The sequence below is a fragment of the Aristolochia californica genome, unplaced genomic scaffold (genome assembly GCF_029961685.1).
Source record: "Aristolochia californica isolate CCGP_79_NKW_82.1479 unplaced genomic scaffold, dmAriCali1.0.hap1 SCAF_10, whole genome shotgun sequence".
Lineage (NCBI taxonomy): Eukaryota > Viridiplantae > Streptophyta > Magnoliopsida > Piperales > Aristolochiaceae > Aristolochia > Aristolochia californica.
In genome coordinates, this window is record NW_027181771.1 from 6,616,729 (window position 1) to 6,677,733 (window position 61,005).

Genomic DNA, 61,005 nt, shown 5'->3' on the forward strand with positions numbered 1-61,005 from the left:
TTGAGTTTCTCGCTATAGAAGGCAATAGGATGTCCTTCTTGGCTAAGTACTCCTCCCACACCTACATGCGATGCATCACATGCAATTTCAAATATTTTGGAAAAATCTGGAAGCTTCAAAACAGGGGCCTCTCCCATTTTCGTTTTGATCTCATTGAAGGCATTATTGGCAGATGCAGTCCACAAAAATTGTTTTGACTTCAAACACTCGGTGATGGGGGCCATGATGGTACTGAAGTTCCGTATAAAAAGCCGATAGAATGTTGCCAGCCCATGAAAACTGCGCACTTCCGGCCAACTTTTTATTGCTTGAACCTTGGCAGGATCGACTTCTACCCCTTGGTCTGAAATAATAAACCCCAAGAAATACACCCGCTTCTTCATAAAAGAACACTTGCCACGGTTTATAAAGAGTTGTTCTCTTTTTAGTGTTTCCAGGACTTGCTGCACATGGTCTAAATGATCCTGCAAACAATGGCTAAAAATCAAAATGTCATCGAAATAGACCACTATGAATTTGCCCAAGAAGGGTTTGAGTGCTTGCGTCATGACACGCATAAATGTGCTTGGCGCATTGGTTAGTCCGAAGGGCATGACCAACCACTCAAATAAGCCCTCTTTTGTTTTGAAAGCCGTCTTCCACTCGTCTCCGGGACAGATTCGAATTTGATGATACCCACTACGAAGATCAATTTTTGTAAAGATAGATGCTCCACTCAATAAATCTAACATGTCATCAAGTCAGGGAATAGGAAACCGGTACTTCACCGTTATTTTGTTAATCGCGCGGCTATCAACGCACATCCTCCAAGTATTGTCTTTCTTGGGTGTAAGTAAAACTGGTACGGCGCAAGGGCTAAGACTTTCTCAAATGAACCCATTGTCAAGCAATTGCTGAATTTGTCGATTGAGTTCTTCATTTTTTTTGGGACTCATACGGTAATGTGGAAGATTGGGCAAGGAAGAACCTGGGAGTAGATCAATGGCATGTTGCACCGCTCGCAATGGTGGTAGCTGTCTTGGCATTTCATCGGGCATGATGTCTTGGAACTTCTCTAGCATCTTTGTAAATTCGTTGGGGATAATACCACCATCTTGTTTAACCTCTAGGTTCACCACCAACAGCACGAGTTGTTCTCCTTTTAGAGCTTGAGTGAATTGCCGAATGGTTAGCATAGGAACAGCCTTTTCAGTTTTTTTTGTTTCGGTTGGGTCTCAAACTCAGAAATCTGCAAAGGGTTTAAAACGAATTTCTTGCCATTAAATTTAAAGGAGTAAGAATTGGCATACCCATTATACAACACCTTTCTGTCATAGAGCCAAGGTCGACCCAACAATAAGTGACAAATGGTCATAGGGATCACATCACACCAAGCCTCATCTGTATAGTTTCTTCCCAATGCAAACTTCACCAAACAACGATGTTTTACCAAAATGTGGTTATCTTCATTAACCCAACTTACTCGATACGGGGTGGGGTGTTTTTCAACTATCAAACCCAAGCGCTCCACCACATCATTAGAGATAACATTCATTCCACTCCCGTTGTCAATGATGACATTTAACGCTCGACCACCATGCTCCATGCGGGTATGAAAAATGTTGGTGTGCCTCCAATCAGAACCACCACCTTTGTACTTCTGTTTTGTGCCAGTCAAAACTCGGTGGATCACACAACTGGGTAGATCGGTTGCTTCCAAGTGTTCCTCATCTTCACTATCATTTTCTTCGTATTCTTCTTCTTCAACTCCTTCAACTGTATCAACCATTCTAAGCTCTTTTCCACACAAAAGCCAATTTTTTTTCTTTCGTAGGACAGATTATAGCAAAATGTCCAAATCCCTTGTACTTGTAGCATTGTGGTCCATCACCCGTAAGTTTGGCCTTTCCTCTTTGGTCGCCCACCACAACGTGTCTACCTTGGTCTGTGAGCATAGGTGGTTTCTGGAATTGTTGTGTTGATGCACGTTCCTGTCTGAGATCTGTAGATGATGTGCATCTCCCGCTGAAGAATCCCAGTTGTTTTTCAACTCGTAAGGCCAATTGATAAGCTTCATCAACATTTAGAAGTCGTGCTATCAGCATCTCTTTACGCAGCTCATTACGTAAGCCCATGCGGTAACGAGCCAGTGTTTGTTGCTCGTTTTCCACTACTTTGCTACGAACAGTCAATTCATGGAAACGGTCTGTATACTGATCAACAGTCAATATTCCTTGCTTCAGTTGCAACATCTCTTCAAACATGAGTTGCTCGTAATCAATAGGCAAATACTTCTCTTTTAGCCGTTCCTTCATTTCACCCCAATTAGATACTGGCGCACATTGAGTACGACGTAGTTGTTCTTCCACACTACTCCACCAGGCTCGTGCATGTCCTTTTAATTTTATACGAACATAATGAACTTTTCTATCCTTGGACACGGAGAACCAATCAAAATAATCCTCCATGGCCGTCAACCAATCTTCAAACGCATTGGGATCCAACTTCCCAAAAAAATCTGGGACTTCCACCTTCATCCCCTTAGCTGGTTCATCGCGAGGGTAACGGTCGAAGCCACATCCTCCTCGTCCCCTGGGAAATCCACGGCCATGTCGCCCAAAATGAGCTTCATGATCGCCAAATCCCCTGTTCCTCTCCCTGTATTCTTCATCCTCTTCGTTCCCTTCACTGCCGTTTACTTCATCTTCCGAAGGAGGTTTACGCACTCTCCTATTTTGAGGTCCAAACTCATCTCGAGTTCGACGTTCCTCCATTGTATCCAGCCTTTGATTAATCTGTTCCAAAACAGAAGCGAGATGGTTGATCTGGGCTTGAAGCTAGGGAAGATCAGTGTTTGGATTTTGGTTATTCGACATAGTGTACGAATTACCACTGCGAGTAACTGGCATGAAACACTGCATTCCTTGAAGAAAGAAACCTTGCACCAGGAGGCCTTTGAACGTGACACCTCGGCGTCTGTGTGTTTTGCAGATAAAGGAAATAAATCCTTCGTCGACGGCGTTCTCTGTTTTGGCAATAAATACTTCAGCTCAGCTCAAATTAAATCTCGGCTCGTCTCAGTTCAAATTAAATCTTGGCTCGGTTCGGCTCAGCTCAAATTAAATCTTGGCTCGGCTCGGCTCAAATTAAATCGCTGATTTAATTCAGTGTTCGTCTTCTCCGTTTTGTTCTTCGGACGAAACGAAATTTTTTTTGCCGCTAACGAAACAAGAAATTTTATGCTAAGAAATTCAGCGAGAGAAATACCAGATACCGATGGTACCGACGGCGGCAACGGCAACGGCGAGGAAGATTTTCGGCAGCGACTTTGATGTTGGGATTTCTTCCCGGCGGCAACGGCGACTCTGAAGCTCTGATTTTCGGAACCAGGTGAGGACGAGGTGGGCGAAGCTCTTTAGCGACGGAAATCTCTCCGATGTTGATATCGGAAACGAGGAACCAGAGACGGAGAAGCCTCTTGACACGCTAACGGAGACAAACGGTTGCGACGAGAAGCTCGCCGTCGGAGATTTTTTTTTTTTTTTTTCTGGAATGGCTATTTCAGGATCGAAAGCTCTGATACGAAAATGGTGAAAACCTCCGGAGCCAACCTCCCGTTGACGTCTAAGAGAGAAAAAAAAAAAACGAACAGAATCTCTCTGTTAATGAAATTTCTTTGTTTTTTCTTTCTGAAATTCGACAACTAATGTTCTTCTCTCAACTCTCCGTCTATAAAGGATTACATCTGAAAATCAGGAAACAAATTATGACGGGATTGCCGATATAGCAACCGAGTCTTACCGGAAATTAATTAAACAACTTAACAACGCCTAAAGATTTTAGCAACTGAATAAATCCTATCTCCATGATTTAAGGAGTATCTTCTGCCTGTGCTCTCTATTTGCATCAGGGAGGGAAGATGGAGGGTCCGGAATGGAGGAAGTGGAGCACGTCGATGCTCTCTTCACTGTGCTCTCCCATCTCTATGCGTTCTGGGTCTCCGATTATATGCCTTAGCTTGAGGTGGTTGGATTTGAATGGGCATGAGAAGACCATTAAGAAGGCCATCAAGATAGTGGACAAGTACCACGATAAGGTGATTGGGCAAAGAATAAAAGAATGGAGGATTGGACTGAAAAAGGAGCCTGAGGATCTTCTTGATGTTCTCATCTCCGTAAAAGACTGCAGTGGGAAACCTTTGCTTACGACGGAAGAAATCAAAGCACAAACAGCGGTAAGTTAGCCAGAACTGAAGAACCGCATTTGTTTCTGTTATAAACCAATTTTGTTCTCATGATTGTGAATGACACGCCACTCATCCTTCTTCAAATAAGTAGCATAACTCTGGAAATTCAAAACCTGGTTAAACAGAAGAGTTTCTACTGTGTGCTTAATTTGTTGAACTTTCAGGACTTGATCTACGCAGCAGTAGACAACCCATCAAACGCAGTCGAATGGGCCTTGGCAGAGATGATGAACGAGCCGGACATGCTTCGCAAAGCGGTGGAGGAAGTAGACCGGGTGGTGGGGAAAGACAGGCTGGTTCAAGAGTCAGACTTCCCATAGCTGAACTACGTGAAGGCCTGTGCTCGGGAAGCATTCCTATTGCCCCCTTCAACCTTCCGCACTTCTCCACATGCGACGCCACCGTCGCCGGCTACTTCATACCCAAGGGTACCCACGTTCTGCTGAGCCGAATAGGCCTAGGAAGGAACCCCAAGGTTTGGGATGACCTGCTCAAGTTCAGGCCGGAGCGTCACATGGGTTCCGCCGTGGTGGATCTGCTAGAGACGGAGCTCCGGTTCATCTCCTTCAGCACCGGCCGCAGAGGTTGCATGGGTGCGCCCCTCGGCACCGCCATGACCGTCATGCTTCTGGCCAGACTTCTCCAAGGCTTCAACTGGAGCGTGCCGGCCGACATGTCAAGCATTGATCTCTCGGAGTCCCCGAATGATCTCTTCCTGGCCAAGGCTCTGCTGGCTCAAACTAAACCTCGGCTGGCTGCACACCTCTATACACCCCACTAGAGTGGGTGGGAGCATTTCATTTTGACGATTTTTAACCCGTATATATATATATATACATAGATTAATTGTCTCTTTCTTTTCTTGCATTGGTGGAGAGTAAGAGAGGATGAACTTCTCTAGGGGGAAATGGGAAGTGATTTTTTTATATTTGGCAATTATACTCATTTAATTCTGTTTATTTCACTGAAAATTTTAATAAATGTAGAACTTATAAGGATGGATCGTCATTTGTGTTGGTGGAATTAAAATAAGTCATAACATCCCACATAAGCGGTCAAAGCTTACATGTCACTTTTGACTGTACATATGTGCAGTTGATCGGTCAAAGTTGGGTATTTGTAATATTAAGTTGAAAAGTTGGCTATTTGTGTTATTATTTTAAAATAATTGGGTAGTGCAGTAAAATTCCCTAATTGGAATTAAATTACAAGTCTCATAAACCAATATGAGTTATTTATTTCAAAGAACTCACAAAAAGATTTATTGAACAATCCTCATTCCCCTCCCCTTCCCCGCATTGACTTGCTTGAGATTTGTTAGTATGTGTACTAACAATGGGACTAATCTCCTCCATTCCATGTGAAGTATAAATGTGACCCATTTATATGGAAATATAATTTCCATCAATGCTCTTCGTGCAACTAAAGTACCAAGTCAATGCTTGTCGTATGAAAAGTTCACTTAAAAGGAAGAGGTAGCACTATTTGAAATGGGTAAAATGAGGTGTCATGCTTTCTTGGGAATAAGAAAAGGCTTTACTACATGAATGGCTGAAGAGTTTGAGTACCAAATACCTAAATTGGTTGTCCCACGTAGATAACGGAAAATTCTTTTACTACCACTAAGTGAGATTCTCTATGATTGGACTGATATCTAGCACATTGGTATACTAAGACCACTATATCTGATCTATGAAAGGTCAAGTAGGGATTCTATCATGCATCTATACAATTTTTTATCTATGGCCCTACCGGTGTTTTCCGAGTCAAGTTTCAAGGACGAACGCATGGGTTTGTAAATTTACTTAAGATTTTCAATGTTGAATCTCTTAAGCAATCCCTTTGTGTTTTGGGCTGAATTATAAATGTGCCATTTTCAGTTTGTGTTATTTGAAGTCCAAGGAAGAATGTGAGTTCACCCATTAAACTCATTCTTCCTTACATTAGAAAATTCTTCATAATGAGAGGGATTTGAAGAAATAAATATGAAATCATTCACATAAATTTGAATGATACTCAAGTCTTGCTCATGGTTCTTACTGATTAGAGTCTTATCTATGCCTCCTCTACTATAGTCATTCTTTTCTAAGAATTTGCTTAGTCTTTCATACCACGCTCTTGGAGCTTTCTTTAACCTAGATAATGCTTTATTCAATTTGTATACATGGTCAGACTTACTCACATCTTCAAATCCTTTGGGATAACCCTTAGAGACCCATTTAAGGGCCATTTTTAATCTTAACTTTGCAAATGTGGGCATAGTGATCCAATTCATTGCAATAGTATCATCTAATATGAGAAATGTGAAAGAACTTATTTTTCTTTATTCTGTTCTTCCCAACTTTCCTCTTGGTTGTGGATTTGAGAGACAATGTTTTGACTTGCTTCTCTAAGTCTAAGCTTTTATTCTCAAAAGCAAGCCTATTACATGATAGCTTATCTATCAATCAACTTTGTCTTGAGGTAGTAGTTATGTGGCTTTCATTTGTCCCCTTCAAGACAATTTGCTCTTCCTTGAGCTTTGCAATCTCATGTAATTAATCATTATATTTATTTTTATTTATTTAGACTATGAATAGATTTTTCCAAAAGTAATTCAAGTTCATGTTCATAGTCTAAGTCGCTTGCCTCTTCAAAAATTGTAGACTCGTTATCAATTTCTTCAAAAGCCATGAGTCCTACATCACTTTCGTCTTCTTCCGATTGGTTAGACTCTTCCTCCAATGCATCCCAAGATGAGATCCAAATTTTTTTCTTTTTTTTTTTTTAGATCTTTGCTTCAGGATGGGGTTCTTTTTTTATAATTTAGGACACTTGTTCCTTCTATGTCTTGGTTTACAACACTCAAAGCAAACATCAGTTTTATCTTGAAATTTGGGATTTTGATCTCCGAATTGGCCCTTTTTAAGGTTTTTATTTTTACAACAGACTCCTTGAAGATATATAATGATAAAACTTATTTCATCTGAGCTCTCTTCACAACAAATACTTCATGCACATGTTTTGCCCTAAGTCCAATTTCTTCTTCTTAGGTTGCTCTTCCTCTTCATCTTCAAGTTCCATCTCCTATGTGATAAGAATTCCATGTAGCTTTATGGTTCTAAAGTTAGCATTCTCACGAATGGTTATCTTCCTCATGTCCCATGACTTTGGAAATGCCTTAAGAAGCTTGTCATTTTGCCTATACAAGGAAATTTCTTCTCCTAATATATTCAACTCATTTATAATATGAGTGAACTTTGAGTTCATCTCAGCTATTGACTCACCCAGTTTCATTTTGAATTCATCATATTGGGCTATCAAAATGTTGATCCTAGAGTTTTTTTAGTCTAGTGGTTCCTATGTGTGACCTCAAGTTTTTCCCAAATTTTATTAGTGGTCTTACATGTGGAGACCTTATTGAACTCATTTGGTCCAAAGGCACATAAAAAGAGATTTATGGCCTTGGAGTTTGTTTGGATTTGCTCCTTGTGTTCCCTAGTTAATTCATTAAATACCTTTGCAACCGAGACAACATTTTCAAGCTTTTTTGGCTCAAATAGTCCATTCTTGGTTACAAGTCAAATGTCTCAATCCATGGATTGAAGAAAGAACTTTATTCTTACCATAGAATATCCACAATTTTTTCCCATTAAATAGGGGTGGATGGTTGGAAGATTGTCCTTGGGGAAGGAGCATTTAGTTTTGAGATGCTATTTATTGTTTTTCAAAATCAAGGACATTTTGAGTTCAATTAAGTTGTTAGCCCACTCTGATACCAAATGTTGGCCTAGGTGGCATCTCAAGAGGAGGGTGGATTGAGTGCTTTTGTTATGATCCTAGGTTAAGTGTTTGGCTTTCCACTACCTACCAGGTCTGTTTTTTGGGTAGTATTGGCTAGGTGCTTAACATTAATTTCAGCTTGGGATGCTATAAGATGAAGAGTCTAGCCACTTGAAAGAAGAAGAAAATAATGTTGGACTCATGGCAATTGAAGACAATGATGATGAGTCTACCACTTTTGAAGAAGTTTGTCTCCAAGCCAAGGCATAGAAAAATGTTTGGATTTTGGATAGCAGTTGCTCAAGGCACATGACCAGTGATATGAAGAAGTTAGTTGAAATCAATCCCAAAGACGGAGGTTATGTAACTTTTGAAGACAATAACAAAGGTACCATAAAAGGAATTGGTAAAATCGGTACTTCAACCTCTTTCTTATCCTATGTGTATTATGTAGAAGGGTTGATCCATGACTTACTTAGCATTAGTCAATTCTATTAAATGGGAAACAACCTCATTTTAATAGGACAAATGCTTAGTAAAGAACTAAAATTATGAACTAGTTCCAGGGGGGAAAAGAAATAGGAATTTCTATGTAGTTAACATACTTAATTTTTCCTCAAATAATGTCATTTTTTTGGGTGCAAAGTAATGGCATGAAAGACTTGGACATATAGGAATATATTAGTTGAACAAATTAGTTAAAAATAACCTAGTGAGAGGACTACCGGATCAAAAAATTGTAAGAGAGAAACTTTGTGATGTTTGCCAACTTGGAAAGCAACGCAAAACTTCTTTCATATCTAAAAACAAAGTTTAAAGCTCTCATCATCTTTAACTAATCCACATGGACTTAGTTGGACCTACTCAAACCTTATGCCTAAACAAGAAGTATCTCACCTCACTGTAGATGACTATTTAAGGTTCACATGGGAAGATTTTCTAGCTCATAAGTATGATGTTTTTCCAACCTTCACTAAACTAAGTTAAAAAGTTCAAAAATAGCAAAACTATAACATTGTCAAAATTAGGAGTGACCATGGAGAAGAATTTCAAAATGCACATTTCATGGAATATTGCACAAAGCATGGTATAGACCAAAGATTCTCAACTCCTTGAACTCAACAAAATGGTGTGGTTAAGAGAAGAAATTGAAACTTAATTGAAATGGCTAGAGCTATGCTTTACGTATACAACATGTCACATAGGTTTTGGGCTGAAGCTGTAAACACCACATGCTATAATTGGCATATTCTCAAGCCACAAAGCTTTACGTTTCAAATTCCCACGAAAAGTGCTTTAGAGTGAAAGAGAGAGAGAGTCATACCTTTGAAAATAATCTCTCTTTTAATCATCCTTGCGTCCATCATACTATAAGCTCCTTGATCATTCCACAACATGCTACAAGGAGGAGGTAGCGTGAAACTCTCAAGGAGAAGCATCTCTTCAAGTAAGGGTGTAAACTTTTCCTTTTCTTTTAGGAATTTGTGAAAGGTTTATCTAGAACTTGTGAATATAGATAAAAATGCATAGCTAGAGATAGAATCTAGTAGCAATCTCTTGGGGAGATTGGTTGGTATAAAAATCGTGTATTGAGCTACATGTGGCCAATGAGAGCCGTTATCTACTTGTATTTTGCAAGCTATTAGAGTGTCTTAGAGGAAATTTTACCAAGCAAGGGTTCTTGGGAGATGGCTACCTCTAGGGGAACATAAAGAACAAAAAATCTTTTTGTCCCTATGGTGCATGCATGTTTATGCTTATATGGAATTATTTTTATGCATCATATTTTGATTACACGTACAAATCATTTTTAATTTGAAGATGTTAAGCACCTAGCTATTACTACCCAAAAGACCGACCTGGTAGGTAGCGGAAAACCAAACACTTAACCTAGGATCATAACATCACATACCCCTTGGAGAAAGAGCTTGCCCTCAAACTCTTACAAGCCGATGCTCAATAAGCTCCTCCGTTATGAGCCGACGTCCACGATGGCCTACTCTAGCGACAACCCACTCTAGCAACACTGCTAGGTTGCCCCCTTCAAGAATTCGAACTCACAACGTAAGTAGTGGCTCTGATACCAAATATTAAGCACCTAACTAATACTAACCAAAAGACCGGCCTGGTAGATAGCAGAAAGCCAAACACTTAACCCAGGATCATAACAATCAAGCTGAGTAAAAGCATGATTAAAAGTATGATTAAAGCATCATTAAAAGCATGATTAAAAACATGATTAAAGACAAAAATGAAATGAGACCAAACTGGAATGGACTAGGCACAAAGTAAAAAATAAGTAAAAAAGATAAGTAAAAGACAAAAAAAGTAAAAGATAAAAAAAGTTGATTTTTTTTAAAGAATGAAATAATAAAGATAAAAATAAGAAGCTAATTGAGAAATATCTCAGAAATGGCACAGAAGGATCAACTAGAAGAAATAGATGATGAAGATGATCCCTTAATAAAACAAGAATTATTTGAGAAATATCTCTGTAGAATTCATAACAAAATCAAACAAGAGAAAAAATTAACAATTAAACCTTATTCTCGTAAAGAAGTTATGAATCGCATGGAAAAAGATAACCATACCATAACCATACCATAACCATAAAGAAGTTATGAATCGTATTAAAAAACATGATAAATTTTTATAAAAATTTTAAAATGACAACGAAGAAGAATTTTTTCTCCACTCCATTACCCGTGTCCTCAATAAAAAATGACACATAAAAATTCATGTAGTAATAAATGAAGATTATGTACTTCATAATTTACTAGCCTTAGTGGATAGTGGTGCAAATCTTAACTGCATACAGGAAGGATTAATTCCCTCAAAATATTTTGAGAAACCATCTCAAGGGTCTTCATAATGCAAGTGGACAAAGAATGAATGTAAATTTAAATTAAATAATGTTGTAATTTGCAGCGATGAAAATTGCATAGTCGTGGACTTCTTACTTGTTAAGAATTTATCTCAGCAGGTCATTCTAGGGACTCATTTCCTTAGAAAAATCATGCCAATTACAAGCAACACCAGTAGAGGAATAGAAGGACGTATTAAAGATGTTTTGATATTCTTCCCTTTTGAATCTGGTCCTCAAACTAGTTTCTTCAATGAACTCAAAATTATATCTTTAAAAATATCAAATCAATTACTTACAAGAAAAAATTTATTATCTGTCAATTGAACAAAGGTTAGCAACTTCTGAGATTAAAGATTAGATAGAATTAATACAAAAAAAAAATTTACTTCTGAAATTTGAAGTGATATTCCTATTGCTTTATGGAATAGAAAGAAACATATTGTTTCTTTACCATATGTTGACAATTTTGATGAAAGAAATATTCCTACTAAAACTCGACTAAGTCAAATGAAGGAGTATCTAGTATCAAGGAAGAATATGAGTTCACCCATTAAACTCGTTTCAAACTCATTCTTCATCACTAACAAATTGTTGACATTGAGAGGGGATTGTATGACCAAATATGATATCATCCCCATAGATTTGAATGATAATCAAGTTTTAATTGAATTTCTTTGTGAATAGTGTCTTATCTATGCTTCCCCTGTTATAGCCATTCTTTTCTAAGAATTCTCTTAATCTTTATCACCTTGCACTTGGAGCTTGCTTTAACCATATAAATGTTTTACGCAATTTTTATACATGGTCAAGCTTACTCACATCTTTAAATCCTTCAGGTTGTTCATTATATACCTATTCTTGTATGTACCCATTTAAAAATGCTCTTTACATCTATTTGGTACAATTTCAATTTCATGTGACAAGAATAGACAAGGAGGATTCGAATTGATTCTAGTATTGCCACAGGTGCATAGATTTTTTTAAAAAAATTGCCTTCTTCTTGGTTATTCTGGTTAATTGGGTTCTCTTCAATATTTTGGTCTTGAGTTTTAGATCTCAAGGATGATTTGAAGGGGTTTCATTCTTCATCATCAGAATTTGGAGTTGGAGTAAGATTTAGCGAATCAAATTCATCAAACTCAAGATGAACCAACTCCTCTACTCTCATAGATGTCTTATTATAAACTCTGTAAGCCTTGCTATGACAAGGATAACCCAAGAAAATTCCTATATCAGATCTAGAATCAAATTTCCCTAATTTTTGCTTTGGTTCTTTCAATTTGAATACTTTACATCAAAAGATTCTGAAATATGAAATGTTGGGAAGAGTGCCCGTATACAACTCTTATGGAGTTTTTTTTGAGAAGTGGCCTTAAGCTAAGTTGATTAATGATATAGCATGTTGTGTTTACAGCTTCGGCCCAAAACCTATGTGAAATGTTGTATGCATAAATCATAGCTCTAGCCATTCGAATTAAGATACGATTTCTTCTCTCAACAACACCATTTTGCTGAGTTCGAGGAGCGGAAAATGTTTGGTCTATACCATGCTTTGTGAAATATTTCATGAAATATGAATTTTTAAATTCTCCTCTTTGGTCACTCCTAATTTTGACAATTTTATAGTTTTGATCTTTTTGAACTTTTTCACTTAGTTTAGTGAAGGTTGGAAAAACATCATCCTTATGAGCTAGAAAATCTACCCATGTGAACCTTGAATAGTCATCTACAGTGAGGTGAGATCCTATTTAGGCATAAGGTTTGAGTAGGTCCAACTAAGTCCATGTGGATTAGTTGAAGATGATGAGAGGTTGAAATTTTGTTTTTAAATTTGAAAGAAGTTTTGTGTTGCTTTTGAAGTCCGCAAGCATCACAAGGTCTCTTTCTTACAATTTTTTTTTCTAGTAGTCCTCTCACTTGGTTCTTTTTAACTAATTTGTTCAAGTAATCTATTCCTATATGTCCAAGTCTCTCGTGCCATTACCAAGATTCAACAAATTTTGCACCCAAATAAATGGCATTAGTTGAGGAAAAATTAACTATGTTAGCTACATAGAAATTCCTATTTCTTTTTCCCTATAGAACTAGTTCATCATTTTAGTTCTTTACTAAGAATTTGTCCTATTAAAATGAAATTTTGTTTCCCATCTCACACAATTGATTAATGCTAAGTAAGTCATGCATCAACCCTTCTACATAATACACATAGGATATGAAAGAATTTGAGGTACCGATTTTACCAATTCCTTTTATGGTATCTTTTTTATTGTCTCTGAAAGTTACAAAACTTTTGTCTTTGGGATTGAGTTCAACAAACTCAACTGCTATCCAAAATCCAAACATTTTTCGGTGATTGGCTCGAAGACAAACCTCTTCGGAAGTGGTAGACTCATCATCATTGTCTTCAATTGCCATAAGTCCAACATCATTTTCTTCTTCTTTCAAGTGGCTTGACTCTTCATCTATAGCATCCCAAGCTGAGATGAAGCTGAATAAAATCATGATTAAACAACATGATTAAAACTAAAATTAAAGCATCATTAAAAGCATGACTACAAACACTATTAAAGACGAAATCAAACAAGACCAAAGTAGAATGGGCCAGGCCCAAAGGTGCACACCCCCTCCCCCACACGCTTGATGTATGTCCTCCCTTTCCCAATGGAAACAACAAAACAAAAATCAGGGTGATGATTGCACTGGAGGTGGTGGAGACGACGACAGCAGAGGCAATGTGGTGGTGACTATAGTAAAGAGGAAGAGAAGGAAATGATGGAGAAAGCGGGAAAAGGGGGAAGAGGCGAGCACGTGGCCCAAGGTGCCGATAGCTGGAAACCCATGGAGGGACAGAGGGAAATCGAGGAGAAAAGGGAGGGAGAGTAAAAAGGAAGAAATGGGAAGGAAAAGAAAAGAAAAGAAAAGAAAAAAGCAAGAAGAGGATGGGAAAAAAGAAAAAACAAGATAAGAGAGAAAAAGGAGAAAAATAGAAAAATGAGAAAAATAAGGGAAAAGGTAAAAATAAAAGGAGAAAAGGAATAAGGGGGAAAGAAAAAATAAAGAGAAAAAGATTAAGGGAAAAGGAAAAAAAGGAAAAAGAAAAAAGAAAAAAGTCAAAAATATGTAAAAGATAAAAATAAAAATAAAAATAGAAATTTTACAGATAAAAATAAGAAGTTAGTTGAAAAATATCTCAAAAATGGCACAGAAGGATCAACTAGAAGAAATTGATGATGAAGAAGATCCCTTAATAAAACAAAAATTAACAGAGAATGGCACATAAAAATTCATGTAGTAATAAATGAAGATTATGTACTTCATAATTTACTAGCCTTAGTGGATGGTGATGTGGATCTTAACTGCATTCAGAATGGATTAATTCACACAAAATATTTTGATAAAATATCTCAAGGTCTCCATAATGCCAATGGACAGAGAATGAGTGTAAATTATAAATTAAATAATGTTGTAATTTGGAGTGATGAAAATTGCTTAGTTGTGGACTTCTTACTTGTTAAGAATTTATCTAAACAAGTCTTTCTAGGGACTCCTTTCCTTAGAAAAAGCAAGCCAATTACAGGCATCACCAATAGAGGAATAAAAGGACATATGAAAGATGTTCTGATATTCTTCTCTTTTGAATCTGGTCCTCAGACTAGTTTCTTCAATGAACTCAAAAGTATATCTTTTCAAAAAGAAAAGCAAATCAATTATTTAGAAGAAGAATTTTGTTATCTGTCAATTGAACAAAGGTTAGCATCTTCTGAGATTAAAGATTAGAGAGAATTAATACAAAAATAGTTTACTTCTGAAATTTGTAGTGATAATTCCTACTGTATTTTGGAAGGGAAAGAAACATATTATTTCTTTACCATATGTTGATAATTTTGATGAAAAAAATATTCCGACTAAAGCTCGACGAAGTCAAATGAAGGAGTATCTAGATCTCTACAAACAAGAAATTACAATCTTGTTAGAAAAAGGAATAATTAGAAAATCCTACTCTCCTTGGAGTTGTACAACATTTTATGTTAATAAAAATGTTGAACAAGAAAGAGCTCCTTGTTTAAAGGTAAATTATAAGCCACTTAATGACTTCTTTAAATGGATTAGATATCCTATCCCCAATAAAAAAAATCTTTTAGATCGATTGCATTCTGTAAAAATGACAAAGAACTTTCAATATTACAACAACTTCATTGCAACATCTATTATAAAAGGAAAGAAAAGAAAGAAAGACTTACAATTAGAGAAACCTTGGAGACAACTTCCGACCTTTTCAAGTGATGCCTAAACACACAAACTGGTTCCCTATTTATAGCTTTTGGAACCTAGATTTTTAAGAAGAAATTACATTAATTTCAACTTCTTTTGAAATCCAGCGAGGAAATTTTGACGCGCGTCTTCCATTATTGTAGACACTGTGGTGGCGATTGCAGATGTGTCTTCTATTATTGTAGACATTGTGGTGGCGGTTGATGTCGATGTTGTGGTATTGTAGTTGATGTGACCTGCCATGTGATACTGTAGTTGATGTGACCTACCGGTAAATAAGATTTTTTCTTTTGATGTGATGTAGTCAATTTTTAATTTCTCTAAGTCATCAATTTTATGGTGTAGCTTTTTTATTGTGGTGATCTGACTATATGGCATTTAGATTTCTTTGCCATTATAATAAAAAAATGCTTCTTTTATGACCCTAATTGGTCAATTGTCGACTATTTTTTTGTAGCGTTCTTCCATTATGAGTTTGGTGATTTGACACCTTTGTTGTTTTCCCCGAAGATTAGGGAGTCCTACTGTATGTATCCTATATTTTGATTCTTTTCCTTCTCTTAAATATATCACAGGATTTAGAAATAGATGTCTTGTTCTTGTATCCAAACTAAGATAAGCATTGTTCATTGGATTGGAGATCTGATAATCGTTTTACTTGGTCATCTGTAATTTTTTTTTTCTTAGTTCATGATTGAACTTTGTGAATCATGTCCTCTCAGTAATCACCAAGAGATGCATCATGGTCTTCGGGTTGTGATTATGGATTAAAACCCACTTCTTCGTCCTGATTACCATCTTGATTGCTTTCCTTGAAGGACTCATGGGCAGAGATTAACATATTGTCATCTTTAGAAATTTTATTTAATTCTGATAAAAAAAAGTCTCTTCAATAGAGTCAAGAGCTTTGATGAGTAGCTCTTCTTCAGATATGTTAGGAAATTTTTCTTTTAATTGTGCTTTGATAATATCAAAGGGTGACATCTTTGTCGGAGGCTCCACATATTGAGGAGTTAAATTTTTATATTTGAGAATTACAGCCTTAATTTCTGTAATCTTTTCTTCCATGGTTGTAGTGGGAAATTTACCCCACATACATACATGGAAATTATGCTGCAAGATTGGCAGCTATAGTTCATTGAAAGTAATTTTCAAAACCTATTTTCATATCCATGAAAGAGAAAATTCTAGAAAGAAAAGAAATGTATCCGATCCTTTCACCAAATTCTGGACATCCTTAATATTAGGATGAATGGCTCACCTTTGACCATATCAATCCTGAATGGGTTCAGGAAGAATAGAGATTGGAGGCCCCAATTTAACCCACCATTTTTATACCCATAAAGGAATTGGTGTTTTATTTTGTAGGTGCTTCTTAATTTCAGCATCGAGTGCAATAAACTAGGAATGTTTATGCATAGGATTTTGGTAATAAAACATGTTGGGCCACGCATTAACATAATCCTAGTAATTGTACCCCTTATTATTAGGAGTAATTTCTTCATCAGAAAGATTAGGCTTGACCTAATCATTTGAGAGATAAACTTGGTTATTGTGCAGCTACTATAGGAAATTGGACTGTCCATTTTGTCAATATTGGACTGAGTGTGATGATTGGTCATAGATTGGGTATGAGCTCATATTGCCTCATAATCAAACCATGATTTGTGGTTGGTTACTGGGAGGAAGGATTCTCTTAACCACTTGGAACATATTTTCCAAGGATCGGTATTCACGACTATATCCTAGCGATTGATGACCGGAATTTCTTCTGGGGATAACAAAATGTCACATTTTCCTTACATGGGACATCCTCTCTTTGCTAGAGGAGGAACATGCCCTGACAAGGTATCTGTCTAACTCGAGCTTTAATTTTTTGGACGGCCATAATATGGTTTATGGTCCAAGGAGAAGGGTTCTTTTGCAGTCTTTCATTGGGAAAATATTTTTTCCCATCTTTTTAAGTTGATTATCTTCTTTCAAAATGAATAAATAGAGAATATGGGGAAAAGGTGAAGAATGAAGAAAAGGAAAAATGAAAATGAGAGAAAACTTCTCCTAGTGAATTTCATAATTCTCTGGGAGAAATATTATTTTCCAAGTTATTTAGTTGAGTTTTATTCCTACAACAGGACACATGAAAAGATGAAAAAAGAGTATAAAATTAAAAAAAATAAAAAATACAAAAAATAAACACAAAATCTTTTCCAAAAAATTGAAATTCCCTAGAAAAGGTTTTAAGATTTCTCTCTTTGAATTTTGGAAGAAGCATTTGTCGAGAAGGAGAAAAATTCGCGAGAAGAGATCACCCAACGAATTTTTAATTTCACTTGGAGAAACTTTACTTTTCCCAACAAATTTCAGATTCACTAGCAAAAGTTCAGTTCTACTAGCAAATTTGATTTCGATGTTGGGTTTTTTATTGGCTAAACATGTTTTTCTTGTAGTGTGTGCGACGTATTGAGGAGCAAGATCGTAAGATGAAGATCTTTGAAATCGCTATGCAATGGTTCTTTCAGCAAATGTAGACTCAAAACGAGTCATTCCTATTGAAGGTGAATAAATTTTTTATTATTTTTTATAATTTATAATTTTTTTATATTTTAAAAAAGTTTTTGTATAATCTATAGATTATATTGGGATTTTAATTTGCATATTTTTTATATTTTTTAAATCTTATATTCAATTAATTTTTTTTAATGAACTTATTTGTTAAACATGCAAAATATTTTAAGAGGTTGCATCTCTACCATATGAATTTATGAAATCCGTTAGTAAAGGATGTAATACATAATGGGACCTTCGCGTATATAAACATGAAATTCGTTGGGGAAGGGTTGGACTCTCTGTCAGCGAATTTGAAGAATTCCTAGGCACATATTAAAAATCTCAGCCAATGAAATTAAAAAAAAAATCAGTAGCAAGAATTCGACTTTTGCCAGTGAATTTAACAAAAGTCTAATTTCTGGCAAAAGTCGAATTTCTTGTAGTGATAGCATCATTAAATTATTGTTCAATATTTTTTATAAATTATTTTTTTTATTTTTTCCGTCTTGTTTTGCATGGGCTTTTGCCATACCTTTCAATTTTAATTAGCAAGGTCGATGCAATGACTAGGTATGAAACTTCTTTGAAATTCAATGGCTAGTAAAGAAACAATTTGAGGAAGTATAAACTTGAACCACACCTTTGCCTTAAAAAACAAAAAATGTTAGTTAGACGCAGAAATTGGTGAGGTACTTACAACTTTCCCAAGCCAAACTAACTATTTTATGCCCGTTTTAAAAATTCACACAGTTGATTGATTGATCATTGTGAGGTGATTGATCGATCAATCGATCCTAAGACTCTTTTTGTGTCAGGATGTGATATATTGATCGATGGACTAATCGATCAATATGTTACCACTGGTCCTGAAAAGTTAAGTTGATGATTGATCATTGTCAAAGGATGATCGATCACTCAAAATTCGTTTTGGTTGTGCAATGCTAGCATGATCGATCATGTTTTAGGTCCCTAACTGACATGGTTCTATCCGATCGATCAATCATGTGGGATGACTGATCAATCCTTGTGAAATTCACTTGCCTAGATAGAGGTTGATCGATCATTCCAGTGCTAGTTCAACTAAGTTGACTCTAAAAGCATGAGAATGATTTTGTCTTAGTGCTCTAACATGTTCTAAGGGATGTTTATGATGTTCCTAAACATGTTTATATGTAATGGATGACCTAAAGCTCCATATTCACTATTGTACTTAAAGAATGGAGTTAGAAATTCTCTCTAACATTTGTTATTGACTTTTGACATATGACTTTTATACTTGAACTCTAGTATTCTCGTTGTCTTTTTCTTTGTGGGTGTTTCTTCAAGAGACGTCTATCAATGTTGATTAAGATCTTGAGTAGGCTTGATTGTTTTGAAGCTTTTGAAATTGAGATGCATTGACTCTTGAAAGTAAAGTATCTAAAATACTTAGTTCTGCAAGTTGTCAGATCTATTAAATTTTGTTATCGTCAAAAGCAATAAGGGAGTCAACACTCAATTCACGCCCCCACCCCCTGAGAAGCCCACTTGGGCCGACACAAATTTATCTAAATGTTCTTCCCTCCCTCGACCTCCCAACCTAGTAAACGATTATAATAAAATCCATACAACGGTCCCATCGTATTCCCGATCCTTCATGATGAGTTTTTTTCTCCTTGCTACATGAAAAACATTTTATAGCACTTCAATGTCTCAAGCAACATAATTAAAAATCATAACAAAACATAAGTATAATTAAACATTAGTAAAAGTATGATTAAAAAACATGATTAAAGCATGATTAAAAATATGATTAACTATAAAATTAAACTAGATCAAACTGGAAAGGACAAGACCCAAAGGATGTCAGAGTCGTTCCGTCCACTCTTGTTAGAGTTTGTGGTCTGAGTTAGGTACTTGACTTTCCGCACCTTAAACGACTAGTATTTTCGGGTTGTATTGGCTAGGTATCTGACTCAGAACTTCGAAGTTAAGCGAGTTTGGGCAGTAATTCTAGGATGGGTGACCTCTTGGGAAGTACTCTTGGTTAGGACTTTAACATGGTATCAGAGCTAGGCACTCTAACGATTAGTCTTTTCGGGTTGTATTGGCTAGGTATCTGACTCAGAACTCCGAAGTTAAGCGAGCCTGGGCCAGAGTAATTTTAGGATGGGTGACCTCGGAAGTACTCTTGCCTAGGACTTTAACAAAGGAAACTCCCCTCCCCTCCCTTCTCTCTCCTGATGTATCTCCCCCCATTCCTAGAGGGAAAAAAATTAGGTGATGATTGCAGAGGAGGCGGTGGAGACAATGATAGTGGAGACAATGGCGATGACTGGAGTAAAGAGGAAGAGAAGGAAGGAAATGAGGGAGAAAATGGGGAGAGGAGGAAAGGGCGAGCACGTGGCCTAAGGTGCCTACAACTAGAACCTAGGTTGGGGCAAGGCGAAATCGAGTAGAAAAGGGAGAAAATAAGGGAAAAAGAAAAAAAAGGATAAAAGGAAAAAGGGATGAAATAAAAAATAAAGAGAAAAAGAATAAGGAACAAGGAATAACAAGAAAATTAAAATTTAAAAATAAATATAAAAGGGAAATTAAATAAAAATAAAAATAAAATAGATAAATATTTAAGACTAAAATAAGAAAAAACATTAAAAATATGAAAAGAGTAAAGAAAATGAAAATTAAAGAAAAATTTTAAGAAAAAAAAGGAAAAAGATAAAAAATAAGAAAAAACATTAAAAATATGAAAAGAGTAAAGAAAATGAAAATTAAAGAAAATTTTTAAGAAAAAACAGGAAAAAGATAAAAAATTAAAATATAAAAATAAGGGGAAAAAAGTAATTAATTATTAAAAATCAGGAAAATAAAAGGAAAATGAACAATATAATTAATCGTACTAAAAAAATTAATGTTTCAATTAATTCATTCATTATATAATTATAATGTGTTCAATTAATTAGTTAATTAAGTAATTACTACATGTTTCATAAAATAACCGATTCGTTATTACATTAAATAGGTCAATTGGTGATTTAATTATCACAAATCATCACGTGATTAATTATTTTTTACCTAGTTAATTATTATTAAATTAGTAGACACATTAATTACTAATTAATTAACTAGTATTAGTTGTGATCAAATAGTATATGATTCTATTAACCAAATTAATTGAATTCAATAACTAGTTAATAGTATAACTAGAATTTGTTTAATTAACTATCAAATTAATTAATTAATTACTACTTTTCCTTAAAATTATTGATTAGTTATTACATTAAATAAGTCAATTACCTGATTAATTCGCACAAATTATCAGGTATTTAATTATTTTTTACCTAATATGTAATTATTCAATTAGTAAATGTATTGATTACTAATTAATTAACAAGAATTAGTTACAATGAAATAGTATATCATTCTGGTTGTTTGAACCGACACCATTAATTCTACTGACGAAATTTATTGAATCAAATAATTAGTAATAATATAATTAGAATATGTTCAATTAATTAGTTAAGTACTTACTATCTATTTCATTAAAATAATTAATTAGTTATTACATTCAATAGGTCGATTGGTTATTTAATTAGCACAAATCATCATGTATTCAATTATTTTCTTACCTAATTTGTAATTATTCAATTATTATAGCACTTATCAAATAGTAATGTATTACAACAAGGTTATTTGGTTTGTTAATACAGGAATTAGTTATATAATTAGGACAAATGAAAAGAGAAAAAAATAAAAATAAAAATAAAAAATTAAATAAAAATATTTTGTGACAAATTGAAAATTCACTTGTGAAGGTTTTAAGATTTTTTGCAATGAATTTTGTAAAATTCATTTGGAGAAGTATTCATTTGACTCCATATATGCATTAACATTACATGTTGTTGAAGTTGCCAAACCGAGCGAGGAAGTTCTTTGATTGCCAAGTCCGCCATCCCTTCAGGGTTTAATTAGGAATGACAAGGTCGGGAATCCATAAACTAAGTATAAACATGACATTCCGCACATCCCCCACACGCTCCCGCACTCCACCACTTTTCCCCAGGCGGCGCCACATGCATAAATTATAAACGTGACCATCCACCCCTTAATTTTGACTGTGAAGAATCCAGTGTAACCTTTTAGCTTGGTCACGTCCAGCACAAACACCAAACGTGCCTCGTCCCCTTCATTTCCTAGCTGCTTCCCCCAGTCTCTCGAGAAAACCATCACAATGGTTTCAAATATATATAAGGAAACTAACCTTCCTCTCTCAGCGCTACTCACCCTCTCTTGCGCTTCTGTACCGATACTAGTCCCCCATGGCCCAAGTGTTGGCCATGAAGAACAACACCACTGAAGCTCTCTCCACCTCCTTCCTCACCCTCACATGGGGCACTTCCTCCGACGTCCTCACCAGCGGCATCACCGCTGGTTTACTGCCTACGCTTCCCACCACCGGCCTCATCTTAGTTGCTTCTTTTCTCTTCGTCCTCTTGCTGTTCAGATCTGATAACTTGAAGAAGAGCAAGTCAGTAATTGGGCTTCCGCCAGGACCGGCTCCTTGGCCATTTCTTGGTAACCTTCCGGAGATCTTCTTCAACAGGCCGGCGTTCCGGTGGATCTTGAGACTCACGAAGGATATGAACACAAACATTGCATGCGTCAGGCTTGGGAATGTGCATGTGGTACCCGTCACTTGTCCTGAGATTGCCCGGGAGTTTCTGAAAAAGCAGGATGCAATCTTTGCATCCAGGCCGCTCACAATGGGAACGGAGTATTCCAGCCGAGGCTATCTCTCCATTGCAGTGGCACCATGGGGAGACCAGTGGAAGAAGATGAGGAGGGTCGTGGCATCAGAGATCATGAGCCCCGCCAAACTCCGGTGGCTCCATGATAAAAGAACCGAAGAGGCTGATAACCTCGTCAGATACGTGTACAGCCAGTGCAAATCCTCAGAGGAGGGTGCAGTTGTGGATGTTAGGGAAGTAGTGAGGCAATATAGTGGCAATGTGATCAGGAAAATGATGTTCAACAAGAGATACTTTGGGAAGGGGAGGGAAGATGGAGGGCCCGGAATGGAGGAAGTGGAGCACGTCGATGCATTCTTCACTGTGCTCTCCCATCTCTATGCGTTCTGCGTCTCCGATTATATGCCTTGCTTGAGGTGGTTGGATTTGAATGGGCATGAGGAGACCATTAAGAAGGCCATCAAAATAGTGAACAAGTACCACGATAAGGTGACTGGGCAAAGAATAAAAGAATGGAGGATTGGACTGAAAAAGGAGCCTGAGGATCTTCTTGATGTTCTCATCTCCGTAAAAGACTGCAGTGGGAAACCTTTGCTTACGACGGAAGAAATCAAAGCACAAACAGCAGTAAGTTAGCCAGAACTGAAGAACCGCATTTGTTTCTGTTAGGGAATTTCACTTAAATACCCATTTAAAATAAATTATTTTCAAAAATACTGACGTCATCAAAATATTTCTAAAACTACCCAACTTTGACCGGTCAAATGCCTATGTGGGCAGTCAAAAGCGACACGTAAGCTTTGACTGCTTATGTGTTGCCACATCATCATTGCAATCAACTTACATTGACACGTCGTCTGACACGTCACTATTTTACCACGTCATCTGCCATATAAGCTACCACGTCACTTAAATAAAATATTAAATAATATTTTATTTAAAATAAAAAAATCTTATTAATTTCTTGCCACATAAACCCTCACTTAAGTTTTTTCTCAAAAATCTCTCTCCTCGATATTTCTTTCCCCTCGCGTCTCCTCTCGACCCCTCTCCTCTAGCCGCTGTTGCCACTACTCGCCCCTCGACATCCCCCCCTCGATATTTCTTTCCCCTCGCGTCTCCTCTCGACCCCTCTCCTCTAGCCGCTGCCGCCGCTACTCGCCCCTCGACATCCCCCGCGCCCCCCCCCCCCCCCCCCCCCTCAACCGCTCTCTCTTCGTCTCAACCTCATCTCTCATTATTCTTTTTCGCTCCCCTCTGTTCATCCTCTCGTCGCCCCTTTCTCAAAACCGAAAACTATCATTTCATCTCTTCGGCGCCCTCTCTCTCAAAACCGAACCCTATAATTTCCTCTCAGGGTCCCCCTCTCTTATTACCCTATTATTTCACTCTCTCGCCACCCCTTCTCTCAAAACCGAAGCCCTATTCACCCTCCAAACCCGAATTTGAATTTCAGAAACCGATTTAGCAGGGTGATTTTTTAGGGTTTTTGTTAATTGAATCTAATTACTGTGTTTAATTACTGTATTGATTTTTTTTTTGTGATTTACTGTTTAATTACTGTATTGATTTTTTTTTGTGATTTACTGTTTAATTGTTGTATTGATTTTTTTTTTTTGTGATTTACTATTTAATTATTGTATTGATTTTTTGTGATTCACTGTTTACTGTCAATTGCAGATAAATTAAAATTATTGTAAAGTTTAACTTTAGTTTAGGGATTCCTATGCCATTGAATATTGTATTTTCTGAAGTTGTTAGTTTAATTTTAGTTAATTTGGTTTAATTTTCTGATTTATGAAGTTGCTAGTTGTTGAATAAATTTGAAGTGTCATGGAATGATCATGCCATGTGGTGAGGAGTTTTGGGTGTTATAAATATCCACCACAAGGTTTTTTTTGTTTTGTTTTTGTTTTCTTATGTTTGCCCTAGTTACTAGGATGGGTACAAATTCTGATTAAGAGTAGGTTGGGTCCAATTCAAACTAGGCTGAGTCACCTGCACGGGCGTCCATTAGCCAACGAAACCCGACCCCCATCACTGACGAGGTACGGTTCGTAGTGACTGCGAAGTCATATGGGGCTCTACCAGGGGTGTTTGTTGAATTTGGACTTAGGTGTGTTTTTGCATTGTTAGGACTAGTTATCTGTTATAGAATTAGTTGGATTATTTTTTAAATGTTGAATAATTTTGAAGTTCTATGGAATTATTTTTTTGTTTATGTTATATTGAGTTTCCATGTGTCCTTAGGGATGGGTAGAGAGTCTGATTAAGAGTAGATTGGGTCCAGTTCAAAGTAGGCTGAGTCGCCTGCACGGGCGTCCATTAGCCAACGAAACCCAACCCCCATCACTGACGAGGTACGGTTTGTAGTGACTGCAAAGTCATATGGGGCTCTACCAGGGGTGTTCGGTGAATTTGGACTTAGGTGTGTTTTTGCATTGTTAGGACTAGTTATCTATTATAGAATTAGTTGGATTATTTTTTAAATGTTGAATAATTTTGAAGTTCTATGGAATTATTTTTTTGTTTATGTTATATTGAGTTTCCATGTGTCCCTAGGGATGGGTAGAGAGTCTGATTAAGAGTAGATTGGGTCCAGTTCAAACTAGGCTGAGTCGCCTGCACGGGTGTCATATGGGGCTCGTTGATCTAAATTTCCTTTCAAAAGATCCTAAATTCTACATGGTATCAGAGCAAGGAGTTTAGGATCCTTCTTGATGAAGTTATTATGGAATCTGTTCAAGAAGTTGTAAAAGAAGGAGTTCAGTCATGAAGAGATAAGTTCATTCTCTTCTTATTTACATTTTGTTTCCTTTCCTTATTTACATACTCCTTTTTACTCTTTTTCTTCTTCTTGAACTTTGAATCACATCAAGTCAAGATAAATCTTTATATATTGTGAAGATTTATTTTTATGACTAAATTGATGTTATAATCTTGATCTTCTTGTAAATCAATTACAAGCGTGATCAAGATCATTTGCTGTTTGCGACTTATTAAGATTGATGAGTGAGATTCAATTACCTTTATGTAACTTGGATCAATCTCATTTGAGGTAGAATTCCAGAACACGTTGTTGTAACTTCTCCTTTTTGATGTTGCTCATGGGTTTGCATTATGTTGTTGGATGCCCATTATATGTTTGCTAAAATCCCAGCAGTTATTTGCCCTTTGTAGTTTCTTTTGAACTTCAACAATTGAATTTTTTTTTACGTTGAAGTATCCCATGAGCTGAAGATAAATTTCTTCCAAGTATCTTGATTTGCCTTTAAATTTTCTCTAAATATTTTTTTCTATCTCTCGGTTTGTGTTGGAGTTTGGATTAAGGCCTAACTGGTTGCATCTTCCTTCTTCTCTTTGTTTTTAAGAATACAAGAGGAGTTGAGTGATGGCTGGATTTTATTCTCACTTGCTAAAGGCACAAATTTGTTGATAATTTGATGCTTGCTATCGTGAAAGAAATTGGTTCTTGTTCTCTTTTTTGGTGACTGATTTGGTCCACAAGCTCTTCAAATTACATTGAGCAATTGTTATTTGAAAAAGGCCCCTTCCCTTGACCTCCACATATGACTTGCCTCATCATGGAGAGTGGACACAACAGTAATAAGAGTGATATACTCCGTATTACTATGATTCCACTAAGAGGTCTCTCCAATTACATGAGCTGCTCACAATTGGTCCGGAGGGTTCTTATTACTCGTGACCTCTTAAGCCACGTTATTAAATTTCCTCCTTCGATTGATGAAGAACATGAGACCTACCACAAGTGGGTTAAAAATGATAACATGGTGATAAGTTGGCTCATCCATAGCATGGAAGAGCATGTGGCCAACAATGTGGTCCACTTGGAAACTACCAAGGATATATGGGACACTTGTGCTAAGCTTTACTCAAGTACTGCCTCATTACAAAAAGTATATGATGTCTTAAAAAATATGCTGCATACGAAACATGGAGATAATATTCACTAATTTTTGGCCCAGTTTCGAGGCCTTCTCCAAGAATGGAAAATAGCTTAGCCATACTCCACTGATATTTCCATTCAAGAACGACAACGAGAATATTTGGCAATAGCCATTTGCTTATCGAATATTAAACCTTACCTTGAGGTTGCAAAAACTCAGCTTCTAAGTTCTTACGCTCTTCCATACTTCGATGACATTAGTGCTACATTACTTCAGATACTTGATCCATCCCCTCCTATTGATGCCGCGTCAGCGATGTTCTTTGGCAATCGGGGTACATCTTCATCATACCGAGGATGGGGCAGAAATATGAGAGGGGGTCGAACTATGAGAGGGGTTGAAAATAGAGGTGGTCGAACGGGTCCGAATAATTCCGGTACTGAGCCTCGACTTTGCACTTACTATGGTGGTCAGAACCACCTTGTGGCAACATGCTGGAAACTTCATGGCAAGCCTGATTGGGCCACGGCTAACCCAGTCTCTGTTAGTGTTGAGAAACATGAAGATAAGGTTGAATCATCCTTCAAAAATGTGACTCTTTCTATTGAAGACTATGTTGCATTTCATAAAATGAAGTCCTTCATAGAATCCTCTATTCCCTCATCATCTACTGCTGCTACTACTATTGCCTCAGGTATGTTTTCTTCCTCTTCTTCCTCTTCCTCTTGGATCATCAACTTGGGGGCCTCTGAACATCTATCAGGTAACAAACACTTATTGCAGTCCTTATCTCCTTGTTATCCTAGAAATTCGTTACTATTGCTAATGGTACCCAAACCAAGGTCCTTGGCAAAGGTTCCTCCTCTCTTACCTCATCTATTCCCCTTCAAGATGTTTTGTTTGTCCCTCAATTTCCTTTAAATTTGCTCTCGGTTAGTCAATTAACCAAACAATTAACTTGCTCTATCACCTTCTCACCGTCTTCTTGTGTATTTCAGGATCTCATTACGAAGCAGGTGATTGGTGGTGGCCATGTAAAGGGGGGTTTGTACTACTTCACTCTTCCACCATTAGCTGCATTATCATCCACTACATCTGAGGCCCAACTTTGGCACAACCGACTTGGTCATCCGTATACCCCTTCACTTCGTTCTTTGCTTCCGTCCTTAAAAGAACTTTCTAATTTCAGTTGTGAGGCTTGTCAATTAAGTAAACATATTAGGAGTACATATTCTCCTCGTCTTACAACTACAAGTACTACTCCTTTTGAGCTAATACATTCTGATGTATGGGGACCTTTATGTGTCTCAAATATTTGCCAAGTTAAATATTTTGTCATTTTTGTTGATGATTTTACCCGAGTGACTTGGTTATATTTATTTAAAGAGTGTTCAGAAATTCTTCCTTTGTTTAAAAATTTTTATACTATGGTCTTGACACAATTTGGGAAGAAAATTCAAATCCTTAGATCTGATAATGCTAAGGAATACATGTCTAATGAATTCAAATCATTTTGTGAGAGTAATGGGCTTATTCATCAAACATCATGTGCCTATACTCCTAAAAAAAATGGTGTTGCTGAAAGGAAGAATCGTCATCTTCTTGAAGTTGCTGGGGGCCTCCTCTACTCCATGAAGGTACCCTATTTCTATTGGCCTCATGCTATACTTATAGCATGCTTTTTATTAATAGGTTACCTTCATCATAAAACTCCTTACTCTGTGTTATTTAATGGAGAAGATCCTTTTTCTCTTCCTTTGAAAGTGTTTGGATGTACGTGTTTTGTTCATGTTACATCCCCGCATAAAAATAAACTTGATCCTTGGTATATGAGGCACATTTTTTTGGGGTACTCTCGCATCCAGAAAGGTTATGTTTGTTACAATCCTACCCTTCCGAGGATGGTTATCTCTAGGGATGTGACTTTCTTTGAGGACACCTCCTTCTAATCCCATGATGCTCCTCTAGGATGGACTTGTCCTTCTACCACTCCTTGTCCGCTTGTGCCTTTCAATCTTGAAGTTAATCCAACCCCTGATGCACCGGCCGTACCTTCACCTGTGGAGTTGTCGGATCCACCAGAGGTAAGTCCTTCTCCTTCTATGTATGGGCCTGAATTTGATACTTGACCTATTGCTTTAAGAAAGGAACGTCGTTCTTGTACTACTTCACATCCTATCTCAAATTTTATGTCTCACCATCGCTTGTCTTCCGAGTGTTTTTAGTTCCTTGCGTCTCTTTCTTCTACTTCCATTCCATAGTCATATCAGGATGCTTTGAGGCATCCAGGATGGAAGACGGCTATGGATGAAGAAATGCACACCTTATACGAAAATCAAACCTGGTCCTTTACATCATTCCCAAAAGGTAAAAGACCGGTTGGTTGTAGATGGGTTTTTTCGGTAAAACATAATCCGGATGGATCAGTTGCTCATCTTAAAGCTCGACTCGTTGCTAAGGGCTATACGCAGTGCTATGGGATAAGATTATGAGGATACCTTCTCTCCTGTTGCAAAATTGAATTTGGTACGCATCATCTTATCTATTGCTGATAACTCATCATGGCCTGTCTATCAATTGGATGTTAAAAATGCTTTTTTAAATGGTGATATAAGTGAGAAAATTTATATCGTTCAACCACCTGGTTATGTGGTTGAGGGGGAGTCAGTATGCCGGTTAAAAAAATCTTTATATGGGCTTAAGCAGTCCCCTTGGGCTTGGTTTGATAAATTTAGTCAAACACTTCTACGGTTTGGTTTTCATCGGTGCTCGGTTGATCATTCCGTATATTATAAGATACTGTCAAAGGGAAAATATTATTGGCCGTATACGTGGATGATATTATCTTAACCAGGGATGATGCTCTAAGCATACTAGAGGTGAAGAAGATGATATGTCAGGAATTCAAGACTAAAGATCTTGGTATGCTTAAATATTTTTTGGGTATAGAAGTTCTTTAATCCAAACATGGGATAATATTGTCTCAAAGGAAATATGTCTTGGATCTCCTTTGAGAAACATGAATGAAGGGTTGTAGACCAGTCGACACACCTATGGATACAAATGTAAAATTATGTGACACAAATGAAGAAGATATTGATATTGGCAAATATCAAAGACTTGTGGGAAAACTGATTTATCTCACGGTAACTAGGCCCGACATATCATATGATGTAAGTATGGTGAGTCAATTAATGCACAAACCACAAATTACCCACTGGCAGGCTTAAGAGAGAATATTACGTTACCTGAAAGGAGCTCCAGGAAGAGGATTGATGTATAAAAAACATGGGCACTTCAACATAAAAGGCTTCTCAGATGCAGATTGGGCTGGATCACCTGATGATTGAAAATCTACATCAGGATGTTGTACTCTGGTTGGAGGAAACTTGGTTACATGGAAAAGTAAGAAGCAAAATGTAGTTGCAAGATCTAGCGCCGAAGTAGAATAGAGAGCAATGGTCCGTACTGTTAGTGAAATTTTATGGGTTAGGACCCTTCTTACCGAATTAGGTTTTTATAAAAAAAGGTCCATGGGTCTGCATTGTGATAATCAAGCAGCCATTCATATTACTTCAAATGCAATTTTTCATGAAAGAACGAAACATATTGAGGTGGATAGTCATTTTCTACGGGAGAAGTTTCAAGCAAGAATAATCTCTCTCAAACATGTGTCATCTCAAGAGCAAGTAGCTGATATTCTCACTAAACCCATTACATCTAAAATCCTATCGTTTATATGTGATGGGTATTTATGATGTCTTTTCTCCTCCATCTTGAGGGGGAGTGTTGGAAGATGGGCTCAAGCCCACAAGCTCAAGGCAAGAAACTCACACGTCAAAGGAGTTGCACATGTGTGAAATATGATACGTCACTTAAAGATGGCATAGAGGTGTAAATATGTGTTCTTTTTATGTCTTTTATTTCATCAAGTTGTAGCCCTAAGGGCATTGTAAAGATTATAAATGAAGGCATTGGCTAAGAGGTAAAGCATTGAAGCACTCTCCTCTCTTTCCACAAATTCGTCCAGCCTTCGCTTTCACTTTGACACAAAGCTCTTCTCCTTTAATCCAAACTCTTTCCTTCCACGTCCTTCTTCTCCTCCTGTCCTTCTCTCTTCCTCGTTGATCTAAAGTTCCTTTCATGAGATCCTAAATTCTACAATATGTACAGTCAAAAGTGACATGTAAGCTTTGACTGCTTACGTGATGATATGTCGTCAGGTCACATAAGCACCCAAAGACTCTCATGACGTGTGACCCGGTACATCATCAGGAAGCCTACATAGAGGATGATGTCGTTTCCCAATGATGTGGTAGGGTGATGTGTTGTTTGATTATTTGGTGTTGATGTGGCACCATGTAAGCAGTCAATTCTCAATGTCACATTTGACTGTACACATGTGTAGTTGACAAGTCAAAGTTGAGTATTTGTGATATTAAGTTGAAAAGTTGCTTATTCGTGTTATTATTTTAAAATAATTTGGTAGTAAAATAAAATACGCTAATTGGAATTAAATTACAAGTCTCATAAACCAATATGAATTATTTCTTTCAAAGAACTCATAGAAAGATTTATTGAACAATCCTCATTCCTCTCCCCTTCCCCGCCATTGACTTGCTTGAGATTTGTTAGTATGTGTACTAACAATGGGACTAATCTCCTCCATTCACATGTGAAATATAAATGTGACCCATTTATATGGAAATATAAGTTCCATCAATCCTCTTCGTGCAACTAAAGTATCAAGTCAATGCTTGTCATAGGAAAAGTTCACTTAAAAGGAAGAGGTAGCACTATTTGAAATGGGTAAAATGAAGTGTCATGCTTTCATGGGAATAAGAAAAGGTTTTACTACATGAATGGCTGAAGAGTTTGACTATCAAAGACCTAAATAGGGTGTCCCAAGTAGATAACGAAAAATTCTTTGACTACCACTAAGTGAGATTCTCTATGATTGGATTGATATCTAGCACATTGGTATACTAAGACCATTATACCTCATCTACTGGCTGAAAGGTCAAGTAGGGATCCTATCATGCATCTATACAATTTTTTATCTATGGCTTACCGGAGTTTTCCGAGTCTAGTTTCAAGGATGAACGCATGTATTTGTAAATTTACTTAAGATTTTCAATGTTGAATCTCTTAAGCAATCCCTTTGTGTTTTGGACTGAATTATGAATGTGCCATTTTCAGTTTGTGTTACTTGAAGTCCAAGGAAGAATGTGAGTTCACCCATTAAACTCATTTCAAACTCATTCTTCCTTACGTTAGAAAATTCTTCATAATGAGAGGGATTTGTAGAAACAAATATGAAATCATTCAGATAAATTTGAACGATACTCATGTCGTGATCATGGTTCTTACTGAATAGAGTCTTATCTATGCTTCCTCTATTATAGTCATTCTTTTTCTAAGAATTTTCTTAGTCTTTAATACCACGCTCTTGGGGCTTTCTTTAACATAGATAATGCTTTATTCAATTTGTATGCATGGTCAGGTTTACTCACATCTTCAAATCCTTTGGGATAACCCTTAGAGACCCATTTAAGGGCCATTTTTAATCTTAAATTTTCAAATGTGGGCATAGTGATCCAATTCATTGCAATAGTATCATCTAATATGAGAAATGCGAAAGAACTTATTTTTCTTTATTCTGTTCTTCCCAACTTTCCTTTTGGCTGTGGAATTGAGAGACAATGTTTTGACTTGCTTCTCTAAGTCTAAGCTCTTATTCTCAAAAGCAAGCCTATAACATGATAGTTTGTCTATCAATCAATTGTCTTGAGGCATTAGTTATGTGGCTTTCAATTGTCCCCTTCAAGACAATTAACTCTTCCTTGAGCTTTGCAATCTCATATAATTAATCATTATATTTATTTATATTTATTTAGACTATGAATAGATTTTTCCAAAAGTAGTTCAAGTTCATGCTCATAGTCTAAGTCGCTTGCCTTTTCGGAAATTGTAGACTCGTTATCAATTTCTTCAAAACCCATGAGTCCTACATCACTTTCTTCTTCTTCCGATTGGCTAGACTCTTCCTCCATTGCATCCCAAGATGAGATCCAAACTTTCTTCTTGTTGTTCTTTAGATCTTTGCTTCAAGATGGGATTCTTTTTTATAATTTAGGACACTTTTTCCTTCTATGTCCTGGTTTACTACACTCAAAGCAAACATCAAATTTCTCTTGAAATTTATGATTTTGAGCTCCAAATTGGCCCTTTTTAAGGTTTTTCTTTTTCTAACAAACTCCTTGAAGATATATAATGATAAAACTTATTTCAACTGAGCTCTCTTCTCAAGAACTACTTCTTGCAGATGTTTTGGCACTAAGTGAAATTTCTTCTTCTTAGGTTGGTCATCCTCTACATCTTCAAGTTCCATCTCCTATGCGAGAAGAATTCCAAGTAGCTTTATGGTTCTAAAGTTAGCATTCTCATGAATGGTTATCTTCCTCATGTTCCATGACTTTGGAAATGCCTTAAGAAGCTTGTCATTTGTCCTATACAAGGAAATTTCTTCTCCTAAGATATTCAACTCATTTATAATATGAGTGAACTTTGAGTTCATCTCAGCTATTGAGTCACCCAGTTTCATTTTGAATTCATCATATTGGCCTATCAAAATGTTGATCCTAGAATATTTTTAGTCTAGTGGTTGCTATGTGTAACCCCATGTTTTTCCCAAATTTTCTTAGGGGTCTTACATGTGGAGACCTTATTGAAATCATTTGGTCGTAACGCACATAAAAAGAGATTTATGGCCTTGGAGTTGGTTTGGATTTGCTCCTTGTGTTCCCTAGTTAATTAATTATATACCTTTACAACCAAGATGACATTTTCTAGATTTTTTTGGCTCAAATGGTCCATTCTCGGTTACAAGTTGAATGTCTCAATCCATGGATTGAAGAAAGAACTTTATTCTTACCATAGAATATCCACAATTGTTTCCATTAAATAGCGATGGATGGTTGGCCCAGGTGGCATCTCAAGAGGATGGTGGATTGTGTTCTTCTGTTATGATCCTAGGTTCAATGTTTGGCTTTCCACTACCTACCAGGTCTGTCTTTTGGGTAGTATTGGCTAGGTGCTTAACATTGATCTCAGCTTGGGATGCTATAAGATGAAGAGTCTAGCCACTCGAAAGAAGAAGAAAATGATGTAGGACTCTTGGCAATTGAAGACAATGATGAGGAGTCTACCACTTCATAAGAGGTTTGTCTTCAAGCCAAGGCATAAAAAAATGTTTGGATTTTGGATAGCAGTTGCTCGAGGCACATGACCAATGATATGAAGAAGTTTGTTGAAATCAATCCCAAAGATGGAGGTTACGTAACTTTTGGAGACAATAACAAAGGTACCATAAAAGGAATTGGTAAAATCGGTACTTCAACCTCTTTCTTATCCTATGTGTATTATGTAGAAGGGTTGATGCATGACTTAGCATTAATCAATTCTATGAAATGGGAAACAAAGTCTTATTTTAATAGGGCAAATGCTTAGTAAAGAACTAAAACGATGAACTAGTTCTAGGGGGAAAAAGAAATTGGAATTTCTATGTAGTTACCATAGTTAATTTTTCCTCAAATAATGTCATTTGTTTGGGTGCAAAGTAATGACACGAAAGACTTGGACATATAGGAATATATTAGTTGAACAAATTAGTTAAAAAGAACCTAGTGAGAGGACTACTAGATCAAAAAAATTTAAGAGAGAGGCTTCGTGATGCTTGCCAACTTGGAAAGCAATGCAACATTTCTTTCAAATCTAAAAACAAAGTTTCAAGTTCTCATCATCTTTAACTAATTCACATGGACTTAGTTGGACCTACTCAAACCTTATGCCTAAACAGGAAGTATCTCACCTCATCGTACATGACTATTCAAGGTTCACATGGAAGGATTTCTTAGCTCATAAGTATAATGTTTTTCCAACCTTCAATAAACTATAAAGTATCTGTTTCATTTTCTTTTTTTTAATAAAAAATTATTGTATTTCAAACAATTGTACGACTTCCCCTTATCTAAACATACTAGATTGTCATTTTCTTTGAGCATAATCTCTAGTAAAACATCTTTTGAAATGTTGTGTGTTGATATCTGGGGGGTTACCAAATTATATTTATTTTTGGGACCCAATATTTCTTCACCATAGTTGATGACTTTACTAGATGCAGATGAATTTATTTGATGCGCCACAAATCTGAAACTCAGACTCACCTGACTAATTTCATTAGTATAGCAGAAACCCAATTTTCTTCCAAGGTGACAATTGTGCGTAGTGATAATGACTCTGAATTTATTCTTGCGACCAACTACTTGTCCAAATGCATTGTCCACCAAACAAGTTGCATTCTCTCTCCGCAATAGAATGGAGTAGCAGAATGCAAACATTGACACTTGCTAAACATGGCCCGAGCCTTCCTTTTTCAAGCCTATCTTCCTAAAAGATTTTGGGAGAATGCAATTTTTAACTGTTGCTTATCTAAAAAATGGAACACTTACCCCAGTTTTGCAAAGTAAATCACATTATGAGCAATTATTTAATATTGTACCCAATTACTCACATTTATGGGTATTTGGATGTTTATGTTTTGCCTCCACTCATGCCCACAAACCATCCAAATTTGATGCGCATGCAATCCGTTGCATTTTTCTTTGGTACACAAAGGATATAGAGTATATGATGTTGAAATACATAGAGTGTTTATCTCCCAAGATGTTACTTTCTTTGTAAAAAGAATTCTTTCTTAAACACATTTCTGCTGCAAATAGGACTCCCACTTTTCTTCCTCCCATAGCATCTGGCTTTTATGATGACCCTATACCAGACTCACTGTAACGGTCCCTAGTCATGGATAAAGTAACACGGCGTGGAACTTGAGACTCCAGCACTGGAAGTGAGGGGCTGCTCTTGGTAAGGAAGGATAAAAATTCTTTCTTTATGCTAATCTCGGGTTGGAGGAAAGAATCTCCTTTATGAGGTTGATCTACTGTCTTAGTGTAAGGGCAGAGGGCCCTTACTGCTGCTGGTCGGATAGGAAAAGAAAGCTCCTTCTTTTGGATCACGGAAAAGAAAGTTTGATCCCTCCTTGCTGCTGCTCGTGTTAGGGTTGCAACCCCTAAAACATACAGCCCTAGAGCCTATGGTTGAGACTCCTTACCTGGCTTCTTATTGCTCTCAACGTTGGGAAGAAACCTGCTTTAGAGTTGCTCGTGGTAGGATGAGGAGAAAACCTCAATTCTTGTTCGGAAAGAGAAGGAGAATCCTTCTCTTGCTGCTTGTGATGAAAAAGAGGTTGGAGCCTCTGTTTGAACTCGGAAAAGGGACAGCAAAATCCCTTCTCTTCCTCGGTATGGATCAATGGAATAGTAATCAAGAATGGTAGAGAGATATGAAGATTCTAAGGGAACCTTGACCTAGAGATCATCAAGGGAGACTTCCAAAGCCTAGAGCTCGTCAAAGAGAACTCCAAGTATGTTTAACCTAATAATCAATGCTTGCCTTTTCTCTATTTCTTTACCCTTTAAATAATGTTTGACGTCATAAGTGTTTTAGGGCTAAAAATGATATTTCTGCCCCTACGTCCATACTCCTTACATACTTAATGAAAAATTATACTTAAAGCAATATAAAATATGAAATATAAAACTAATGAACTCGGTGAGTCATTGCCTCCTTCTTTGAGTGACTCGGTGTGCTATTGAGTCCACAACACTCACCTACTTAGTCAGAAAGTCATGAAATTGTAAATGTTGATAATGCTTCTTCCCTTGCCACCCTATGCTCACCTCCTATCTACCAGACCAATTAAGTTACTAACTTCCTTCAAAATTTTCATGTGGAAGCGACCCTACCGTCATGACCTGAACAATCATCTGCTTCTGGCGAGGTCACAATATCAAGTATACCTTATGAACTGTCTCTTGTGTTTTCTTATGCCCAGTTATCCGACTCTCATAAAGCTTTTTCCAATTCATTAACTATTACCAAAGAACCAATTAGTTTCTTACAGGCCATATAAAGTAAAGCTAGAGGATCCTAAATGGCACCAAGCCATGCATGATGAAATTCAAGCATTACAAGCTAATCACACATGGACACTTATCTCTCTTCCACCCGGCAAGAAACCCGTTGGATGTAAATGGGTATACAAAGTGAAGCTTTAGTCTGATGGCACCACGAGCGTTTACCCTAGTTGTCAAGCTGGTTACTATATGTGTCTGTTAAGCACCTAGCCAATACTACCCAAAAGACCGGCCTGTTAGGAGCGGAAGACATAGGTACTTAACCCAGGACCATAACATCACACCCCACCTTCGTGAGCCGATGACCACGGCGGCGTAACGACACTGGCCCAACCCGGTGGCCTACTCTAGCGGCGGCCTACTCCTAGTGCCCCTTCGCAGTTCTCCAGGTCGCCCCCTCCGCTAGGTCGCCCCTTCCAAACCTACCAGTAATTTTAATCCAGCCTTTGCGCGCCCCGGGACTCGAACTTGCGACGTGGGAGCCCGCTCTGATACCAAATGTTAAGCACCTAGCCAATACTACCCAAAAGACCGGCCTGTTAGGAGCGGAAGACATAGGTACTTAACCCAGGACCATAACAGTGTCCTACTGAGTGCTTCACTATTCAAGGATGGCATCTTCGCCAACTCGATGTCAATAATGCTGTTACAATGTGGGACCCACCATGGCCCACAAGTTGGTGGGACCCCCCATGAGCTCGAGAGGTGTCAACAAGAGTCCTCATACAAAGTGACTCTAGCTAAGAGATAAGGAACATGTGCTAGAATTAAATAGAAGATTTGAAGATCTAGTGGGACCCACAAAGATACCATGAGCTGGTATCTCTATCTGCATGAGCTGGAAGATCATGTGGGACCCAAAAGATAAGACCTAGATTTGGTTCTCTAGCTTGATTCACGTCCTTAAAGAAGGTGTTTGTAGTTGAGTTAAATTAGCCTCTTAAATAGATAATGTAATCTTATCATAATAGCTCATCTTAGAGAGTTCTAGTTGGAGTGTAATTAGGAGTCCTAAGGTTAGTTGTACATGGACTCTATCACCTCCTCAACTATAAATAGAGGTGATTTTAATTCGGAATTATTCAAGCAAGTTACTTCTTTGTTTCTCCTCTCTTGTGTGAAGTCATTGCCTCCATCTTTGAGTGACTCAGTGTGCTATTGAGTCCACAACACTCACCTACTTAGTCAGAAAGTCATGAAATTGTAAATGTTGATAATGCTTCTTCCCTTAACATACCTTCTCCCACTCCCTTGCCACCCTATGCTCACCTCCTATCTACCAGACCAATTAAGTTACTCAACTTCCTTCAAAATTTTCATGTGGAAGCGACCCTACTGTTAAACAATCATCTGCTTTTGGCGTCGTAAATCAAGTATACCTTATGAACTCTCTCTCGTGTTTTCTTATGCCCAGTTATCCAACTCTCATAAAGCTGTTTCCAATTCATTAATCATTACCAAAGAACCAACTGGTTTCTTACATGCCATACAAAGTGAAGCTAGAGGATCCTAAATGGCATCAAGCCATGCATGATGAAATTCAAGCATTACAAGCTAATCACACATGGACACTTATCTCTCTTCCACCCGGCAAGAAACCCGTTGGATGCAAATGGGTATACAAAGTGAAGCTTTAGTCTGATGGCACTGCAAGCGTTTGCCCTAGTTGCCAAGCTAGTTACTATATGTGTTCTACTGAGTATTTTCGCTATTCAAGGATGACATCTTCACCAACTCGATGTCAATAATATTGTTACAATGTGGGACCCACCATGGCCCCACAAGTTGGTGGGACCCACCATGAGCTCAAGAGGTGTCAACAAGAGTCCTCATACAAAGTGGCTCTAGCTAAGAGATAAGGAATATGTGCTGGAATTAAATAGATGATTTGAAGATCAAGTGGACCACAAAGATACTACGAGCTGGTATCTCTATCTGCATGTGCTGGAAGATCATGTGGGACCCACAAGACAAGTCCAAGAGCTGGCTCTCTAGCTTGATTCACGTCCTTAAAGAAGGTGTTTTTGGTTGAGTTAAATTAGTCTCTTAAATAGATAATGTAATCTTATCATAATAGGCTTATCTTAGAGAGTTCTAGTTCTAGTTAGAATGTAATTAGGAGTCCTAAGGTTAGTTGTACATGGACTATATCACCTCCTCAACTATAAATAGATATGATTGTAACTCAGAATTATTCAAGCAAGTTACTTCTTTTTTTCTCCTCTCTTGTGTGAAGTTTTTCTCTCTAATCTCTCTTATTTTCCTTCTCTTCTCTCGCTACCCGAAAGCTTTTCTCTTTTTCTCTTTTTTATTTATCTCTCCCCTTGTTGGAGGTATTATTCATGGGGTCCTAAATTCAACATGTTATCGGACCTACCAATTTAGGATCCCCATTATGCTCTATGAAGATATGATTAAAAGCTGCTCATAGAAGGCTCCTTATGAAGCAAGATTGAAGCTCATGAGATAAGTATTTATTTATCATATTATTAAATTTATGGTACTGGTTTTTAGTATTAAGAAGTGTTTTATAGATGTCCTTATCCATGTTTTCATCTTATGAAATTATGATAATATTTGCATCTTGGATTATCTTTGATTATAGGAGATTATCAAGGCATTTTTTGTCGGTTCACACAATAATGTGACAGAGACCAGTGCATATTGGACTTTTTTTATAAATCTGTGGGAACAAGATTTTGGGATAAATAAGGATGATATTGAGCCTTTTATGAGTTATTATCCATTAAAATTATTTACTTAGTTTTTATGCTAAGCATCTCCATTAACCGAGTTGGTTAAAGCCTTCCAGTTGGTCATATGTTGATTACTTGATTGGAGAACTATTTTACTTGATTTGTCTACTATGGCTGAAGATCATATGAGTCACAAGAGTGACATACTCATAATCACCACTGTACCCTTACAAGGGGGGGTATCGAATTTTATGAACTGGTCCACATCGGTTTGTCGGTTTCTTATTACAAAGGACCTAGTTGGTCATCTCACCAACCGTGGACCACATATTGATGAAGATGATATATTTCATACCAAATGGTTAAAGGAGGATACATTGCTTATTAGTTGGATGATCAACAGTATGGAAGAACATGTCTCCCATAATGTCCTTCAGTAGAGATGGCTAAATAAATTTGGGAGACATGCGCCAAGTTGTATTCAAGCTCCGAAAACTTACAAAGGCCATATGATATTTTACAACAGATGCTTACCACCAAACAAGGAGACAATATACATGAATATTTGGCCCGCTTTCAAGGCTTTCTTAAGGAATGGAAACTTGCCAAGCCAACCTCTACAAATATCTCTATCCAAGATAAACTGAAAGAGGCCTTGATAACTGCCATATACCTTGCTAACATTAAACTGCATCTTGAAGTTGCTAAGACTCACCTTCTTAGCTCTTCCACGGTTCCCACTTTTGATGATGTATGTGCTACACTTCTCTGTATTCCAGACGTATCTCCCACTACTATTGAAATACCATCCTCTATGTACTCTAGACATAGTGGCACACCATCTGACCAAGGACAAGGCCGAGGCCGAGGCAGATTTTATAGAGGAGAAAGAGGAAGAGGTGGAAGGACTGGTTTTGACTGAACAGATGGGAAGGTATGTACCCAATGTAAGGGATATGGCCACACTAGAGACACATGTTTTCATCTAAAAGAATGCTTTGTATGTGGTAGATTGGGCCACTCTCGCGAAAGATCTTATAAAGCTAATGAGAATAAGGTTAACCAAGCCTTAGTGAGTGATACAAAAGTAGAGTACTCTACCACAACAACTGCAAAGCATACTTTTACTGACGAAGACTATGAACTATTCCTGAAAATGAAGACTGTTGGAAGATAAGCTCAAGCCTACACGACCAAGGAAGGCTCACATATCTAAGATTATTATAAGATGGGCCACACGACCAAGGAAGGCCCTCAAGATGGGCCCATGCCCATAAGAAGTAGGATCCACAATTATTACCATGAGTTGGCATCCTTATCACATCAGTTGGAAGATCAAGAAGGATTCACAAAAGTTTCTTATCTTATGGTCACGTCAAAGAAGAATTTTAGTTTGAGTTATGTTTGTCTTTTATCTATATTGAGTTATTTAATTATGTTAGGACTTATCTTTAAGTGTTAGAGTTTGGTTGTAATTGGGACAAAGTTAGTTTTATTGTAATTGGACTCTGCTACCTTCCTCAATTATAAATAGAGGTTCATGTACTCGGATTACAACTAGTTATTGATGTCAATGAAGTATTTAACTTTTACATAAATTCAACATGGTATCAAAGCAGGTTCTGTGAGTTGACTTGGTCAACTCACGGAGGTAATATGATCCTTTTCTCTAAACCCTAAACCCTAAGTTTAGGTTCGTAGTTATTTTTTCAGTCCCTATACTTATAGATTTCTTTGCATTTTTACCTCTATAATGAGTTTTTAATATTGAAAATTATATATTGACGGAAATATATTTGAGTGTACTTTCCAAATAAAAATGATTTGTTCCAATCGGAGTTATCTACAGAGAGATGTCGATATTTGAATGAGTGAAGGTCAGATTGAAAAAAGGTTCGAGCAGCAACAGCAATCTTCACATTCAGAGGTAATTTTTGCTATCAAGAACTAGACTTTATATGGAGAAATATATATCAAAAGAAATATCTATAAGTCTAGTCTTTTACCTATTCAACCAATTTTTTATCTGAGTTATCTACAAAGAGAAATTGATATTTGAAATAGAAAAGGTCAGATTGAAAAAGAGGTTCGAACTGTAGTAGAAAGCCTCAAACTCCGACGTATTTTATGCTATCAAGAAGGAGACTTTATATGGAGAAATATATATCAAAATAAAGATACTTAAGTCTATTTTCTTACCTATATAACCAATTATTGGTATGATGTTTTTATAATAAGATATTTTTCTTGGAAGAGTCAATGGTCATTCAGGAAAAAAAAGAGAAACAATACTTAGTTTTGCTAGATGACAGAGACCGAAATCTATCAGATTATTTATCTTCTGATAATTATATTTTATGAAGAGAAATTATACTTGGATGAAATTTATTTAAGTCTACTTTCATAATGAGAAAATTTTATGTTAATCTGATGTATATTTAAAAAAATATTTACATTGGAAGAATCAAAGGTCATGCTGGTATTCTGTTACATTGAAAATCCGAATTTAAGCCGATTGTTTTGTGTCACTTTTTGAGTTGATATATCAGGAAAATATCTCACTTTTCCCTTTTTTGAGGGCTTATTTATACATCTCTGTTATCTGGGCCTATTGCTACATCTATAATATTTGGTTCAAGCTGGGATCACTGCCATTACCTCCCAGCTTGAGTGGGAGAAGTAGAAGAAGTTCAGGAAAGAAGTATCTTATTTCATATGTTGTGAATAAGTTTATGTGACCAAAATATTCAAGAAAGGGGGAGCACAAAAGATGAAGCTTGTGCATCTAAGAAGAATTTTTTATATCGGATTATGTCATTGGTTCTTTTACAAAGTTTATTATTTGTTTCATGTTATATGTGTTGGAAGATGGTCGTGTTATATACAGCTACTGCTATTATGTCTCTTTGAGGACATTATTATTGAAGAAGAGGTGGCCTCATATCATCATTTATTTTACCCTGTCAAAAAATATTACGGTTGGGAAACCATGACGGAGGATACCCTATCAAAAAATATCACGGTTGGGAAACCGTGATGGACCCTATCAAAAAAAAATATCATGGTTGGGAAACCTTGCTAGAAGATACCCTGTCAAAAAATATCACGGTTGAGAAACCATGATAGGCCATGTTAAAGAATATCACGGTTGGGAAACCATGACGGAGGAACTTATTATTACATTTATGTTATCCTCTCCCTGTAATGGTTTTTATGACTCCTACCACTTGAGAGTCGTTGTCCTGTGGAGGGACACGGTGGTGGACACTTCAGAGAAATGCCAATAGGCACACTACCGATAGAAGATGGAGTGTGTCCTACATCCAGCATTAGGATTGGAGTATAAAGTAATGGCTCATAGGCTAGGAGTGATTTTTACTCTCACTTATATTATATTAGCAGGGCCTCATGGAAGGACGCAACAACGTGAGGGGGAATGTTGGAAGATGAAGGCATATTGGAATATGTGTGATTTTATACAAAAATAATCTACACATCATTTGCAACAAGCTGGGAGTTCATGTTGTTCTCTCACCCCAGCTTAAGGGGGAGTGTTGGAAGTTAAGTTCAAGCACACACGACCAAGGAAGGCCCACATATCTAAGATTATTATAAGATGGGCCACACGAAAAAGGAAGGCCCAAAAGATGGGCCCAAGCCTCTAAGAAGTAGGACCCACAATGATTACCATGATCTGGCATCCTTATCACATCAGTTGGAAGATCAAGAAGGACTCACAAAAGTATCTTATCTTATGGTCACATCAAAGAAGAGTTTTAGTTTGACTTATGTTTGTCTTTTATCTATATTGAGTTATTTAGTTATGTTAGGGCTTATCTTTAAGTGTTAGTTTGGGTGTAATCGGGACAAGGGTAGTTGTATTGTAATTGGACTCTACTACCTTCCTCTATTATAAATAGAGGTTCATGTACTTTGATTACAACAAGTTATTGATGTCAATGAAGTATTTCACTTTTACATAAATTCAACAAAGACCGTGATGGGGTCCTCCCCAATTACATCTTCACCAACCGCTGCCACCATGGCTTCAGGTATGTTTTCTGTCTCCTCTTCATCCTGGATAATAGACTTTGGAGCCTCCGAGCATCTTACAGGTAATAGACATCTACTATACTTAGTTTCTCCATGTCTTTCACATAAATTTTTTACCATTGCTTATGGTTCACAAACTAAAGTTCAAGGGAAAGGATCCACTTCTGTTACACCATCACTTTCGCTCACTGATATCCTTTTCGTTCCTACTTTCCCTTTGAATCTTTTATCGGTTAGTCAGATCACCAAACTTTTTAACTGCTCTATTACATTGTCACCCACTTCATGTGTGTTTCAAGATCTTACAACGAAGCGGGAGATTGGTGGAAGCCGTGAACAAGGAGGGCTCTACTACCTGGATGTGCCACAAATAAATATTGCATACACCTGCGACACTGAAACCAGGTCATGGCACAACCAATTGGGAAATCCGTCCGCCCAATCTCTTCATCATATTTTTCCTAAAGCGCGGTCAGAGCTTCATTGTGAAGCATATCAAATGAGTAAACATCAGAGGTCTACATACTCACCTCATCCATAAATTAAAAGTGTCTCTCCTTTTTCGTTAATTCATACTGATGTCTGGGGACCCTTGAGTGTCTCCAACATTTCTCAAGTGAAATATTTTATTACATTCATTGATGACTTCACTCGTATCACTTGGTTATTTTTGTTTAAAGAGCATTCTAAAATACCATTGATATTTAAATTTTTTTATGCAATGGTACTCACTCAGTTTGGGACAAAAATTAAAGACCTTCGGTCGGATAATGCCAAAGAATACACATCCAAAGATCTTGACTCATTTTGTCAAGAAAATGGCATTATTCATTAGACATCATGTGTCTATACCCCTCAACAAAATGGTGTAGCTGAATGGAAGAACCATCATATTCTTGAGGTAGTTCGTGGTTTACTATATGCTATACTAGTTCCATACTTTTATTGGCCGCATGTTTTCTTATAAACCGGTTACCCTCTTTCGTTCTTGGTAAAAAATCTCCCTACTCTCTATTATTACCTGATGATGATCCTTTTTCACTGCCATTGAGAGTCTTCGGCTATCATTGTTTTGTCCATATTTCCTCCCCAAAACACAGTAAACTTGATCCCAAATCCTTGAAGTGTATCTTCTTAGGATACTCTCACATAGAAAAGGGTTATGTTTGCTATAATCCTTCTCTTCAGTGTTTACTTGTGTCTAGGGATGTCACATTTTTTGAAGACTCTCCATATTATTCTGATAATGCTCCTCCAGTTTTATCTTCTGTACCAGGTACTCCTCGACCGGTTGTGCCTCGTGCTGCAGAAACTACTTAGCCCCCAGAAACACTGGCTGACACCACACCTACTGAGTTGTCGGATCCTACCGAAGTAAGACCATCTTCTCCGATTATTTTTGGCCCAAAATATGATACTCGTCTTATTGCTGTTAGAAAAGAGCCCAGATCATGCACCATGCATTCTACTTCTCATCCCATAATAAACTTTGTGTCTCATCATCGTCTATCCCTTGTTTTTTGTCAATTTCTATTGGTTATTTCTCCCGTACCTATACCATAGTCCTATCAGGAGGCTCTCAAACATCCAGGGTGGAAGGCGGCTATGGATGAAGAAATGCAGGCCCTTTATGAAAATCAGACATGGGTTCTAGTCCCGCTTCCTTCAGGTAAGAAACTTGTCTGTTGCAAATGGGTATTTACGGTGAAACATAATCCGGTTGGGTCCGTGGCTCGGTTCAAAGCTCGTCTTGTTGCTCAAGGCTATACACAATGTTATGGCATTGATTATGACAAACCTTCTTTCCAGTGGCTAAATTAAACTTGGTAATTTATTTATCTACCTTGCATAAATCATAGCTCTAGCCATTCCAATTAAGGTACGATTTTTTCTCTCAACAACACCATTTTTTCGAGTTCGAGGAGTTGAGAATGTTTGGTATATACCATGCTTTATGCAATATTCCATGAAATATGAATTTTGAAATTCTCCTCCTTGGTCACTCCTAATTTTGACAATGTTATAGTGTTGATCTTTTTGAACTTTTTCACTTAATTTAGTGAAGTTTGGAAAAACATAATCCTTATGAGCTAGGAAATCTACCCATGTGAACCTTGAATAGTCATCTACGGTGAGATACTTCCTATTTAGGCATAAGGTTTGAGTAGGTCCAACTAAGTCCATGAGGATTAGTTGAAGATGATGAGAGGTTGAAATTTTGTTTTTAGATTTGAAAGAAGTTTTGTGTTGCTTTCCAAGTCTGCAAGCATCACAAGGTCTCTCTCTTACAAAATTTTTATCCAGTAGTCCTCTCACTACGTTCTTTTTAACTAATTTTTTCAAGTAATCTATTCCTATATGTCCAAGTCTCTCGTGCCATTACCAACATTCAACAAATTTTGCACCCAAACAAATGACATTGGTTGAGGGAAAATTAACTATGTTAACTACATAGAAATTCCTATTTATTTTTCCCTCTAGAACTAGTTCATCGTTTTAGTTCTTTTCTAAGAATTTGTCCTATTAAAATAAAATTTTGTTTCCCATCTCATAGAATTGATTAATGCTAAGTCATGCATTGACCCTTCTACATAATACACATAGGATATGAAAGAGGTTGAGGTACCGATTTTACCAATTCCTTTTATGGTACCTTTTTTATTGTCTCCGAAAGTTACAAAACTTCCGTCCTTTGAATTGAGTTCAACAAACTTCTTCTTATCATCGGCCATGTGCCTCAAGCAACTGCTATCCAAAATCCAAACATTTTTGGTAATTGGCTCGAAGACAAACCTCTTCAGAAGTGGTAGAGTCATCATCATTGTCTTCAATTGCCATGATTCCAACATCGTTTTCTTCTTCTTTCAAGTGGCTTGACACTTCATCTATAGCATCCCAAGCTGAGATCAAGCTGATTAAAAGCATGAATAAACAACATGATCAAAACTACAATTAAAACATTATTAAAAGTATGACTACAAACATGATAGAAGACAAAATCAAACTAGACCAAACTAGAATGGACAAGGCCCAAAGGTGCACACCCCCACCCCCACACGCTTGATGTATGTCCCCCCTTTCCCAATGGAAAAAACAAAAATAAATCGGGGTGATGATTGCACTAGAGGTGGTGGAGACAACGACAACAGAGGCAACGTGGTGGTGATTGTAGTAAAGAGGAAGAGAAGAAAATGATAGAGAAAGGGGGAAAGGGGGAAAGGGGAGAAGAGGTGAGCACATGGCCCAAGGTGCCGATAGCTGGGAACCTATGGAGGGTCGGGGGGAAGTCGAGGAGAAAAGGGAGGGAAAGTAAAAGGGAAGAAGTGGGAAAGAAAAAAAAGAAAAAAGCAAGAAGAGGATGGGAAAAAAGAAAAAAAAGAAGAGAGAAAAAGAAGAAAACTAGAAAAATGAGAGAAAATAAGGGAAAAGGTAAAAAGAAAAGGAGAAAAGGATTAAGTGGGAAAGAAAAAATAAAGAGAAAAAGATTAGGGGAAAAGGAAAAAAAGAAAAAAAAAGTAAAAGATAAAAATAAAAATAAAAATAAAAATATAATTTTTTAAAGAATAAAATAATGCAGATAAAAATAAGAAATTAGTTGAAAAGTATCTCAGAAATGGCACAAAAGGATCAACTAGAAGAAATTGATGATGAAGGAGATCCCTTAATAAAACAAAAATTAATTGTGAATGACACATAAAAATTCATGTAGTAATATTGCATTCTGTAGAAAATGACAAAGAACTTTCAATATAACAACAACTTCATGGCAACATCTATTACAAAAGGAAAGAAAAGAAAGAAAGACTTACAATTAAAGAAACCTTGAAGCAACGTTGGAGACAGCTTTCGACCTTTTCAAGTGATGCCTAAACACACTAACTGGTTCCCTATTTATAGCTTTTGGAACCTAGATTTTTAAGATGAAATTACATTGATTTCAACTTCTTTTGAAATCCAGCGAGGAAATTTTGACGTGCATCTTCCATTATTGCAGACACTGTGGTGGCGACTACTGATGTGTCTTCTATTATTGTAGACATTGTGGTGGCGGTTGATGCCGATGTTGCGGTATTGTAGTTAACGTGACCTGCTAGGCAATACTATTGTTGATGTGACCTACCGATAAATGAGATTTTTTCTTTTGATGTGAAGCAATCAATTTTTACTTTCTATAAGTCATCAATTTGATGATCTAGCTTTTTTTTTTATTGTGGTGATCTGACTATATGGCATTTAGATTTCTTTGCCATTATAATCAAAAGATGCTTCTTTTATGACCTTGATTGGTCAATTGTCAACTACTTTTTTGTAGCGTTCTTCCATTATGAGTCTGGTGATTTGACACCTTTGTTGTTTTCCCTGAAGATTAGGGAGTCCTACTGTATGCATCCTGTGTTTTGATTCTTTTCCTTCTCTTAACAATTTCACAGGATTCAGAAATAGATGTCTTGTTCTTGATCATTGGATTGGAGATCTGATAATCGTTTTGCATGTTCATTTGTAAGAAATTATTTTTTTATTAGTTCATGATTGAACTTTGTGAATCATGGCCTCCCATTAGTCACCAAGAGATGCATCATGGTCTTCAGATTGTGATTATGGATTAAAACCCACTTCTTCATCCTGATTTCCATCTTGACTGCTTTCCTTGGAAGACACATGGGCAGAAATTGACATATTGTCATCTTTAGAAGTTTTATTTAATTCTGATAAATAAGTCTCTTCAATAGAATCAAGAGCTTTGATGAGTAGCTCTTCTTCAGATATGTTAGGAAAATTTTCTTTTAATTGCGCTTTGATAATATCAAAGGGTGACATCTTTGTCAGAGGCTCCACAGATTGAGGAGTTAGTTTTTTATATTTGAGAATTACAACCTTAATTTTTATAATCTTTTCTTCCATGGTTGTGGTGGGAAATTTACCCCACATACGTACATAGAAATTATGCTGTAAGATTGGCAGCTATAGTTCATTGAAAGAAATTTTCAAATCCTATTTTCATATCCATCAAAGAGAAAATTCTAGAAAGAAAAGGAATGTATCCGTTCCTTTCACCAAATTTTGGACATTCGTAATATTAGGATGAATGGCCCGCCATTGACCATATAAATCTTGAATGGGTTCAGGAAGAATAGAAATTGGAGGCCCAAATTTATCCCACCATTTTTATACCCATAAAGGAATAGGTATTTTATTTTGTAGGTGCTTCTTAATTTCAGCACCGAGTACAATAAACCAGGTATGTTTATGCGTAGGATTTTGGTAATAAAACATGTTGGACCACGCATTAACATAATCCCAATAATTGTACCCCTTATTATTAGGAGTAATTTCTTCATCAAAAAGATTATGATCTCCCTAAATCATCTGAGAGATAAACTTGGTTATTGTGCAGCTACTATAGGAAATTTGACTATCCATTTTGTTAATTTTGGACATAGTGTCATGATTGGTCATTGATTGGGTATGACCTCATATTGCCTCATAATCAAACCATGATTTGTGGTTGGTTATTGGGAGGAAGGATTAGTTGTCACGACTCGCGATTGATGACCAGAATTTCTTCCGTAATTGGAAGTTTTGTAAAAATGGAGTTTGCTAGAACCGTGTCCTTCATTGACATTGAGGATGCTTCAGGAACTTTATTTTTCCCTTTATTTATCCCTTTAATGGGATTGGACTTGCCATGGCATGTTCCTCCTCTTGTAGAGAGAGGATCCCATGTAAGGAAAATGTGACATTTTGTTATCCCTACAAGAATTCACAGGTGAGAAAATCAAGTAGAGAGTTATTTTCTCCCTTAATATATTCAACATCAAAATCAAAGGCGTTGAATTCCGCTTGTCATTGTGCAAATATTTGTTTTGATGCCAAAAATTTTATATCTTTTTTAAGAATTTGTTTGGCAGTCGAACAATCTACTCTTAGAAGGAAATGTTGATTAAATAGATAGTCTTGAAATATACCAATACATTTAACAATAACAAAAATTTCTTGCTTAACAATTGAATAATTCAATTGCACTTGTTTCCAAAGGCCAAAATTAAATCGTACCAATTCTTCTTTATTAGATTTTGGATCTAATTGTTTAAAGATTCCCCCATGTCCAATATGTGAGGCATCAGTTTCAACAACCTTCTTCCATTGAGGGTTGGCCAAGGTAAGACAAGGTAACTATCTAAGTCGAGCTTTAATTTTTTGGAAGGCCATAATATGGTTTGTGGTCCAAGGAGTAGTGTTCTTTTGCATTCTTTCATTGGGAAAATATTTTTCCCATCTTTTTAATTTGATTATCTTCTTTCAAAATGAATAAATAGAGAAAAGGAATATTATTATCTTATTTCCAAGTTATTTAGTTAAGTTTTATTCCTGCAAAAGGACAAGTGAAAAGAGGAAAAAAGAGTATAAAATAAAAAAGAGAAAAAATACACAAAATAAAAATAAATTCATAATCTTTTCCAAAAAATTGAAATTCGCTGGAAAAGGTTTTAAGATTTCTCGCATTGAATTTTGGGAGAATCATTTTTCGTGAAGGATAAAAATTCACGAGAAGAGATCACCCAATGAATTTTTAAATTCACTTGGAGAAACTTTACTTTTCCCATTGAATTTCAGATTCACTAGCAAAAGTCCACTTCTGCTAGCAAATTTGATTTTGATGTTGTGTTTTGTATTGGCTAAACATGTTTTTCTTGTAGTGTGTCTGACATATTGAGGAGCAAGATCGTAAGATGAAGAACTTTGAAATGGCTATGCAATGGTTCTTTCAACAAATGAAGACTCAGAGCGAGTCATCCCTAGACCCTCCTATTGAAGGTGAATAATTTTTTATTATTTTTTATAATTTATAATTTTTTATATTTAAAAAAGTTTTGGTATAATCTATAGATTTTATTGGGATTTTAATTTACATATTTTTTATATTTTATAAATCTTATATTCAATTAATTGTTTTTAATAAATTTATTTATTAAACTTGGAAAATAATTTAAGAGGTTGCATTTCTACCATGTGAATTTATGAAATCTATTAGCAAAGGATGTAATACATAATGGGACCTCCGCCAATATAAATGTGAAATTCGTTTGGCAATATAGTAGCGAATTTGAAGAATTCCCAGGCACATATTCAAAATCTTAACCAATAAAATTACAAGAAAAAATCAGTACCAAGAATTTGACTTTTGCCATTGAATTTGGAAATTCACTACTTGAAGCTTCTCCTAGAGGATTGAGCTAGTAAATTTTGGCATCAAATCTTTTTCTTAGAGAAATTTCTATTGACGAATGTTTTTTTAGAGAAAGTTCTACTGACGAATTTTTTACTTTTGGTAGCGAAACAATTTGCTAACAAAAGTCTAAGTTCTTGTAGTGATAGCATCATACAATTATTGTTCTCTATTTTTTATAAATTATTTTTTTATTTTTTCCTTCTCGTGTTGCATGGGCTTCTGCCATCCCTTTCAATTTTAATTAGCAAGGTCGATGTAATGTCTAGGTCTGGAACTTCCTTAAAATTCAGTAGCTAGTAAAGAAACAATTTGAGGAAGTATAAACTTGAACCACACCTTTGCCTTAAAAAACAAAAAATGTTAGTTAGATGTAGAAATTGGTGGGGTACTTATAATTTCCCCAAGTCAAACTAACTATTTTATGCCAGTTGTAATAATTCAGACCATTGATTAATTGATCAGTGTGAGGTGATTGATAGATCAATCGATCATAACAACTCTTTTTGTGTCAGGATGTGACATAATGATCGATGGATTGATCGATTAATTTGTTACCACTGGTCCCGAAATGTTAAGTTGATGATCGATCATTGTCAAAGGATGATCAATCACTCAGAATTCGTTTTGGTTGTGCAACGCAAGCATGATCGATCATGCTTTAGGTCCCAGACTGGCATGGTTCTATCTGATCGATCAATCATGTGGGATGATCAATCAATCCTTGTGAAATTCACTTGCCTGGACAAAGGTTGATCGATCATTCTAGTGTTAGTTCAACTAAGTTGACTCTAAAAGCATGAGAATGATTTTGTCTTAGTGTTCTAATATGTTCTAAGGGATGTTTATGATGTTCCTAAGCATGTTTATATGCAATGGATGACCTAAAGCTCCATATTCACTGTTGTACTTAAAGAATGGAGTTAGGAATTCTCTCTGACATTTGTGACTGACTTTTGACATATGACTTTTACACTTGTCTTCTTCTTTGTGGTGTTTCTTCAAGAGACGTCCATTATTGTTTCTTAAAATCTTGAGTAGGCTTGATTGTTTTGAAGCTTTTGAAATTGAGATGCATTGCCTCTTGAAGGTTAGGTATCTAAAATACTTAGTTTTGCAAGTTGTTAGATCTATTTAGTTTTGTTATCATCAAAAGAAATAAGGGAGTCAACATATGATCAACACTCAATTCACTCCCCCCACCCCCTGAGAAGCCACTTGGACCGACCCAAATTTATCTGAATACTCTACCCTCCCTCAACCACCCAACCTAGTAAATAATTATAATGAAATCCATACAACGGGCCCATCGTATTCCCCCTCCTTGAGTTTTTTTCTCCTTGCTACATGAAAAATATTTTACTTCAATGTCTCAAGCAACATAATTAAAAATCATAACAGAACATAAGCATAATTTAACATTAGTAAAAGTATGATTAAACAACATGATTAAAAGTATGATTAAGACATGATTAAAAACATGATTAAAGATAAAATTAAACTAGATCAAACTATAATGGACTAGACCCAAAGGACCCCCCCCCCCCACTCCGCCCATTCCTAGAGGAAACAAATTGGGGTGATAATTGCAGCGGAGGCGGTGGAGACAATGATAGAGGAGGCAATGGCGATGACTGGAGTAAAGAGGAACAGAAGGAAGGAAATGAGGGAGAAAGGGGGGAGGGGGAAAGGGCGAGCACGTGGCCCAAGTGCCGACAACTGGAAACCTAGGGTGGGGCAAGGGGAAATCGAGGAGAAAAGGGAGGGAAAGTAAAAGGGAAGAAGAGGGAAGAGGAAGGGAAAAAGGAAAAACGTGAACAAAAGGAGAAAAAGGAGAAAACAAGAGAGAAAATAAGGGAAAAAGTAAAAAGATAAAGATAAAAGGAATAAGGGGGGAAACAAAAATAATGAGAAAATAAAAAGGGAAAAGGAATAACAAGAAAATTAAAAATTAAAATAAATATAACAGGAAAAATAAATAAAAATAAAACTAAAAATAGATAAATATTAAAGACTAAAATAATAAAAATTAAAAATATGAAAAAAAATAAAATTTAAAAATTTAAAAATATGAAAAGAGTAATGAAAAGGAAAAATAAAGAAAAAGGTTAAGAAAAAAATAAAAAAAAGAAAATGGAAAGCATGAAAAGAAAAAAAGTAAAAAAATTAAAATATAAAAATAATGGGAAATAAATTAATTAATTGTTAAAAATATGGAAAATGAAAGGAAAAGGAACAATATAATTAATTCATTATATAATTATAATGTGTTCAATTATTTAGTTAATTAAGTAATTACTACATGTTTCTTAAAATAACTAATTCGTTATTACATTAAATGGTCAATTGGTCAATTAATTATCACGAATCATCACGTAATTAATTATTTTTTACCTAATTAATAATTATTTAATTATTAAATACATTAATTACTAATTAATTAACTAGTATTAGCTGGGATCAAATAGTATTTGATTCTTGATGTTTGTTTTGACTCCATTAATTCTATTAACCAAATTAATTGCATTCAATAACTAGTTAATAGTATAACTAGAATTTGTTTAATTAACTAGCAAATTAATTAATTAATTACTAGTTCCATTAAATTATTGATAGTTATTACATTAAATAAGTCAATTACCTAATTAATTCGCACAAATCATAAGGTATTTAATTATTTTTACCTAATAAGTAATTATTCAATTAATAAATGTATTAATTACTAATTAATTAACAAGAATTAGTTGCAATCAAATAGTATATCATTCTGGTTGTTTGAACCGACTCCATTAATTCTACTAACAAAATTAATTGAATCAAATAATTAGTTAATAATATAATTAGAATATGTTCAATTAATTAGGTAAGTACTTACTACCTATTTCATTAAATAATTGCTTTGTTATTACGTTAAATAGGTCGCTTGGTTATTTAATTAGCACAAATCATCATGTATTCAATTATTTTCTTACCTAATTTGTAATTATTCAATTAGTAAATGTATTTATTACAAATTAATTAACTAATATTATAGCTCTGATCAAATAGTTATGTATTACAACAAGGTTATTTGGTTTGTTAATACAAGAATTAGTTATATAATTAGACTTTATTAAGTTTTATTGATTAATTCTTCACTAATTAATAGGTCATTATTACATTGACCGTTTAATATTTCCATTAAATTGAAAAGGTTTTAATTATGTAACGATTATGAAAATTATGCAAATTATGACAATTAAGATAGTATAGTGGCAATTATTGTTAAAAACTTTATTTTTGGTCTATCTGAGTTAAAATATTAATTTTTATAAATAAAATTAAAATTAAAATTGGAGGTAACTTCTTAACCATTTAGTGCTTTTCAATATCATTTTTACCATATTTGGATCTTTTTTTGAAGTCAAAAGGAACTAAGAAGAATAAGAAAGAATTTTTTTTCTTGTCATAGATTTCAAAAGCTTTTTGTTAAATATGTTACACTAATGGTTATACTTATAATATTTTATTTAAAAGAAAATTTAATTAAAAATGGGTGCATTTACTTGAAAGATTATTTGAAAGAATCAAGGTTTAGAATGTTAATGAAAGTATGAAAGTTATTTTTTCTTTCATTCTACTTAAATTAATTAATAAATGATTAGTTACATAAGGATTTATACACATGAGATGTTAATAAATATGTAAATATGGAAGAAAATATTGGAAAGGAAGAAGAATGAAGAAGGAATAAATTTTCAAAGAGAGACTTTAAAAAACATTTCATAGAGAAATTTAGAAATTCACTAAGAGAACATTAAATTAACATTCTTTACATAAGGAGAAGAAGAAAACAAGGGGAAGAAGGAAAGGATGAGAAACAACATAGAGAAAATAAAAGAAAACTTTTCCCAGCAAGTATGAAAATTCACTGAGAGAGGGAACCCTCTTCCAAAAAATTTCAAAATTCATTGGGAAAATATTTTTTCCATCTTTTCAGTTTGACTCTCTTCTTTCAAAAGGAAAAAATAGAGAATATGGGGAAAAGGTGAAGAATGAAGAAAAGGAAAAAAGAGAAGGGGAAAAAACTTCTCCTAGCGAATTTCATAATTCTTTGGGATAAATATTATTTTCCAAGTTATTTAGTTGAGTTTCATTCCTCTACACAAGGACAAATGAAAAGAGAGAAAAAAAAAAGTAAAGAAAAATAAAATAAAATATTTTCCAACAAATTGAAAATTCACTTGTGAAGGTTTTAAGATTTTTTGCAATGAATTTTGTAAAATTCATTTGGAGAAGCTTTTTTCGAGATGGAGGAAAATTCGAGAGAAGAGATCTCCCAACGAATTTTTAAATTCACTTGGAGAAACTTTATCTCTCCCAACGAATTTCAGATTTGCAAGCAAAAGTCTACTTTTGCTAGCAAATTTAATTTCATTGTAGGGGATTTTATTGGCTAAACCTGTTTTTCTTGTAGTGTTAGCGTCGTATTGAGGAGCAGGATCATAAGATGGAAGAACTTTGAGATGATTATGCAATGGTTCTTTCAGGAAATGTATACTAAGAGGTTGTCACCCCTATATCCTCATGTCGATGGTGTATATTTTTATTTTATTTTTATAATTATAAAAAATTTATATTTTTAAAAAATTTTGGTATAATCTATAAAAAGAATTGGGATTTTATTTTATATTTTTTATATATTTTAAATCTTATATTAATTAAAATTTTAATGAATTTATTTATTAAATATTGACTCTTTGTCAAAGAATTTGATGAATTCCCAGGCACATAGTATATCATTCTTGTTCTTTGCACTGACTCCATTAATTCTACCAACCAAATTAATTGAATCAAATAACTAGTATGTTTTAAATTTACTAATTTATTTATTTATTACTACATGTTCCATTAAAATATTGATTAGTAATTACATTAAATAAGTCAATTACCCAATTAATTAGCACAATCATCAGGTATTTAATTATTTTCTTATCTAATAAGTAATTATTCAATTAGTGAATATATTAATTGCTAATTAATTAACTAGTATTAGTTGCAATGAAATAGTATATCATTCTGGTTGTTTGAACCAACTCCATTAATTCTACTAACCAAATTAATTGAATCAAATAACTAGTTAATTATATAATTAGAATATGTTCAATTAAGTAGTTAATTAAGGGGGGGTTCGTCAACAAAACGGAAATTTGAAGTTCATCTCCATCTCCAACATGAACTTCATGTTAGTCATCTACATGGGCTTCATCTTCGCACTTGGTGTTAGTATTCACGACTTCTTGTGCACTGGAAAACAGTTTCCAGTGTTAGTGTCCCAATATGAGAAAAACATAAAAAACAAGAGAATCCCTAAACCCTTACAGTACACTTAATTACAACATAATCCTTAAACCCCAAATTAGGTAAAACAACCATTATTACTACACGAATAAGTTATTTAATGTATAATTAAAATATATTAATATATTTATTAATTGAATTAGATATTTTATTGTGCATTAATATGATAATTACATGAGCCAATGAAATACACACATGATTAATTACAAGTAATAAATAAATAACGTTATAAATAGCAAAAACGAAAGTAATACGTTTAGTTATTAATTTATTAATGACATATGATATACTTTAACCTAAAAATTAATGATTTAAAAGGAAAAATTGATCTAATCATAACTTTAACACACTATATATTTGTACGTAATATTAATTAATAATAAATTTCCTTTTAAGTTGTATATTAAATTTGAAACCGTTCATTTTATTAAATAAAAAATGGGTTAACTAAACCAAAATAATTGATCAAATGCTTGATTTAACAATATCTTAATTACTACTATTAAATCACTAATATAATACAATAATTAAAAAATAAATATAATGAGTAAATAGAGAATTATTTTATTAAAAATATAATATGGATTTTTTTGTAGTATTAATTAATAATATATTTCCAAAAAATTTAAAATAATTAATTGATCAAATGCATATTGTTACTATATTTTATTTACCAAACTTAAATATCTAGTTTAATATTTTAATAAAATTGATTAAATATAATATATAAATAAATATACAAGTTTATTAATAACGTAAGAAAGATTATTCTAATAACCAGTTCGTGATTAGTATTAAAATCATCAAATTACAAGTTTAGTACATAAGAACAACACATGTTCAAAAAAAATAAAGATACAATCATCAGTTGTCATTCCAGATGCAAGTCACTATGTCATCTCGAAATTGTGCGGATCTTGTGGATTCTAATGCACGCTACCTCTGAAAGCTTGTTGATTGGGTATGCTCTTCTACAAGACCATCGCTATCATCGCTGTCTGTATCATCTGTTGCACCTAATTGGACCCCATCACCTCCTCCACCGAACTCATCATCCGAATCATCATCTTCCAAATCAAATATATCATTATAATCTTCTCCACATATATAATTGTGCAAGATGCAACAAGCAATGACAATTTTTGTCTGCATCTTAAAAGAAAATGGAGGAGTGCTTTTCAACATTTGAAATCGAGCTTTTAAAGCACCAAAAGTTCTCATAATAGTATTCCACAAAGACGAGTTTCTTAAATTGAATAATTCTTTTTCATTCCTAGGAATATTATCTTGAAATTCTTCCAAATGATACTGAGTTCCTCGATATGGAGCCAAAAATTCTGGTAGATTTACGTAACCAGTTTCTACTAGATAATATTTACCTACAATACAAAATATTTTCTACATAAAATAAATAAAGATAAAATAGATAAAAGATTACTGCATAAAAATATATTATTTACCTTCGGGTACAAATAGCCTATTTCGGCGAGTCAATGCATTCTTCAGTACACGAGAATCAACTGTTGATCTCTCCCATCCAGCTAGTACAAAAGTGAATTGCATATCGAATGTACATGCTGCCATAACATTTTGTGAGAGATAGCCCTTTCTGTTCCAGAACCTTGGTTGTTCTTCAAGTGGGATGTTCGCTTTGATATGTGTTCCATCAATAGCCCCAATACAAACTGTTATGGACTTAATAACATTGAGTCATCTACTTTACTTTTATTATTTATGTTGCTTTTAATTTCGAATTTTATTGATTAGTAATAAGACTTAAAGGTAGGGGTAGAATTGGGACCTATGTTGATGTTAATTACCCTATTTAAGGGGTAAGGATGGAGAAATAAAGCAAATTCGAATTTAGAGTAAACTAGAGTAAATTAGGGTAATTAGAGTTCCTTACCGAGAGCCTAGTTTGGCTCTTGGATATGTGAGTTCTGGGTGAAGCCAGGTGTGATCGTGAGAGAAAAAGATAGAAGATTTACTTCCCTTTTCTCGAGCAAGAAGAAGGATCTTAATCTTCTCACGGAACTAGGAAAGGGGTAGAGGAGTTCCAAATTCTGGGCAGAGGAGGAGTTCCGAATTCTGGCTAAGTAGGAGTTTTGAATTCTGGGCAGAGGAGGAGTTCCGAAGAGGTAACTTGAGACTTTATTTTTCTAAGTTCAACAGGTTAGAATTCTGTTTTAATTTACCTGTGTGAATAGTGGTTAATTCTATACATGAGAAAAGGAACCTCCTTTTCAATTTACCTGCGTGAACAGTGGTTGGAGATGAAATTCTTGGTTCCATATAGTGTTTTAAAACCTTTTAACGTGCTGGATTCTTCAGTACCTCGCCGAGTTACTAGATCCATTGCTAGGGACATAACAACTTGGTATCAGAGCAGGGTAACCTGGCAAAGAGAAGCACCAATGAATACTTTGAATTGCTTGAAAAAAAATTTGATACAGTCCTAGAGAGGTTCTCCAAAATTGATATCGATATGGAGACCTTGAAGGGAAGGATGGATAGCATGGAGACTAGTCTGACTACTGGCAAGAAATTTGTTGCATTGGAGGAGAAGTTCACTCTCAGTTTGAAAACCTTGAAAGGAATGATGGATAGCATGGAGACTGGTCTAAGCACTAGCAAGGACCCAATTCTGGGGGACCATTTGCAGATCAGAGGGGGAGACGAGTTTACTAAACACATGAGTTTCTCGGGTCAGAAAGGACCCTTCATTCCGAGGGGACACCTCAACCAGGGGGGAGGCATTGTACCTCTCATTCCAGATCAGAGAGGAGGGGACCATTTGTATAACTAAGGGGGAGATGAATTTCCAAGATGCATGAGTTTCTCGGGATAGCAAGGACTCCTCATTTCGGGGGGACACTTCTACCAGGGGGAGGCACTGTTCCAAGGTATACTAAAATGGAATTCCATACTTATAATGGGTCAGAAGACCCTTCGATATGACTGTATCGGTGCAAAAAAAAATTTAGCCATCAGCGAGTCCCAACCTATGATCGAGTCAACGTGGTTGTTTTCCACTTACTAGGGGAAGCACAACTTTGGTATCAACTAGTTGAGGTTGATAATGAGGTGGTAGATTGGGATGAATTTAAGCGACTGTGCTATCTCCATTTTGGTCCTTCGGCTTACAGCAACCCTTTGGGAGATTTGGTTTTGTTACGCCAAACTGGGGCTGTGGATCAATATCAAAAACTGTTCCAGGAAAAATTAGCACGAGCCATGTTAACTTATCCAACGCTATGAATATAGCTCATGCTTTAGAACTATGACAGAAGGCACTACACAGACAACCTCCATGGTCAAGGGAGCGGAGTGCTCCATCCACGGGGCAAGGGAAGCGCATTCCTCCAAGAAACAACCCGGGTATTACTTTGACAGGGGATCTGAGATCTAGTCATCCTACACCTCCCTATATAAAAAAATTAACAAGTACTGAGATGGCGGAACGGCGGGCTAAGAATCTGTGTTACAACTGTGATGAACCATATCGGGCTGGGCATTAGTGCCACTGTGACGAACCATATGATAGAGGAAGAAACACCGGATATATCCCTACATGCCATTACTGGGCAGCAATCAGCCACAACTACGCAACATGGGAGCGGTTCGACAACTTTCACCAGGTCTACCCAGCTTCCGAGCTTGAGGACAAGCTCGATCTGCAAGGGGGGGGGGGGGGGCGCAGATGTTATGGACTCAATAACACTGAGTCATCTACTTTACTTTTATTATTTATGTTGCTTTTAATTTCGAATTTTATTGATTTGTAATAAGACTTAAAAGTAGAAGTAGAATTGGGTTTTATAACCCTAACCTATGTTGATGTTAATTACCCTATTTAAGGGGTAAGGATGGAGACATAAAGCAAGTTCGAATTTAGAGTAAACTAGAGTAAATTAGGGTAATTAGAGTTCCTTGCCGAGAGCCTAGTTCGGTTCTTGGATACGTGAGTTCTGGGTGAAGCTTGGTGTGATTGTGAGAGAAAAAGAGAGGAGATTTACTTCCCTTTTCCCGACCAAGAAGAAGGATCTTAATCTTCTCATGGGAGCAGGAAAGGGGCAGAGGAGGAGTTCCGAAGACGTAACTTGAGACTTTATTTTTCTAAGTTCAGCAAATTAGAATTTTGTTTTAATTTACCTGCATGAATAGTGGTTAATTCTATAAGTGAGAAAAGGAACCTCCTTTTCAATTTACCTAGTGAACAGTGGTTGGAGACGAAATTCTTGGTTCCTTACAGTGTTTTAAAACCTTTTAACGTTGAATAGTGGTCAATTCTATACGTGAGAAAAGGAACCTCCTTTTCAATTTACCTGCATGAACAGCGGTTGGAGACGAAATTCTTGGTTCCTTACAGTGTTTTAAAACCTTTTAACGTGTTGGATTCTTCAGTACCTCACCGAGTTACTAGATCCATGGCTAGGGACCATAACACAATCCTAATTATATAATTTCAATTAGTATTGACTACATTTGTATAGTAATCTAAATTTGTTTAGTTAGAGGGCAAGTGATGTTACCTTGAATTGTGGATAAAACATTGAATTGTTTAAAATCCTCGAGTGTGTGCGTTCTAAAGGCTGTTTGATGTAATCAGAGTGAAGTTTGAGAATAGCATCCAACACCTTGTTGAAATATTTACTTATGGTCCAATTCGATCTATCAAACATCTCTACCGTGACACTATAGGTTTGTTGTTGACCAACAGTTAGGAGGAAATAGGCAAGTTGTTCTTCCACTGAGATGGTCTTTGTGGCTGATAAAAACCCTCTGCTATTAAGTATTTTTGCCAATTTGTGAAATACAATTTGATTCATCCTGTAAACTTTTCAAAATTTAACAGGAGATTTGTGTAAGGCCTTTTGCAAATACAATGGACCATTCATCCCACAAGAACGTGGTACACCTCTATTTTAATGGCATAGATAGTATCTTCCTCTGACGACAATAATACATGCCAATCCAACCATAGTTACATCCCTTTCTTCTTTTGTCATAATAGCCATGATAATCTGCAAATTTAATCTTCTAAAAGTCATAAACAAAAATGAACATCAATCTTCAATCATAACCTATTCATCTAAACTCAACAATCATATTCATAGCAATGAAAATCCTTAATTTACCACATTCATACTCATCCACCATATTATCCACATAATATATTAACACAATAAGCATATAAAATAAAAACCTTAACCATACTGATAAGTCTTGCAACGTTATAATTCAAACATCGTCTTTAATACATAACAATCTTCCCAAAAATATACTGTACTTAAAATGCATTACAAATATTTGCTTGCACAATATTTAAGCCACCCAACCCGCTCTT

General features: G+C 35.8%; 1 protein-coding gene and 1 pseudogene across 1 annotated transcript; both read left to right on the forward strand.

Annotated features, from left to right (window-relative positions):
* LOC137942841 (phenylalanine N-monooxygenase-like) overlaps positions 1-5,006 on the forward strand; it is a 9,133-nt pseudogene extending 4,127 nt beyond the window's left edge.
* A 16,964-nt stretch (positions 5,007-21,970) lies between these two features.
* LOC137942842 (tryptophan N-monooxygenase CYP79A68-like) lies at positions 21,971-40,214 on the forward strand. Its single transcript, XM_068788576.1, has 4 exons — positions 21,971-23,014; positions 26,011-26,088; positions 39,817-39,971; positions 40,049-40,214. Exons 1-4 carry the CDS (start codon positions 21,971-21,973, stop codon positions 40,212-40,214), a joined length of 1,443 nt encoding a protein of 480 aa, XP_068644677.1.
* The last annotated feature ends 20,791 nt before the right edge of the window (positions 40,215-61,005 follow it).

Coding starts and splice junctions, on each gene's coding strand:
- LOC137942842 (XM_068788576.1), top strand. CDS start 21,971: ATGGCCCAAGTGTTGGCCATGAAGAACAACACCACTGAAGCTCTCTCC. Junction 26,089..39,816: donor GCTCACAATTGGTCCGGAGG/GTTCTTATTACT, acceptor TCTGTATTCCAG/ACGTATCTCCCACTACTATT. Junction 39,972..40,048: donor TTGACTGAACAGATGGGAAG/GTATGTACCCAA, acceptor TGTATGTGGTAG/ATTGGGCCACTCTCGCGAAA.